Source organism: Gracilinanus agilis, chromosome 5, assembly GCF_016433145.1.
Source record: "Gracilinanus agilis isolate LMUSP501 chromosome 5, AgileGrace, whole genome shotgun sequence".
NCBI lineage: Eukaryota > Metazoa > Chordata > Mammalia > Didelphimorphia > Didelphidae > Gracilinanus > Gracilinanus agilis.
In genome coordinates, this window is record NC_058134.1 from 186,630,412 (window position 1) to 186,696,876 (window position 66,465).

General features: G+C 36.5%; 1 protein-coding gene across 1 annotated transcript; it reads right to left on the reverse strand.

Annotated features, from left to right (window-relative positions):
• Window positions 1-21,087: 21,087 nt before the first annotated feature.
• CMAS (cytidine monophosphate N-acetylneuraminic acid synthetase) lies at window positions 21,088-60,234 on the reverse strand. Its single transcript, XM_044678143.1, has 8 exons — window positions 59,916-60,234; window positions 41,977-42,119; window positions 35,564-35,719; window positions 32,679-32,812; window positions 28,478-28,572; window positions 27,705-27,876; window positions 26,808-26,961; window positions 21,088-21,694 (listed from the first exon to the last, which is right to left on the reverse strand). The coding sequence occupies exons 1-8, from the start codon at window positions 60,167-60,169 to the stop codon at window positions 21,507-21,509; spliced, it is 1,296 nt and encodes a 431-aa protein (XP_044534078.1). The 5' UTR covers window positions 60,170-60,234; the 3' UTR covers window positions 21,088-21,506.
• Between the last annotated feature and the right edge of the window lie 6,231 nt (window positions 60,235-66,465).

Genomic DNA, 66,465 nt, shown 5'->3' on the forward strand with positions numbered 1-66,465 from the left:
TGATGACAAAAAAGTCTAGGTACTATTTTTCATGAAATCATAAAAAGAAACTGCCTGTATATGTTATAAACTAAAAGCAAAGTAAAAATAAAAAGAATCAGCATCACTTCCTGAAAGAAAATTGAAAAAGAAAAGTCCCATGAATGTATTATCAAAAATCCCTAGAATTTACAGCAAAGAAAAGATAAAAAAACGCATCCAGAACAAAGGAATTCAAGTACCAAGGAACTATATCCAATCGTTTCTAAGACCTGATGACTTCTACTATAAATGAGAAGAAATTTTGAAACATAATATTCTAAAAGGTAAAAAAATATATGGGAAAACAATAAAAATAACAACTTGCAAAGCTGAGTATACAGGGAAAACACAGATTTTCAAGAGAATAGAAAATTTTAATACTTTCTGATGAAAGGGCCAGAGGTAAGTAGTAACTTTGGAATATAAACAGAAGACATGAAAAATTTAGAAAAGTACTTACTAAAGTGACTTTAAAGGGCTTCATGATGATGTGCTAACATTATGATTAGGAGATCGGAAATGTATTCTTTCAGAATCTTGGTATCTTAAAAAGATAATGAAGCACTTAATTTTTTAAAAAGCCAAAGAATGCATCAGTGTAAAGAAAAAGAAAGAGATAGATGGTTATTTTTCATAATTGTGGTGAGAATATACAAATATGGAGGAAGGAGTAAGAAGAGTGGGCATGAGATGAAGTTTACTCTCATTTGCCATGGCCAAAGAATGGTTAAACACAATGTGGTGCAATAATACATCAAATTTAATTGGGAAACAAATAGGACAGGAGAGTGCTCTAAAGGGGAAGATAATACTTAGGTGTGTGTGAAGGAATGAAGAATCATAAAGAAAACTGACTTCTTGATCCTGAAAGGGAAATTAAATGGAAGAAGAAAAAGAAAAGCATAACACTATAATCTAGAGGAAGTACTCAGCAATTTAGGAATATCTAAACAAACTGTAGCACATGGATATAATGGAACATTTCTTGTGCTCTGACAAATGATGAAAGAGGTGCTTTCAGAGAGTCCTGGATAGTACAAACTGATACATAGTGAAAATGAGAAGAGAATAAGAAGGACAAGTAATAATAGTGATGCCAAAAAAGAGGAACATTGAAGAAAAATTTGAAAAATGCACATAAAAGGAGGGGAAGGGGAAAGGTAACAACTATTCATCAAGTACCTACTCTTTGCCAAGCACTTTACAAATATTATCTCATTCAGTCATCACAACAGAAAGAATTCAGAAGTAAGCATTGCTAAGTCATTTTTGAAATAAATGTTCAATTTGTTCTGTTTCTTTCTAAGTAAGCAGTATGAAATGGACACACAATTTCACATACAATCTTCTTTTCTATTCTATTGCATATTTGGAAACACTTATTTTTTTAGTATTCAAGTTGAGAATAAAAAAGATTTTTTTAAAAAGAGAGAATTGCTTGGGACATTATATGGTTCAGTTACTAGTACATATTTATAGGATACAGATCAGAGTCAGGATTTCAACTCACTGTCACCTACACCAAAAAGGAAGTAGTCAAACAGCAAAACCTAAAAACTTCTATCACATTACAGGCAGAGATTTCATAATCGGCCATTTATCATTAAACCTTAGATGATGATATAATTTATCGTCTTTACATCAGGTTTTGGATCGGTTATGATTTTAAATGACTGCAACAAATTACAAAGTATGTAACAAGGTTTCTCATTTCACTCATTCATCTTTCCATAGCCCTCATTTATGAGCCCTTTATTATCACTAAGAGGGTAATTGGGTTTAAGGACTGCCCAGAAGAGTACAGGCACTAAAAAAAGAATATTGGCTCTTTTTATTTGGTCAGAGATGTCAACCCATAACTAGTCAACTTTCTGCATGAATTTAAGATTGTTATTGTCTCTGTTATATTTTCTAAAATCTTCAGCATCGGTGGCCAGATTGGGGCTCGGGTCTTCCCACCTCCAGGTTTACATGCATGAATACACACAGATGACATACATACACCAAATAAAAGTCTTTTAGAATCAAGTGCACAGGACCAGGAATCAGAGGAACTTGGCCCAGGATTCAGCTCTTTGTAGTTGTTGTATAATATGAAAAAAAATCACTTATCAGAGCTTTGGTCTTCTCCTCTGGAAAAAAAATGAGACTCTATTATTTATAATTAAGGAACAAACGAGATAATGTATACAAAACGCCTCGTAAACTTACAAATTAATTCATTCTGGTGATGATGCCATGTTTCTTCTCTGAATCTTTGTGTAAGAACCTGGTTTTGAGCACATAAATAGAAGACAACGTACGCTTATTGGATGATATAGAAATGAAATTTTGCGGGCTATTGATGTAACTTTAAAAGATTTTAAACTTGAAAAAAGCTGTTTCAAACTTCACAAGCACATATATCTGCATTAGTGCATTAGTGGGACAGAGTACCAGTGTGAGTGAATCATACAAAACTAAGGCTATTCCAGGACTCACAGTATTTAGGTAGTACAAATGATGAGGGCAGCTCCACTTTGGAAATGGCCATACCGCACCCCAGATAGTTAAAATTTGATTTTAATGGGAATTGAAATGCTTTAGATGGGTTCCGTGCATTTATCCATGTATATGTAAAATGAAGGGATTGATCCAAAAAAGGTCCCTTCTAGTGTTAAGTCCTTGATCTTTTTCCATAAGTGTACTCATTCAGGAAACATTTTTAAACAGCTTGCTGCCTGTGCGACCTTTCCCAGGTTACTTTCTCTCCAGACTCAGTTTCCTTTTCTGTGAAATGAAGGAGTTGAAATAGATCGTCTCTGAGGTAACTTCTAACCTTGAACAGAAGCCCTGACAAAGTTAAAACCCTGGAAAGGGAAGGGAAGGGAGAAAAATCCCATTTACTACGTGCCAGGCACTGTCTTAGGACTTTATAAATTGTATCTCATTGGATTCTCACAACAAACCTGTGAGTTAGCTGTTCTTCTTTCCCCCATTTTATTGTTGTGGAACCTGAGGCAGTCAGAAGTGAGACACATGCCCAGATTTACCTAGCTGTCAGTGGAGACTGGATTTGAACTCAGATCTCTCTGACTCTAGGCTTGAGGTACCTGCTGCCTAGAAAACTATAATATTTCTGAGTGTCCTTCCAGCCTCTCTTCCCACCAGCCTCTCCAAGTCCACAGCAGGAGCACAAGCAAACTTACATTCTTGGGTCCACAGCCTGTCTTGGGATTCCTCATGGAATCAGTGATTCCCAAAGTGGGCACCACCACCCCCTGGTGGGTGTTGCAGCGATCCAGGGAGCTGTGATGGCCACAGGTGCATTTATCTTTCCTATTCATTGCTATTAAAATTTAAAAAAAAATTGATTTCCAAGGGGCTAAGTAATATTTTTTCTGGAAAGGGGGCGGTAGGCCAAAAAAGTTTGGGGACCCTTGTTCATGATTATTGTGATTCTGCAGGAATGCTCCTGCTGCTCCCCCATGCCTGGTCTCATCAGAAGCAGCAGATACTGCTTTGCTCAGCCCCCAAGATGGAAGGAGAATGGCTACCATCAAGGCAATGGGGATAGATAGAAGGACACAGTAATAGAGTATAAAGAAAATGAAGGAAAGATAGCATTAGCAGCTGAGGAGATCGGGCTAGGCTTTACAGAGGAGGCTCCTAAGATTAGAAGACTGAGGCAGGAATTCCAAAAGACGAGGGAAGGAAGAGGTACATTCTAAGCAGGGGAATTCAGGGTATGCCTCAGACACCATCCAATCCAATCCCCACACCCTCATTTTACAGAGAAGAAAACTGAAGCTTAGCAAAGTAAAGTGATTTGCCTAAAGTCAAACAGGGAGTATCTATCAGAGGCGGAATTCAAACCCAGAACCTCTTACTATCCCATCGTTCTAGAAGCTAGAGTTGATGAAGGGGTCTAGAAGAAACCTGGAATTGTATTGAGGTGGGAGCCAGACTCTTAAGGGTCTTAAATGCCCAACCCCAGGGGTTTATGTTTTATCCAGAAGGAAGAGGGGAGTCTGGGAAGGTTTTTGAGCAGAGGGAGGACATCTGAGTCATGTGAATTAGGGAGATTGTTTTGCTTGTTTTGTGGAGGAAGCACTGGAGAGGGGAGAGACAGCAGCTTGTTGAACATCATTTAGGAAAAGAGTGACTAATGAGCTTTAAAATTAGTCTGTGTAACTCACACAGATCGCTAGCGTTTCACCAGCATGAAATACTTGATAAAGCCATGCTGGCTCTTTGTGATCACAGCTTCCTTTAATTTGCTGCCCCCACCAGCCTAAGCACAAACTGCCAGGAAATCATCTCCAAAACAAATCCATTTATAACCCTTCCCTGAAAAAAAAAAAAAGCCAGTTTACATCTCAAATTTAATCTTATCCTTCAAGGATCTGTGACTTCCCCAGTTAGAGTGAAAGCTCTTTTCACCAGAGCAGATAGAGATGGTTTTCAGGTTTCACCGTTGCTGTGGCTAGAAAAAGAAATCAATTGGTGAATAATTTACTTGTAATGAGTCTCTCTGAACATATCTAAGAGTAACTCAGGCTGAGTCACTGACACTTTGCCCGGTCCTCGAAAGTCTAGAAGCTCCAAACCACACTGGCCCGGGGTGGACTTCGGAATCAATTCATCTGGCTTCCATGAGGAAGCTGAAGCAACCTCACTAGAGGGTTAAATTTCCTCCCCATTTAGCAGTGTAGAGACCTCCCAACCTTCCGTTCCTCCTTAAGCCTCCCTATACTCTGACAACTCTTTCTGTCTGTCTCTTCCTTTTTCTCCTCTCCTCCCTCTTTTCTCCCTCCCCATACACACATACAAATTCTTCCTTCCTTTCTCATTTTCTCTCTACTCTTCCCCTCTCATTTTCTCTTTATGTCTGTCTCTCATCTCTCTTTCTCTTTCTCTGTCTTTGTCTCTCTCTGTTTCTGTCTCTCACATTCTTTCTCTCACTCAGTCAGTAAACATTTATTAAGCACCTACTGTGTTCCAGACTTTATTCTGGGTTCTAGAGCTACAAAGAAAACAAAAGACAGTCAGTCCCTGCCCTCAAGGAGCTCACAATCTCAGAGGATATGAGTGAAGACAATACAAAAAGGAAAGCTGAGGTGGGAAAGGTATTCGGTTAGAGGCATGAATCATGTTCTATCCTGGGTTAGAAACATTTATTGTTATGAGGATAAAAGCCAGATGGGGAACAAAGAGATGGCTCTGCTGGGCACCCTTTTTAAATGAAGGAGACTATGGGAAGAACTCTCCACTCACCATGGTCCACCTTCTCTTATTCCCCAAACAACCATTCCATTGCCAGAGTGGTAGATATTCCTGGCGTCCTTTCAATGTGGTAGGAAATACCAAAAATTTTGTTCCATAATAAGATTCAGCACAAGTATGGGAATTCATGCTTCAGGAAAACTATCTTATACTTCATTAGTATATGGCTAAAGAAGAAAGAAGATAAACACAGAAATAGAATATATCCCTTCAAGCCATGATGCTCTGAGAAAGAATCACCTTTGGTACAGCTTACTCTTCTCCATCCAAATTATTGATATACAAATAGAAGGTGCTCTTACCATATGAAACGTTTAAGTAAACAAATTAAAGATATGGGTTACCCATTCTGTACATGATGGTAGAGTGTTTGTCCTTTAATAATTGAATGACAGTCAAACTAATGTTCTTTCGATGCTCTCTATTATGATTCTCCCTGTAATATGCATTTCCTTTTTTAATTAAATTTCAGCTAGTTCATGCTGGAAGATTAGATGAACATTAAAAAAAATTGCCTCAAAACAAAGGAAAACTAGAGGAACACATCTCACTGGGATAAGAGGAAAAATCAGCAAAGTATGCTCAGCATCTATGAGAACTGGCCTATCTTGGAGCAGCCCATGACTCTGCCAGTAGCAATGAAGCTGGAGAAGGGGAATAAACCCATAAAGAGCAACTCCACACAGATAGAGAAGACAGGAAACCTACACTCTAACATGGCATTATAGACCTGGGGTTTACAAGAGAGCAGAGAGGAGGAACTGGAACCACAGTGACAAATCCACTCTCCCTTGGCAGCAGAGCCCTGGGCTACAGGGGAGCAGAGAAGGGAAACTTGGAACTACAGTGAAGCAACCTACTCATACCCCCATGGTGGTGGAGTGTCTCGGGCAGCTGAGCTCCAGGCAGGGACCTTGTCCAGCCCAGGCCACTTTGCAGGGGCAAGGAAACAGCATGGTGGGATGGGGTAGACCAGCACACAAAATAATGAAGGAACTGGTAACATAGGGTGCTGGATATAGCTGGATGAAACAACTGCAAAACTCCCCTAAGCCAGCAAGGCCACCTCCTTGACAGACACACCATGAGGAATAAGGGCAGTCAGTCCTCCCCCAAATGTCAGAGAAGAATATTTTCTAAGCTTGAAGCAATGGTTCCTTTACCACAGCAACAGAGAAGAGCCTCAACAGACAGATAAATGTAATAAAGTGCGGGCGGGAGTGGGGGGAGAGAATAACTAGAAAGAATAAGCAAAAGACAAAAAAAAAACCCCAACCTTGACCACATGAAGTTACTTTATTGAAATGGAAGATTAAAATATGAACTCAGAAGAGGACAACAGTATCAAAAATGAAACATGTAAAGCCTCAAAAAAAAAAAAGTGTGAAAAGATGTCAGGCTTCAAAAGAATCCCTGGAAGAACTCAAAAATAAGTAAAAAAATAAATAAAAATATAAAGAGAATTGAGAGAAAAGCTCAACAGCTAAGAAAAAAATTCACTGAAGAATACAGCTCCCTAAGCAATAGAATTAAGCAAATTGAAATGGAGGCAAAAAAAAAAACAACTGAAAAAAATTTTGTTAAGAGTAGGATTAGCCAAATAGTAATAGAAACACAAAAACTCAAGGAAGAAAATAAGTACCTAAAATTTCCAACGGGAAAACAATAGTAGGATGGTAGGGAGATTAAGGGAGAGGAGAAAGACAAAAAGGAGGGTGAATTGAGGGAGGTGGTCATCAAAAACAAAGCCATCTATTAACATGGAAATGTTAAAAGGAGAGAAGGAAAAGAATAAATGGGGTGGGGGATAAGATAGAGAGAAACACATAATTAGTGATCATAACTACGAAAATGAATGGGATGAACTCACCCATAAAATGGAAAAGGATATAGCAGAGTGGATTAAAAACCAGAATCCCACAACCTGCAGTCTACAAGAAAGACATTTAAAACAGGGACACACACACACACACACACACACACACACACACACATACACAGAGTAAATGTAAGAAGCTAAAGCAGAATTTACTATGCCTCAACTAAAGTAAAAAAAAAAGTAGATGTAGCAATCATGTTTCCAGACAAAACAAAAGTAAAAATTGATGTAATCAAAAGAAATAGGAAGTGGAAAGGGGGAAACTCACCCTTCTCACTCCTTATCCCAAACAGTCCTAACCTCAGGAATTCTGGAGAACTAGAGTGTGGGCTGTGATCTCCAGACCTGGAGATATAGAAAAGCAAACCTCTGGGCTCATGGCAGGTCCTGAACGCTGGGATGTGGAGAGCAGAGCCCACAGGGATGCTCAGCTTTGTCTCTCTCTGCACCTCGATGGTTTTGGAGCTGTTTGAGCCTGCCATGAGTCTTCAGATGGTTGAGACCAAGATACACCCATCATTGTAAGGGAGATGCTTAGCATCCCGAAGACTATCATACACCGACCACTGTAGGAGGGCTACAGGGGACCTTAGAAACCACCTTAGCATTGCTACCATTTTCAGGAGGGGAAATGGAGTCCTAGAGAAAGGAAGGGACTTACCCAAGATCACAGGGGTGGTAGGAATAGATTGGGATTCAAAAGCAAATACTCTGCCTTTCAGATCCCCCAACCCAGGGTACTGGTCCCCCAGAGAGTCTGGATATTAGGAACCTGGATTTCAAGGTCTTAGAGTGTAACCTTTTACATTTTCCATTAATCCTCCAGCCTACAAAGGGCTCACACATCCCTATGAGTATGCCCTCACCCACCACTGCCAATTTTGTCCATGACCTCAGAGCGATGGTCATCAGAGCTCACAGAGACTCAAAGACTTTGTGGCTAGGGTTTGAGTAGAAACTAGTTCATTATCTCCCACATCTGTCCTGGCCTGAGGAAAAACAAAGAAGTTGAAGCAAGGACCACTGCTCCCATGGCTTGCCCAAGACTGCTGGGAATTTCTGATGGATCTGAAGGGAATGTAAGGAGGACAAGCCACATAGCTCCCCACCCACCCCCACCAGAAGGCTCTTTGCCAGCTAGTATAGAAAGAGAACAGCACCTTCAGCGACTTTGAGACCAGGCCACCATGCGCATTTGTTCTTTGCAGAAATCATTGTCCTTCCTGAACTGCCTTTTCTCCTTTTGTACAGAAGTTTTGAATGTAAAATAAAAATAAAATTTGGTACACACCCTGAAAAAAAATCAGCTTTCCCCCTCAGAAGTAGATAAGTCCAAGCAAAAATAAGAGAAAAGTTAAGTGGATAAATAGAATTTTAGGAAAGCTGAATATGATAGACTTCTAGAGAAAACTGAATGGGAATAGAAAGGAATATACCTTTTCCTCAATAGTTCATGGCACTTTTACAAAAATTGACCACATAATTAGAGAAAAAAAACCCCATATCCACATATAGAAAAGCAGACATATCAAATGCATGCTTTCCAAAACATAATGAAATAAAAATTACACTCAACAAAGGGCAACAGAAAGACTAAAAATTAGTTGGAGATTAAACTATCTTATCCTAAAGAACAAATGTGTTAAAGAATGAATCATAGAAGCAATCTACAATTTCAATAAAAAAACCAACAGAAATCACATGATTATTTCAATAGGTGCAGAAAGAGCATTTGACAACACAAAACACCCATTCCTTATGCAAGGATGGGTCATATTGGCAATGGTTGGTAATGTAGTCAGAGCAAAAGATGAAGCTGGCTATACTAGCAGGGGGGAGGGGTGTGAGTGAATAGAATTCTTTCTCCTCCCCCTCTTGAGGCAGTTACAGCCTTGGATAACCGTTGTAACAGAAACCTCTCTTAGATCAAGAAATGGAGGCTGTTTTGACTTGGCTATCCGAGAGCTAAATTGGTAGACAGATAAGAAATAATTCCACTGAGATTAGCAACTTCCACTTTTAGAAGATTATTCCCCCAAACCTAAGGTAGATAAAGGTTCAGGTTGTCTACAATATAGCAATCTTGCCCTCTGGATAACAGTTTTGTTCAGTGCTTGCCTGGATTAAGATTTTGCCTAGGTAATGTATGAAATTGGTTGGTAAAGCCTAAATATAACTTCACACAGGCTCTCAAACTTAACAAGGGAAGGGATTTATTAATTTCAGAAAAACAGGAAAGGAGGATAAAATTTAGGATTGAGGGTAAGGAAAAGTACCTAATATCTTCAGGAAACTTGTTAGATATAGCATGCCCCAAAGGGGCAAACTGACTTTCACTTAATCTAATGTTATCAAGTTTAATATGGTGAAGGTAATGTTGATTGTAGATCTATTTTGATTAGAGATTAGCTGAGATACTGCATATGAGGTATTTTCCCAGTGCACACAGGCTGGATTAGTCAGTATGGAGTAAACAGCAAAGTAACACCCTGCTCCCTGAGGTCAGAGATGAGCTAGGCCCTTTTCAACATCATTCCCCAAAGTGTCCCTGAAAGTGATCTTGCTAAGCTGGGTGTCCTGCTTTTTATACCCACATTCTTAACTGTCCCAACTGCCCCCTCACCTGGAGTTCTGGGGGGTACTGTGGAATTCTGTGAGGCAGTTTCACCCCACTTAAGATTAAGCATGTTACACCTTATTTAAAAAAATTAGAAAACATTGGGAAAAAGGGAATTTTCCTTAAAGTGATAAATGGCATCTATCTAAAACCATCGGCAAGTATTATCTGTAATGAGTACAAACCAAGACCCTTTCTAATAAGATCAGGGGCAAAACATTATCACCAATATTAATTAATATTATACTAGAAATGTTCACTATATCAATAAGAGCAGAAAAAGAAATTGAAAGAATTAAAATAGGCAATGAAGAAACAAAGTTATCTCCCTTTATAGACAATATGATGGTATACCTAGAGAATCCTACAGAATCAACCAAAAAATTAATAGAAATAATAACTTCAGCAAAATCACAGGATTCAAAAGAAACCTACATAAATCAATAGCACTTCTATTTACCACCAACAAAATCCAACAAGAGATAGAAATGCAAATTCCATTCAAAGTAACTCTAGAGAATATAAAATACCTGCAGTTATACCTAAAAAAGCAAACTCAGCAACTGTATGAACACAATTATAGAACATTCTTCACACAAATAAAGTCAGACCTAAACAACTGGAAAAACATCAATTTGCTCACAGGTAGACTGTGCCAAAATAGTGAAAAGGGCAATCCTATCTAAATTAATTTACCTATTCTGTATTATACCAATCAAACTACCCAAAAAATATTTCAAAGAACTAGAAAAAATAACAACACAATTCATCTGGAAGAACAAAAGGCCAAGAATATCAAGGGAATTAATGAAAAAAAAAACAAAAGAAAACATGAAGGTATCTTGGCTGTACCAGATTTTAAACTATCCTATAAAGCAGTAATCATCAAAACAATCTGAGGGAGCAGCTGGGTGGCTCAGTGGATTGAGAACCAGGCCTAGAGATGGGAGGTCCTAGGTTCAAATCTGGCCTCAGACACTTCCTCACTGTGTGACCCTGGGCAAGCCATTTAACCCCCATTGCCTAGCCTTTACTGCTCTTTTGTGGGTTTAAAAGAAAACAAAAAACAGTCTGATACTGGCTAAGAAACAGAGTGGTGGGTCAGTGAAATAGATTAGGTAACCAACATATGGCAGTTAATGCCCATAGCAACTTAGTGTTTGATAAACCCCAAAGATCCAAGCTTTGGGGGAAAGAACTCATAATTTGACAAAAACTATTAGAGAAACTAGAAAGCAGTATGGCAGAGATTAGACATAGACCAACATCTCACATCATATACCAGGATAAAGTCAAAATGGATACTTGATCTAGAAATAAAGGGTGACACCATAAACAAATTAGAGGAAAATGGAAATTTTACCTCTCAGACTAATGGATAAGGGAAGAATTTATGACCAAACATGATACAGAGAACATTATGAAAAATGAAATAGATAATTTTGATTAAATAAAATTAAAAAGGTTTTGAACAGATTAAACCAATGTGACCAAGATTAGAAGGGAACCAACAAATTTGGGGAAATTTTTATATCAAGTAAATGACAAAAGCCTTATTTCTCAAAAAAATAGAGAACTGAGTCAAATATATAGAAATAGAAAACATTACCCAACTGAGAAATGGTCAAACATTTGATATAAACTGGCAGTTCTCAGAGGAAGAAATTAAAACTATCCATGAAAAAATGCTCCAAGTCACTATTTATTAGAGAAATGCAAATTAAAAGAACTCTGAGATAGCACTTCCTACCTACCAGATTGACTAACATGGCCAAAAAGTAGAATGATAAATATTGGATGGAATATAGGAAAATTGGGACTCTAATACAGTGTTGATGGAACTGCAAACTGATATAACCATGCTGGGGAGCAATATGGAACCATCCTCACAGGGTCACAAAACTCTGCATACCCTTTGACCCAACAATACCACTAGTGGGTCTATATCTCAAAGAGACTGGAGATAAGGGGAAAGGATTAATCTGTACCAAAATATTTTTAGCAAGTCTTTTTTGTTTGTGGCAAAGAATTAGAACCTGAGGAGTTATCCATCATTTGGGAATTGCACGAACAAGTTGTTGTATATGATTTTAATGGAATATTATTGTGTCACAATGAATGTTGAATAGGATGAGTTCAGAAAAACCAAATGGACAATGTATACAGTAAAAGAAATATTATACCATGATCAACAGTGAAGGATTGAACCATTATCAGCAAATAAGTCTTCAAGATAATTACAAGGGACTCATGAAGAAAATGTTATCCACAGCCAAAGAAGGAATTATTAGGATCTGGGTGCAGAACAAAACATGCCATCTTCTACCACATATCATTCATGAGATTTCTATTGTATGTGTGAGAAGTGCTTTTTATCATGACATTAACCACATGGAAAAATGTATTACATGAAAATACGAGTATAACCCATATCAGACTATTCACCTTCTGGCAGGGGTTGGGAGGGAGAAAATCCCAGTTTGAAAATTTCAAAAACAACTGTTAAAAATTGTTTCTAAATGTAATTTAAAAAATAAAAATATTTTTTAAAATAAATAAATATTTCAACTGGTTCCAATTGTTGGAAATGGATTGTCAATGTGTTTAAATAAATTACATTTAGCAAATACTTATATGCTTAGGAGACACGTTTAAAACTTATTGTATTCCTTCATTCAATAAGCAAATATACTACATCTACTGGAAGTCAGCTTGAAGTTATGAAAACAATGACTAAATATCCTTTTCCCTCTAGGAGCTTAGCTTCTATTTTGTTGCTCTTGAGTCATTTCAACTGTGTCTGACTCTTTGAGGTTGGGGTTTTCTTGGCAAAGATACTGAAATGGGGTGTCATTTCCTTCTCCAGATCATTTTACAGATGAGGAACTGAGACAAACAAAGGTTAAGTGACTTGCCCAGGATCACACAGATAGTAAGTGTCTGAGGCCAGATTTGAACTCATGAAGATGTCTTCCTGATTCCAAATCCAGTGCTTTTTCCACTTCACCACCTACATTTTATTACAAATGAATAATTAGACAATATACACAAAGTGAACAGAGAGTCATGGAGAAGGTGGGGCAATAACAAATGGAACTGTTGAGAAAGAATTTATGAGGAAGGTCACACTGAAACTAAACTTAGAAGAAAGCTCGGGATTCTCCAAGTCCAAGGAGAGGAAAAAGTGCATTCCAGGAATGGGAATGGAGTTGGGTGTAGCTTGTATAAAAGCACAGAGATGGAAGATCATATGTTTAATAGGATAGTTTTGCTCCGTATAGGGAATAAGAAATATGCTGGTTTGGTGGAAACATAGAATGCATAAAGGGGAGTGATGGATAGACTATGAAGGTTTTCAATGCCAGTTTTTAATATAGGCTAGAAATAATAGGAAGCTGTTGGAACTTCCTTCCTTTATTTATTTATATATTTGTTTGTTTGTTTGTTTGTTTGTTTATTTATTTATTTATTTAATTTAGAACATTTTCCCATGGTTACAAGATTCATGTTCTTTCCCTCCCTCCTGTCCCCTTCCCATAGCCAACATGCAATTCCACTGGGTTTTACATGTGTCATTGATTAAGACCTATTTCCATATTATTGATATTTGCATTAGGGTGATTGTTTAAAGTCTACATCCCCAATAATATCCCCATTGACCCATGGGATCAAGCAGTTGCTTTTCTTTTGAGTTTCTACTCCCACAGTTCTTCCTCTGGATGTGGATAGTTTTCTTTCTCATAAGTCCCTCAGAATTATCCTGGGATATTGCATTGCTGGCAGTACAGAAGTCCATTACATTGAATTGTGCCACAGTGTATCAGCCTCTGTGTACAGTGTTCTCCTGGTTCTGCTCATTTCACTCTGCATCAGTTCCTGGAGGTCTTTCCAATTCACATGGAATTCCTCCAGTTCATTATTCCTTTCAGCACAATAATGTTCCATCACCAGCATATACCACAATTTGTTCAGTCATTCCCCAATTGAAGGGCATACCCTCATTTTCCAGTTTTTTTCCACCACAAAAAGTACGGCTATAAATATTTTTGTACAAATCTTTTCCCCTGTGATCTCTTTGGGGTTCAAATCCAGCAATGGTATGGCTGGATCAAAGGTCAAAGCAGTCTTTTAGAGCTCTTTGGGCATAGTTCCAAATTGCCATCCAGAATAATTGGATCAGTTCACAACTCTACCAGCAGTGCATTAATGTCCCAATTTTACCACATCTCCTCCAACATTCACCACTTTCCTTTACTGTCATGTTAGCCAATCTGCTAGGTTTGAGGTGATACCTCAGATTTGTTTTGATTTGCATTTCTTGAATCATGAGAGATTTAGAGCACTTTTTTCATACGCTTATTGATTGTTTTGACTTCTTTATCTGAAAATTGCCTATTCATGTCCCTTGCCCATTTATCAATTGGGGAATGGCTTGATTTTTTTTTTGTATAATTGATTTAGCTTCTTATATATTTGAGTAATTAGACCTTTGTCAAATTTTTTTGTTATAAAGATTTTTTCCCCAATTTGTTGATTCCCTTCTAATTTTGGTTGCATTGGTTTTGTTTGTACAAACTCTTTTTAATTTAATATAATCAAAATTATTTATTGTACATTTTGTAATTTTTTCTAACTCTTGTTTGGTTTTAAAAACTTTCCTTTCCCAGAGATTGACAAGTATATTATTCTGTGTTCACCTAATTTACTTACAGTTTCCTTCTTTATATTCAAGTCATTCACCCATTCTGAACTTATCTTGGTGTAGAGTGTGAGATGTTGATCTAAACCCAATCTCTCCCATATTGTTTTCCAATTTCCCAGCAGATTTTGTCAAATAGTGGATTTTTGTCCCAATAGCTGGGCTCTTTGGGTTAATCATACACTGTCTTGCTGAGGTAATTTACCTCGTCTATTCCACTGATCCTCCTTTCTGTCTCTTAGCCAGTACCATATTGTTCCAATGACCAGTGTTTTATAGTACAGTTTAAGATCTGGTACTATTAGGCCATCTTCCTTCATGTTTTTTTTCCATTATTTCCTTTGATATTCTTGATCTTTTGTTCTTCCAAATGAATTTTGTTATAGTTTTTTTCTAATTCAGTAAAAAAGTTTCTTGGAAATTTGATAGGTATGGCACTAAATAAGCAAATTAGTTTATGTAGAATGGTCATTTTTATTATGTTAGCTTGTCCTACCCATGAGCAATCAATGTTTTTCCAATTGTTTAGATCTAGTTTTAATTGTTTGGAAAGTGTTTTGTAGTTGTGTTCCTATAATTCCTGTGTTTGTTTTGGTAGATAGATTCTTAAGTATTTTATATTGTCTAGGATGATTTTAAATGGAATTTCTCTTTCTAACTCTTGCTGATGAGATGTGTTGGAAATATATAGATTTGCTAATGATTTATTTGCATTTATTTTGTATCCTGCAACTTTGCTAAAGCTTTTTGATTATTTCTATTAGCTTTTTAGTTGATTCTCTAGGATTTTTAAGTAGACCATCATATTATCTGCAAAGAGTGATAGCTTAGTCTCCTCATTGCCTATTTTAATACCTTCAGTTTCTTTTTCTTCTATAATTATTACTGCTAGCATTTCTAGAACAATGTTAAATAATAGAGGTGATAATGGGCATCCTTATTTTATTCCTGATCTTATTGGGAAGGCTTCTAATTTGTTCCCATTTCAGATAATGCTTATTGATGGTTTAAGATATATACTGTTTATTATTTTTTAGGAAAGACCCTTCTATTCCTATACTTTCTAGTGTTTTCAATAGGAATGGGTGTTGTGTTTTTGTCAAAGGCTTTTTCAGCATCTATTGTGATAATCACGTGATTTTTGTTTGTTAGCTTGTTGATATGGTCAATTATGTGGATGGCTTTCATAATATTGAACTATCCTTGCATTCCTGGTATAAATCTCACCTGATCATGATGGATAACCCTCTTGATCACTTGCTGGAGCCTTTTTGATAGTATTCTATTTAAGATTTTTGTATCTATGTTCATTAAGGAAATTGATCTGTAGTTTTCTTTCTCTGTTTTTGGTCCACCTGGCTTTGGGATCAGTACCATATTTGTGTCATAAAAGTAACTTGGTAGATCTCCTTCTTTGCTTATTATGTCAAATAATTTTTATAGTATTGGGATTAGTTGTTCTTTGAATGTTTGATAGAATACACTTGTGAATCCATTTGGTCCTGGGGATTTTTTTTTAGAGAGTTCTTTGATGGTTTGTTCCATTTCTTTTTCTGACATGGGATTATTTAAGTATTCTGTTTCTTCTGCTATTTATTTAATTTTTAAATTCAAAAAAATTTTAAAACATTTTTTAAAATTTAGGTTAAAAAATTATAATTAAAAGTTTACTTCAAAAAAGAAATATACTCCCTCCAGAAAGCAATAATAGTAGGAAGAAAGACAGATTGTTATGATTATCTCAGCTCTATAGATTGTAAAATATTGAAGAATTTTTCAAGAAATATATAGGATGATGAAATACTGTGAAAGTAATTGGGGAATGAAGAAATGCAGGTGGCATTTTAATCATTACTTCAGATGAAAGCAAAAAACTTCAGGAGAAATAGTTGGAATTTGAGGAATGAACCAGTGGTTAAGAATATATCTTTCTGAGAAATGTGAATTTAGATTCTAGATCATGTTATAGAGTATAGAAATGATGGACCAAAATGTAGGGTCAAAGAGCACATGCAAAATAAAATGTTAAAACATGTATTTACCTGGAGGTGGTTTAAAATGAAAAGGAAGGAAGAGGGAAAAACTTCCTAGGTATATTTACCTAATTTCCATATAGGTTAATCACAGTGTAAGGAGATTAGAAACAGAAATATCTAGAAATTCAAAAGACATAAATCTAAGAGCTGTCAGTAAAACTGATAGCGTCAAATATCTATAAGACACAGACACAAAATATGAGGAACAAGCAAAATTTCCTAGAATGCCACATATAAAGAGGCAAACATGATCTCATAGGTATTACTGAGACTTGATGGAATGGAATCTATGATTGGAGCATAGTCTGAAAAGTTATAATTAATTCCAAAGGAACCAGGTAAATCAAAGGAACAAGTTCTTGTGTCCCAAGGCAAGGAATGTGCTGGAAGTAGAGTAGCATTTTATAACTTGAACACAAATTCAATTCAAGAAACATAATAACCATAGAGTAAAGTCATGGTAGACAGCATTGAAGTAAAGATGAATAGAAGCAGAAACAAAACCAATATCCTTATGGAAAAATTCTATAAGACCACTAAGACTCAAAGGGGAATAGAGGAAGAGTTTGGGAAACCTGTGAAGAGATATGTTATATTAGTGATGGTAGATGTCAATTATTTGAACATCTGCTGGAGCACTCTTTATAAGGCAAAAGAGTTAACAATTTCTTGACTTTTCTTTATGTTAATTTAATTCTTCAAAAGGGGAGCTGATATTTTGGATCAGATCTTCACTAAAAAAGAGGGAAATCTGTTGCTAGAACTAGAAATGAAGGGAAACTTGAGGGAAGGAACTAATCCAACTTTGAAAAGTGAGAATAGCCTGAAATGATGTTGGGAAACATATTTCAAAGCATTCAGAGGAAGGATGGGTAAGATCTCATGAACTAAAATTCTACAGGAGAAGTTAAGTGAGGAAGGGTGACTAGGAAGCTATTAATAATAAAATCTAGAGATGTAGCATGGAACAATTCTGATTTTTAAATAGACTAAAGAGATCACTATGTACAAAAAGGGAAATTTAAAAATTTTTAAAGATACATATAGAAGACAAAGTCAAAACTAGGTCATGGAAAATGAATATATGAAGAATGGTAGTGTGGATAAATCCTGAAAAATGAATCAAATTAATACTAAAACAAAGAAAGAGCTGAGCATGGTAAGGAAAGAAAAGACCCTCAAAAGGGTAAGGTTTTTAAAAAGATACTGAAAAAAAGAGGAAGATTAAATATGGACATTATCACTGTTTAGAATGGATGAGACAATGATAATGAACAATAGAGAGGAAGCAGATCAACTCAATTCTGTTTTGCATTTGCTTTATCAAAAAGAAAAGATCTTTTGGGCAGAATGAAAAAAAAAGCTCCTCTTTTCATTTAAGGAGGGCATCCAGGCCAGTCATTTCATTTCTCATCTAGCTGTAACTCATTTGGGATTATCCATCATATCACTCCATCCCTGGCAGAATACCTTTTCAAATTCTACTCCTTTCAGCTTCCTTTTATGTGTTGTCTTACTCTTATAAGAGTGTAGGGCAAGGACTATATATATAAATATATATATTTTTAAATATTTGCATCCTCAGTGCTTAGCACAGTGTCTGGCACTTAGTAAGTGCTTAATAAATGCTGATTAATTACCATTGATTTGAATTTTTTGTGTCCAAAGCAAGAGGTAGAGGGGAAGAAAGGGCAGGTTATAGGCAGATGGCAAGATAATTTGGAGGATGGATGACTACACAGAATATCATCTGTGATTAAAGAGCAGTTAGTAGATAGACTTAAACAGACTAGTCTACATTTACAAAGAAGACCAGAGCCAAAAGTAGGAGCTCCAAAGAAGAATGGATTTGTTTCCCCAGGGACTGAGGATTAGGGGTCATGGATTCTAGTGAACCAGGGTCCAGGGGTCCAGAATCAATGCAGAAAGAGCTGATCCAGGTGAAGTACAGCGAAGCCCAGAGGGGCGGCCAGTGGGCAATACAGTCTTGAAGGGATGTAGATAAAAAGCATAGTCTGGGAGTGACTACACTGATCTGTCAGCGGATTTCTATAAGCGAGGTTACCAAGATTTAGCAAAATGTTTGAGAATTTGTTAAAATCACATAAGATTGGGGGCAGCTGGGTAGCTCAGTGGAGTGAGAGTCAGGCCAATTCCAGCTGTGTGACCCTGGGCAGGTCACTTGACCCCCATTGCCCACCCTTACCACTCTTCCACCTATGAGAAAATACACCGAAGTACAAGGGTTTTAAAAAAAAAAATCACATAAGATTCCTTTAAAAGATGCAACCAGAGATACCTCTGACAACCTCTAAACCAGTGGTTCCCAAACTTTCTTGGCCTACTGCCTCCTTTCCAGAAAAAATATTACTTAGCCCCTTGGAAATTAAATTTTTAAAAAATTTTAATAGCAATTAATATGAAAGAGAAATGCACCTGTGGCCATCACCACCTCCTTGGATCACTGCAGCACCCACCAGGGGGCGGTGGCACCCACTTTGGGAATCACTGCAAATGATACGCACTAGGGAAGGGATAGCGTAGAGAATGTCAGCCCATCCAATCATGGAGAAGGCTAGACAGATAATTCAAGTGGAAGAGGGACTCCCTCTCCCTGGAGATCTCTAGAAAGAGGTTCTATCGCAAGAGATAAAGTCGATGGCTTCAAATCCTGAAGGTACAAAGACTTCAGAATGAGAACCTTCATTACATGAAAAATTCTGTCTTATCTACACAGGCAAAAGTGCTTCTATGCAAGTGAATGAACAAGTTTAACAGTTCGTGTTTCTTGGATACAAAGCCATCTCCAGCACAGGACCTCTGGGGCTTTGTCCTAGGCTGCCATAATTCAAGCAGAAGGGGTGCTTCCTTAGGACAATAGTCAAGCTCTGTGGCTCAGGCTTAGAGAACCGGGAGATGTGAGGCGTTAGTACTCTTAAATGAGAGAGGGTGCCATCCCCACTTTCCTCTCTCTGTGGACCCCATAGCTATTAGAGGTCCACCTTCCCCTAGCACTGCAGTTACAGAACTGCCTCCTAATGGGGTAGATGGCCCTTTTGCTACCTGGGCTGGCATTCTAGGATCAGTGGTGATAGTGGCAAATACTGGCCTTGGCATCTTTTGGGGTCTGTGTTTTCAGTGCCTCCCTCTTTGACTCAAATTTGCCCACATGATAGAATTCCTCATACAGTTATGCTTGGATGGACAAAGAACTAGGATCTGTAGAAAGTTAGTAGGCTGAATTGTTTTTTTAATTTTTTATATTTTAATTTTTTAAATATTTTTTAGTTTTTACAATCCCAAGTTTTTCCCCAAAATAAAGGACCATTTTTGTAACACCAACATTCTCCTAGGGATGCTCTTTTGCTACAAAGCTATAATAGCAGTGTCTGAATGACTATTAGTCAACAAATAAAGTCAGTTTGGAATGAAAGTAAGTCTCTAAATAGGACTATTTCACCTTGGGTACAAAACATTTCTATTGTATGATAAAAATCATAGCAAAGTTAAGATGAGATTTTGCGGATTAAAACAAAACCCCAAACAAGAACAATTGACAGTAAAAATAATGTCTTATTTTAGCTATTTATGAGGATTTTTAAATTATAAAAAGTTACTCTTTATAACAGAAGCATAGAACATATAAGTAGACAAAAAGAAAATGTTTCTTGCTTCTCTTATGTGATCTAAATGTTCTAATCTGAGATGCTCACCTAGATACCTCCATCTCAAAAGAAGTTTCTGTTAGAGGTATCTTTAAGTATATAGGTGCTACTCTGGCAAAATACAGTACATAAAATCAGTATTAAAACAATCTTAGATATAAGTACAAGCAACTCACCAGTCCATCATCTTCTACTACCCCCATACATTGCCTTCTCTATGTAAACTTAAATCAATGTAAGCTTTTACACTAAACAATAAGGTCTTAGAGGTTAGAGATGTTTTATCTATATCCTTTTGTTCACAATGAAATAGACATAAGAAGCATTTTATAAAATATTTGTCGAATGAGTAAGTTGATAAATAAAACCAACACTTCGTTATGATTTTAATAGGATCACTGGTTCAAAAAATTAGAATTGGAAGGCACCTTAATGGCCACCTAGCCATTAGTCACCCTTCTTCCCATCATTTTGCAGGTGAGGAAACTGAGGCACAGAGATTAAATGAAGTGTCTGTGGTGGAACTTGAAGGCAAATATTCCTGACATCATATTTAGTGCCCTAACCACTACACTAGTAGTGTTAAGCTGAAATAGAAATATATCCCTGCAATTTACATTACACATTGCCTTAGAAAACTACAAATTCACATTATCTATGTTTCTTTGTATTTTTGTTTATTTTTTAAAAATATGTTCCAAGTACATTATAATCTAGTTTGGGCTGGGGTTGCTTTCATCCAGCTGGCCATCTGTCTGACATCTCTGTTCTCCATTATGCTGCCTTCCTAATCTATAACAATAATCTATAACCTGATTCTGCCAAATGGCCATCCAAAACACATTTCAGGAGTAAGATGATGCTTCTGTTAATTTTTTTCTCCTAAAAATGAGAGACTTCTAGTACAGTTTGTGCAATATAATTTTATTAATTGATAGTGCAAATCTTACCAGACACACAGTTCCATAATAAATAAAACTCAAAGATCACTTGACACACACAAGCATGCAATCTTTTTTGGTACAATGCAAAACTTTAACCTTCAGACAATATTGCTAATTGTTTTTAAGAAAAATCTGGGAAAGACTGGAAGCAACCCTAAGTGATTAACTCAAAAGGTGATACAGACCATTCCATTTCCACAACAGATTTTAGGTTAATGATTTCAGGAGAGCTTTTATTTTTGAAGATATTTAACTATATCACAGAGAAAATTATATTTCTGAAAACATTACAACACGGAAGTAAAACCAACAAAATAAAAGCAAAATGATTGAAGAGGACTATATAGTTTCCTCTTCCCTTTTAACATCATTACATTGTTTTATTTTTGGCATGAATTCACTTTTTCCATCAGTAGAAAGATGTGTTCTGCAAATTCTCGGATGGCCCCTCGGCCTCCACTGGATTTGCAGACATACCCAGCAGCCTTCTGGGCAATAGAGCAAGCATCAGCAGGAACCCCACTCATGCCAGCTTTCTTCAAGCATTCTTCATCAGAAACTTCATTTCCTAATGGTAAAAAGACAATCATTAAATCAAACACTACTAAAACACAAAACGGCATTCTTTTTGGAGATGGCAAACTATTGAAATTCTGACTGTGGTTCAACATAATCAATATAACATATCTTGTAACAGCTCTGAGGTAGTGGCTATGACTACCCTTGTGAGAAGAATAAAGACGGATGCTTTGAGAGCTGAAATCCCTCTGCCCTGGGCCACACGGCTATGAAGTGTTTCAAGAGGGTTTAGACAAAGGTCTTTTGGACTCCAGGTCTACTGGCCTGTCCACTGTGCCACACCACATGAAGAGATTCACAGAATCTTGAGTGTTTAGAGATGGCTGGGCATTCAGAATAGTACAGAGTAGGGAAAAGAGTGTTGAATTTGGAGTAGGGCATCTGAGTTCAAGTCCTGCCTTGGTCCATGACTCTGTGGTAGGGAGTAAATCATTTCCCGTGTCTGGGCCATTTGCTTTGGGCGCGCCTCTACTCAGATTTAAGACTGGGAAGATGCAGAGATGATTAGCGCAGTCCTTATGCAAGATGGACACACAGAACCACGGAGTGTCCAGACACTTGCTTTTGTGAGGAATCGATGAACCCCTGGGTCAGTCTAGGATCCTGTTTTCCATAGCACACTAGACGTCTTCCCTGGTGCAGAGACATTTGCCATAATGAGTGAGGCCAGCTGGGTGGTAGGGAGGGCTGTTCTGACACCTGGGAGCTACTGAATTTAAACTTTTATTTTTCAATGGGTCATGCATCCTGTAGTGAGAGGACGCAGAAGATAGCTCAACGGTAATTTTGAAAACTTAAGATATAGTGAAACTTTAACAATGGATGGAAATACACAAATATTTGAAGGGACAGGCACATATTATCTTGGATATACACATAATAAACATGCACATGAATGGCCTGGGTCAGAAACTCTTAATCTTTCTTTATTAAACATTCCTGGTAAAACCTGTGAAATTCTTAGAATGATGTTTTTAATACATACAATTAAAAATGTATGATTATAAAGGAAGTCAATTATTTGGAAATACAATGCTCAAAATATCAAAATGAAAAAGTTCATGGATCCCATGGTAAGAACTAATAGAAAGGAAACAAATTGAATTCTAAATTTTCCCCACCACCATTCAAATTGGCTTACAGGAAACTTTTATCAAGTAAGATTGCAGAGTTCTAGTTTTCGAATGCCACAATGACCATAAATCTTATATGCGGACCAATGTTCAAAAAATTAGAATAAAATGCAGTATGCACATTATTACTCAAAGCAAGCTTTTAATAACTTAGTTTAGCAACCTTTTTCTTCACTGCTTGTTAGAGGTCACTTGAGAACCTTACTGTGTGTGCCGGCCTCCCAGCTAACTGTTATTGCCGGGTAGACCCTAAAGCGCTGATGATCAAGTTCTACTTATTAAAGATTTGGATCAGAGAGTTTGCTCTAATTTGTTTTCGTTTCAGCCACTCTGAGAATTCTCCACATTTCCAAGGACTCATGAAACGTAAGAGCCGAAGAACACCAGAAGACAGCTGCTTTCACCTCCTCACTCAGCTTTCTTTAAAGGATTATAAGAGTTCCCTGACTGGTCTCCCTGCTTCTAGTCTCTCCTGTTTCCAGTCCAGCCTCCATGCAGCCACCAAATGAACACTCCCTAGACATACAGCACTGTTCTTCTAAAAGATCTAAAGTGATTCCCTACAGACCCTCGGTCAAAATGCAAACTTCTCAGCTTGTCATTTAATGCCTGCCTCCATCTGGATCCCACCTGGCTAGAGGAAAAAAGGAAGAAGAAGAAGGAGGAGCGTCCTTTTTTTGTCCTCTTCATACCATTCCTCAGTCTCTCTTCTTTCTAAAGTCATAGTCAACCTTCCTTTCTCCACTTTCTCCACTGATGGTATGTATATTTGTGAAAGCATATGCTCTAGGGATACCTTCTATTACAACTTTCTTATGACTTATTAAATGCTCTGCTTTGAATTTGTTGCATCCTCTTTCTTAGCTAAACATCAAAAAAAAAAAAGCTACCTATGTTCTCTGCCTCCACTTTCTTGTGCCTCACTCACTTTTCAACTCTCAGAAATCTGGCATCAGACTTTGCCACACAACTTATATTATTCACTGCAAAGTTAACAGTGACTTTTTAGTTGTCAAATATAATGGCAGTTTTTTAATCCTTGTTCTTCTTGACTTCTCTGAAGCATCTAACACTATTCTCCACTCTTTCTCCTTAGCCAGAAAATCTGGCAACAAGCATTTATCAGTGATTATTATGTGTCAGGAACTGTGTAAATTGTTTAGGATACAAAGAATGCCAAAAAATGGTCCTTACCCTCAAGGAGTTCATAATTAAATAAGGAAGTAATATGTGTATATCTAGGTATGTATGAAATATATACAATGTACATGGAAAATAATCTTAGATAGAAGATGTGATGATTTAAAAGTTCTAAAAGGGGACAGCTAGGTGATTCAGTGTCTAGAGTGTCAGGTCAGGAAATGGGAAGTTCTGGATTCAAATCTGACCTCAGACACTTCCTAGATGTGTGACCCTGGGCAAGTCACTTCCACTGCCTAGCCTTTACCACTCTTCTGCCTTGGAACCAATACTTAGTATTGATTCTTTTTTTTTTAACCCTTAACTTCTGTGTATTGGCTCCTAGGCAGAAGAGTGGTAAGGGTAGGCAATGGGGGTCAAGTGACTTGCCCAGGGTCACACATCTGGGAAGTGTCTGAGGTCAGATTTGAACCTAGGACCTCCCATCTCTAGGCCTGACTTTCAATCCACTGAGCTACCCAGCTGCCCCCCATTAGTATTGATTCTAAGATGGAAGGTAAGGGTTTTAAAAAAGTTTAAGAGACTGACTTCCAAGTAAGAAAATCTATTTATTGATTAGGTTAGCAATAACCAATAAATCAAACAATGACCTCTCCCTTGGTGATCAAAGACAAGGAAGTTCTGCCAATTGAATCCATAAATATATTTTGGAAGCCCATTATCCAGCCCTCCCCTGGGCATCTCAAAACATCTCTGGTGAATAGCGAATGATATTCCACCATACTCTCAACCCCTCTTTATCTCATTTTTTCTATCAGAGGATAATGGAGGAAATTCATTGGGTGGGGCATTCCTTAAAGTTCCTAGGAACAAAGGAATGGCTAAGAAGGTGCAAGGGGCAGATCTGAACCTCAATTCAAAACCCAGAAATAGAAACAATTCAATTTATTAGAAATACATTCTCTCAAAGGCACAAGCAGCAAGATGGTGCAGTGAATTGAATGTTGGACCTAGAATCAGGAAGATCTGAGTTCAAATCTAGTCTCAGACACTTACTAGCAAGTCACTTAACCTTGTTTGCATCAGTTTGCTCATTGTAAAATGTGCTGGAGAAAGACATGGCAAACTACTCTAATATTTTTCCCGAAAAGGGTCATGAATAGTTGGACACAATTGAAAAACAACTGAATAACGGGATGAGAACCAGCAGAGAGCAGTGTCATGAAAATGAGAAGAGTGTCAAAGAGGGGATGATTAATAGTGTCAAAGGTTTCAGAAAGACTTCTTGAGAAAGATAAGGAATAAGAAAAAGTCATTAGATCTTTAGATAAATTTAGATAGAGAAATTTCAGTTGAATAATGAGTTCAAAAACCAAATAAAGGAAAATTTATAATTAAGTGAGAGGAGATGAAGTGAAACTTCTAGTATAGATGGCTTTTCTCAAAGAGTATAGCCAAGAAGGAGAGAAGAGATATTGGATAATAGCTAGAGGGAATGGTCATATTTGGTGAATATTATTTAAGAAAGGGTGAAATGGGTAGGAGAGTAGGACTTGGAGGGATTAAAAATTTGGGAGAGTGGGGATGAGAGTGTGGGCAAGCTGATGAAGAAGATGGGATCAAGGGTGTAGGTGGAGGGTTTGCCTTGGTCAAGAGAAAGACAATTTCTTTAAGAGTTAGTGGGTGAAGTTGTGGAGTCAGGGGAGGGAACTTTTGAAGAACGGTCTCAATTATTTTTGGAGAAGTATGAGGCAAGGTTCTTAGCTGAGAGAATGAGGTATAGTAGAAATCTTGTAGGTTAAAAGATATTAGAAGAGGGATGAAAAAAGTCTAGAATAACCATTGTGGTAAGTGGGATAGTGAATTGATTAGGAATGTATGAAAGGATTGCTTTACTTAATTGAAGGTCTAATTGATCATGTAACATAAATTTGTAGTGGGCCAACCGAAGCTTATTTTATGATTTCCTCCAGTTCTGTTCAGCAGCATATGAATAGTATTGAAGGAAGTGGACAATGTCAATAATCCAAGGATAGGGTTTGGAAGGTGTGACTGGTAATAGGAGAAGAGAGTAAGGGATTCATGAAGAAAAGTAGAATTAAACCAATTTACAAAGGATTCAATATATAGAAGAGAAGAAGTATATCCAGTGTAGGGGTGATTGAATGGGAAGAAACTGAAGGGTAGAATGATTGGTGATGACAGTTAGGATAAACAGTACAAAAGGCATAAGTTATGGGGGAATAGAGAATAATAAATGATTATGATCAAATAAATTTCAGAGTTCATGAACATTGAAGTAGAATACTTGTGCTTAGCAAGGTAAAAAGATGTCTATCTCTTAAGTATAGCTGAATTGGAATAGAAGAACAAGTCATTAAAACTGAATTACTGAGGAACAGGGTAGTTCTGATAGTTGAGGAAGCATCAATATGTAAGTTTAAGTCTTCTAATGTGGATTAGGGCAGGAGCTGGAGTAGAGGAAAAGATCATGAACCAGTCCAGGCCTTGAACTCACTGAGAAAGGAAGAATATACTAAATGTCAATAAAAAACGATGACAATGATCTATATTAGGTGATAAATTTGTATATTATAAACCTCAAAGGAGGAGAGGATACTGAGTGATGGTGGTAGAAAAAGAGTCTAAAGTGGCTCTATGAAGCAAGGAATATTCTGACTTCCTTGCCATGACCAGTCAAACAGTATGAGTAATGCTTTCTTTTCTCCATTTCTTTATCTATAAAATGGACAAAATACCCATAGATTCGCATATGAAAGATAAAAATCTTAATTCTATTTTATTATGATTGAATAACAAGGTACCCACCGAGATATGCCACTTCTTTCCAACATAAACCCATTTCTTTTCTCCATTCATCTACAACTGCTAGCTTATTGGAAATGCCAATTTCCATTCTCAAATCCAGTTTTAAAGAGGAGAGTGTTTGTTTTGAACAGGACCTTTCAGAAATTAACCTCACCTATGAAAAAATAAGGTAAAAATATTAAAGCAACACAAATTTAAAAAACAAAATTCTCTAATAATAATAGTTCTAGACCATAAAACAAGTCACTAAACGAACAGTTATTTGATATCCTGAGACATTATTTTACTTCGAAATAAATCTTATATTTAAAATGTGACGTGGACTCTAAGATTGAAAGGTAATGGTTTCACAGGGCAAAGGTCTCTAGAGCAAAAATGACATATAAATTATCCCATATTGACATATAAGCCAGTCCCAGTATCCAGAACGTGTGAAGAAATAGGCTTATTGAGCTTTGTCTTGATGAGACCATATCTAGAATACTTTGTTGAATTGGGGCCTTGAAACAATGGAATGAAAATGAAAGGAACTGTGAAAGCTATCCCAGAAAAGAGTTAAGGGAGCATGGTAACTATCTTTCTGTGTATAAAAAATTGGCACATGTAAGACCTAAAGGATAGATGAGTAGAAGTTGCAAAAAAGCAGATGTTGAATCAATATAAGGAAAATTCCCTTATCATTGGGGCTACTAAAAAAGGAATGGGCTGTCTTTGAAAGACAACTAGTGGGGAATTTTATGGAGAATATTTCTTTATAGGCAAGGACTGGACAAGATGGCTTCTTCCACATTTTAGATTTTACCAACATTTTTAAATTTCAGGATTCTCTCCCCAAGTTTTCTTGAGACTAAATAAAAATATATATAATAAATATAGTATAATTCAGTGGGTAAATACCTCAATATCACTTTTCTTTAATAAATTTATCCCAATTGAATCTCTAACATCATAAGATATTATTTCTTCTTGGTTTCCTGATACATAAATGTGACCATTGGTGAGACATCCATCAATATTGCAAACTAGGAGCTTTATTTCCTTAAGCTTCTCTTTGCCAAAATAGCCATATCTGAAAGAAACCAAATCCAAATTTGACAAGGTCTTTTCGAATCCAAATATAGTAGTCTTTGGTTTAAAAGCATTTTACATAATCATCTCACTTGAGCCTCACAATAACAACCCTGAGGTAGCTATTATCACTATTATCTCCAATTTACAGATGAAAAAATGAGTTTCAGAGTAGTGATATGTCATTCGGATGGCCAAGCAACTAGTGCTGAGGAAGGATTCCAATATAGAAAATGACGATATTCTTCTTGACTCCAAGTCTAGCACTCTATCTAACTCATAAAGAGCCCCATCCTAATTAGCTGCAATTTAATAATCATGTTATCTTCTTAATCTTTCAAGTCATTGACATAAATATTAAAGGAAGATCTGCTTTTGCACAATTACATCTATGCCCATATAAAAAAGTATAAATTCTAATACTTTACTGTAGAACAAAATTAAGGTAATTTAAGATGGTGTGGTTTTATAGAACCAGATAAACTATATTGAGTACCATTATAACAACATACAAGTTAATTATAAATGACCATTTGGATACTTGGTTGTAATGTAATTAGAATTTAGACTATTTGTTAAATATAAATATACTTGGCTCTTACCTCAATACTCTTTGTTCTGCAATAGGCCAATCAATATCAACATCAATATCTACACTGTGTTCAGCTCGCATTTCATAGTAGGCCATCTTCCCACCCTATTAAAAAAATTAATGTCAAAAGTATTCCTTCTTAGTATCAAATACAGCTATTACTGTTCCATCAAAAAGTTTTTTTAAATTAATCAATTATTTATTATTTGTCCTTTCCAATGTCACACCTTGAAAAAAGAAACAATAAAAAAAATCTTTTGTAATAATATGCACAATACAATGAAATAAATTCTCACATTGACCATGTCCAAAGATTTATATCTCATTTTACATTCCAAGTTTATCACCTTCCTGACAGGTTTCATCTTCACTTAGTCAATAAATATTTATTAGGTACTTACCATGTGACAGATAGACAAGAGATAGTTGTGGCTCAGTGATTAAGAGAACTCAAGGCTTAGAGTCAGGAAGACCTGAGTTCAAATCCAGTTTCAGACACTTATCCTAGTTGTGTGTCCCTGGGAAAGTCATTTAATCTCTGACTGCCGGATAAAAGAATCCACTGGAGAAGGAAATGGCAAACCATTCCAATATCCTTGCCAATAAAACTCCATGGATAGCTATAGCATGACTGAACAACAACAAGGTGCCAGGCACTGTCCTACACACTGGGAATAGAAAGACAAAAAACAGTTCCTGCTCTTAAGGAGCTCAGAGTCTAATGGGGAAGCTATTTAGAAGACAACTTGGAGATAATTAACAGAAGAAAAGAACTAGAATTAAGGGGAACTGGGAAAGAATTCTCCAAAATCCAATAGGATTTTATCTGGGTCTTGAAGTGAGTCAGGGAAGCCAAGAGGCAGAGATGAGAAGGAAGAGCACTCCAGGCAGTGGGGGTAGTTATGGAGTCTGGAGATGGAATGTCTGATTTAAGAAGGAGTAAGGAAGCAAATATGGCTACAGTCCATGTGGCTAGAAGCAGAGGCTTAAGAAGACTGGAAAGACAGGGCAGATGATATAAAGTTTGGGATGCCAAATGAAGGTTTTTATATTTGATACTAAAGCTGATAGGAGGCCCCTGGAATTTATTGAGTAGAGAATGGTTAAAGGATCACAACTTTGAAAAATATAGAGATATGAAGGGCACCAGGGATGTTACAATATAATCTAAATGGTTGTGGGTACACACACTGGGTTGTAGGAGAGACTGGACCAGGTTAGGGAGACCAGAGGTCACAGCTAAGCTGCTTCTAACTGATAAAAATGGCTGTTGGCCAACGGTCACTACTGGGCCAGAGTCTTTGAAACCAACAGGCAAGGTAAAAGGTTTTAACAGGTTTAATTATGTTTAACTAAAATAAAGGTTGGATAGGGATTCTACTCTAAAACTTAAACGGCAAAACCACAGGGGCAAGGGGAGGACTTGTCTACTCTAATCCTAATTGACCTAGGCCAGGCTGGGCATAAAGGAGCTGTTCTGGAGTCTGGGGAGCTGCTTCAAACCTGGTTCCAGCCAGGTTTGACCAGCACAGCTAAAGGGCCTGTGGGGTGGCTTTGAGGGTTTCTCATGGTAATCCACAGATGATCTCAGGATGCCAAAAGCCAAGGTGGTCCAAGGTATCCAAGTACAGCAAGTGTGCTTGAGATGCTGTCCACCAGATCCCAAACTCCTCTTCCACCTGGTGCTGCTCTGTAGGTCTTGTCCCCTTGCTAGATGCCACCACCACACAGGATCCCAGGGAATCAGGATGCAGGTCTGAGATCTCCCAGGGCTAACAACAGTTTGTGCCCCCCACTAATGGAGTCTCTCTCAGGGCACAAGCACCTACTTCCTGCTCCTTCATTCCATCTTGGAATGCTCCTTCCTGCTAAGTCCATCCTTAATACTTAATTAATTGCTAACTAATCTTCCTCACAACACAACTGAGCTTTAGGAAGATCACTTGACAGCTGAATGAAGCATGGATACTAATGAGGAGAGATTTATGCCAGAGTCCAGATGTGGGATGATGAGAGTCTGTACTGGGGCGGTGGCAGTGTCAGAGGAGAGGAGGGGGCATACTTGAGAAATATTACAAAGATAAAGTTGACAGGCCTTGGCAACAGATTGGATATGGAGAACAAAAGAGAATGAGGAGACAAGGATAACACCTAGATTGTAAGCCTGCATGATTGAGAGAATGGTGTTATCCTTAACAGTAATAGAGAAGTTAGGATTAGGGAGCATTGGAGGGAAAAGATATCAGTACATTGATCAGAGTTCTAAAGTTTTTCAAAGTTATTTTCCACTATATTATTGCTGTCATTGTTTTCCTGATTCTGATCATTTCACTCTACACTGATTCATAAAGATGTCCAGGTTTCCTTTGAAGGTGTCCATTTTTTTAATGGTACAGTAATATCCCATTACTTGCGTATATCATAATATGTTAAGTCATTCCCAAAATATATTTGGGTCAAAAGGTATGTACAATTTAGTAACTTTCTAGAAAAAAATTTATTGTAATACATATAACTCCTTTACATGTTGCTCTTAAAAGAATTTCTGGAGAATGAAAAATGAAAAAGACATTACTAACATAAACCAATACATTTTTGAACCAAATAATTTGGAGAGTATTTTTTTTCTCCTTATATCAAAACAAACCTACCAAGAAACTTAGATTACTTTTAAATATTGCTGATGGCAAAATTCCTACTTTTTCCCTTTAAATGGAAATTCTGCTTTAAATTATAAAGAATTGTTCCCCTCTCCAATTCTTCTAATAATATGGTCCAAAGAACTGGATGACTTCTATCAGGAAGAAATCTCTAAGGCAGCCCAAGGAGAGAAAATAGAGATAAAAAGTCCTGTATTATAATAACATATATGAACAGATCCTTTTTCTTTCTACTTCTCTCCAACTCAGAGACTGTATAAGGGTCCCCGCAATTTCTCTTCCAATTTATAACACAAGAAAAAATAGAGGACAGGAAAATTTGCCGTACCATTGAACCTTATTCACTTGTGGAAATTAATAATGAACTAATGGAATAAATAATATTTAGCCCTAATTTAAAAGTTCTAGTTAGGGGACCCGGGTTCGTAATCATTAAAATCTGTTAATGTCAGTTGGAAGGGAATATGATTTCCTGCCTTAGTGGATGAGAGATAATTTTTATAAAAATGGACTTTTTATAATTAATAGTCAGTCCGTCAATAAGTCCTTGTGTCTCATTTCTAACGGATAGAGAAATATTGGTTTTCTGGACCATGTTTCTCAGAGAGGAAGAATCTGTACTTGATCAGTATGATTTTTCCTGAACATTTGATCTTTTGTATAAAGTTTGTAAACTGGTAAGAAGGTGAAAAACTTTTTTTCCCCTCAAACACAGTGTTTTAGATAAACTAATGATGACATGATAGAACTCTGTAGAATTTTCTTTTCAGGGAAACTTTCATAATGAAGAGGCAATTATTAAATAGAAATGCTATAAGTGAAGAGTACCTTAAATATGGATTTAAAACAGATTAGTGTTTTCAATAGAATAATATGAATTTTGCAATAATCCTTTCATATTTGAAGATATATCAGTCTTCATAGACAGAATATCTTTATGTATAGTATTGTTACAAATAATATTGATATAGATGGATATATTAAAAATATTAATGGTTTATTGTAATTCATATTGGTAATTCAGAAAGCCACGTGCCTGCTAAGATCTAATTTGTGCCATTACCTCTGCCCACCTGGCTGTTTCATCGCAAAGAGAGCGTCTCTATCAAGTCCTGAGACTTTATACCATCTACGTAATCAGACTTCCTGCCTACTTGTATTATGTAAGAGGAATCATGGGAAATGTCGTTTTCAAGTCCCCTAAATGTCCACAGGAAGTTTATATCATAGACCTCAATATTAAAACTCAATGAATCCCAAACTTCCAATATCACATTATACTATGTATATACTAAAGTACAGTATGCAAAGATATGTGTAAATTGAAGTTTAACTTAATAGTATTCTAGTGATAACATCAGAGGATGAACATGAATGGCAATGCCTCATCCAAAACAGTTTTTTCCAGTAATAGTCAGGCCCCTTTAATGCTGACATTCAATTCCACTTTGTAACTCTACTTCTCTTGTCATTTTTCAGGACTTAAGATACAAACATAACTAAGACAGGGTAAAACTCTTTAGAGGGTTTTTGCAAAATGAATATACAGACCTGTAGGTAGCCCATTTCTATCAAATGCCTTTTGGCAAAATAAAAGGAGCCATTTTCATATAATTCTCCATCCCAGTCTTGCCGACGAGGACGCTTGGCTGGATTCAAATTCAGAGGCTCTGTCACTTCACTTACTAGAAGTAAAAGACTATAGTCAATTCATAATGTTGCATATCTACTAATGGCACATCCCAATATTCTTATTTTTGCTAGCAAAAATGATTCCATTGGAATAATTCAGGACAAGAACTTTTTGTAAAAACATGAGCAATCATATACAATGTAATAATAATAAAGTCTCAATGAATTAAATTGATTAAGAGAATGGATGATATGGCTAAATGATTTTTTTCATTGTTGTTAAATGGGAATTGACCAAAAAATCTTGAAAATTTTTCTAAGACATATTAGTGCATGGTTGAAAGGTATTTTCTAGTTCCTAGTAATTGCCTGATGATATATCTCACAATGTAAGAAATCCCTTAGAAGTCTAAATTCATGGAAAAGTCTAAAGTAGCAGTGTGAAACTCAAATTTGAGTTTTTTATTTGAGTTTAGTTTTTAATCAGATGATGATGTTATGGGATAGTTTTTGTAAAGTGTCCTGCAGACCTTAAAAGTGCAATGTAAATAGTGGCTTTGTTATTATACAGAAATTTTTAGAAAAACACTTATGCAGCTATCCGATTCAACTCTACAAAATTACTAAACTCAAATAGAAACAGGGACCACTAATCTGTACATAAGGACCCCTGTGGGTCATATGTTAACATGTTGTTTTTTTTTAAAATAACCCTTACCTTCTGTCTTAGAATCAATATTGTGTATTGATTCATAGGCAGAAGAGTGGTAAGGGTAGGCAATGGGGGTCAAGTGACTTGCCCGGGATCACACAGTTATGAAGTGTCTGTGGCCATATTTGAACCCAAGACCTCTCATCTCTGGGCCTGGTTCTCAATCTACTGAGCCACCCAGCTGGCCCCTGTTAACATGGTTTTAAAATGTGTTATCTATATTTTACTGTGTTTTTTTATTAATTTTGTCAAATATATCAATTACATTTTAGTGTTGTTTGGAGTCTTGCAGGCTGCTAGATGCATATTTTACACCTCTGGTGTATAGGTCCCCTGGGTTATGACCTCACATGTACCAAAGACAATTTGTTCCAGCTATGAGATGTCCTTCCTGCTCAGTTTTCCTTAGTATACCAGAATAATTTAATATGTTTAAAGTAAATGATATGTCATTTATTTATATATCATTTGATACTTATATATACACCACAGTATCACAAGTTTTACTTGGATGGAGATATTTTAATAAAGTATTATGAATAACAAAGCAATATGTAAGCAAACAAAATTGAATTAAGCTGACTAGTGATGTTATATATTTGTAAAGTATTCTCCAGATCTTAAAAATGCTATATGAATAGTAGCTATTATTCAGCAATTGTTGGAAAAATACTTCTGAAGCTATCTTATTGACATCTACAGTGATTACTAAAGAAAAAATGTCAATTAAAAAATCTATCCCATTCTCAAAAATGTTTACTCCCTCTTAAATTGTAAGTATTCAATTACTTGACCTTCCTACCACCTGGTAATCAGCCAGTCAATGTTTTACATTTATGTTCACAATTTACAAGACATTTACAATATTTTACAATAGTTTTTAAAGTATGAGGATACTATCATATTTTGCATACTTTTAATCTAATGATTAGTTCCCTTTTTATAAGTTAGGATCCTTCTAATAAATACTCAGTTTTAAGTAGAAGTATGCCTATCATCATTGCTTCTTTGCAGAGGTTGGGGTCAGTGGGTGTGTAAAATTGATATAGTCTGATTAGCTTTGCTGAACTTTTTCCCTTTTGTTTTAACTTTTTATACTAAGGGAATATTCTTTCAATGGAGATGGAGAGAAGAATAAATTTGGAAATGTGATATAAACACAGAAACATCAATAAAATAAAATTTTCAACAGTGAGTCCAATCTAGAAAAATCCTCTTAAGGAGAAATAATTGTATAGATAATTTTGCCATTTATTATTTAAAATGGGCTTTCTGTGCTTAATAATAATCTCACCAGCAGAAAGGAACTTATAAATTTAGCAATTCATATACCAAAATAACTGTAGTAAATTGACCTAGTCAAGATGGAAGAAAAAGCACAAGAGAATTAAAAAATACCATAGTAGCTAAGACTCCTGGAACCTCCAGCCACCTTCATCCCAGCTTTCATCCCTTATCCTTTGCCCTCAAATTCCTACTTTTCCTTAAAATATCAGTTTGGATTTGTCAGTTATGAAAATATTTGTCTTTAATCTATTTATGTTTTAGCTCTTCTTTGGGCAAAACCTAACACTTTAATATGTTATGACTTACTTCCTAAAACTCTTCTTTCAAGTTTTAAGGGGTGGATAATTTTAGGCTTTGATATGTAACCACATATCATGTCCTTCATTACTTTATTAGCTTTTATTTTACTGACAATTGTTCTGTCTTCTAAAATGAAGGTTTCTAATATTTGACTTCTTATTCTATAAACCATCACATCAATACTACCTTGTTATTGTTACCATAAATCACACTACTGGGGGGCCTAGAGATGGGAGGTCCTAGGTTCAAATCTGGCCTCAGACACTTCCCAGCTGTGTGACCCTGGGCAAGTCACTTAATCCCCATTGCCTAGCCCTTACCACTCTTTTGCCTTGGAACCAATACACAGTATTAATTCTAAGATGGAAGGTAATAGTTTAAAAAAATAATAAATCACACTACTATTATGCATTTACATTCACTTCTCATGACATATCTAGGAAGAAAAAAAATTGAGCCTTGTTTTAATCAGTTGAGCCTAGAAAAAATTAAAATGTCAAGTTACCTCCTTTCTGAATTTCACTCCATCGAAATTGATGACGCCTCACAACAGAGAAAACAGAATCATATCCATCTTCTCGGATCATTTCTGCCACTTTCTGAAGGTCAACGGGATGTAAACATGGAGAAGTAGCTTGGATATTTCCTATGATATCAACCTCTTAAGAAGACAAAAGATGAAAAAAATGTGTCATAATTATTTCAACAAAATAAAAATTTGTGCCTGTAAAGAGATGTTTCTAACTTTTGTATTCAATTCATCATAAAGTAAATCAGGTTGCAAAAGAGTGGAGAAAAGCCAGGGGCTTGCCTGAAGTCTCCCAAATTCTTCTCCAAATAACTTTAAAAGAACAGTTCAAAATGAATTTTGGTGTAGCAGGTCCCACAAAATGATGGAGTTAAACATTTTTTCCAAGTCAAGACAACCTAGAAGATTGGCAAGAAAGATCTGTTGTGCTAAAGTAAGAGTGGCATATAGTCCAGCAATGTCAAGGTCCAAGCTGTGATCAGAGGTCTCACTCTCCTGTAGCCACAGACTCTGGTGGGCTATTACTCCCTGCCTGACCCTGGCACTATGATTATATCACCTCAGAAGAATTGAAAACTGACAGACTCTCAGAATTAGCTCAGAAAACAGCTGAACCTTGGGATAATGCTCCCATCAATCTGAGAGCAAAACCCAAATTTAATATAAAATTAAAAGTAAAAAAATAGCCTGGAAAAATGAGCAAACAGCAACAAAAAAATCTGACCATAGAAATTACTATAGTGACAGAGATCAAAACAAACACTTAGAAGACAAAATTAAAACTGCTATATCCAAGTCCTCAAAGAAAAATATGAATTGGCCTCAGCAACCTCCCTCCCCAAAAATTTCTAGAAGAGCAGAAAAAGTATTTTAAAAATCAAATATGAAAAGAAAAGAAAAAATTGGGGGGAAATGAGAGTAACGCAAGAAATTTCCAAAAAAAGAATCAACAGCTTAGTAAAGGAGATACAAAAAAATTGAAGAAAATAGTATCTTAAAATCATACTAGAACAAATGGTAAAGAAGGTACAAAAATCCACTGAAGAGAACTCATTAAAAAGTATAATTGGCCACATGGAAAAGTATAAAAGCTCATCAATGAAAATAATTCTTTAAAAATTAGAATTGGGCAAATGGGAATCAATGATGCCATGGGATATCAAGAAATAACAAAACAAGGGCAGTTAAGTGGCTCAGTAGATAGAGAGCCAGATCTGGAGACAGGAGGTCCTGGGGTCAGATTTGACCCCAGAAACTTCTTAGCTGTGTGACTCTGGGCAAGTCACTTAACCCCAATTGACTACCACTCACTACTCTTCTGCTTTGGAACCAGTGCTTAGTATTTATTCTAAGATAGAAGGAAAGGATTTTTTTAAATGAAGCAATAAAACAAAATAAAAAGAATTAAAAAATGAAGAAAATGTGAACTATCTCACTGGAACAACAACTGATCCAGAAAATAGATCAAGGACATATAATTTAAAAATTACCGGACTAACATAAAGTTATGGTCAAAAAAAGGCCCTAGACATTATCTTTCAATTAATTATCAAGGAAAATTATCCTTTATTCCTGAACCATGGACTAAAATAGAAATCGAAAGAATCAACTGATCACCTCCTAAAAGACATTCCAAAATAAAAATTCCTAGAAATATTACCGTCAAACTTCAGAATTTCCAGGTCAAGGAGAGGAAAGAAATAATTTGAATATCATGTCAGAATAAGAGTCAGGATAACATAAGATTTAGTCACTTCTATATCAAAGTAATAGGGAGATAAGAATATGACATTCCAGAGGATAAACAAGCTAGGATTATAACCAGGAATATTACTTACCAAGAAAAATGAATATAATCTTTCAGGGGAAAAATAAATAAAATAGAAGGTTCTTCAGGATTCCTGATAAAAAGACCAGGTTGAAATTTAAAAAAAAATTGATTTCAAATACAAGACTCAAGAGAAGCATTAAAAAGTAAACAGGAAAGAAAAATCTGAAAGGATTCAAGGTTAAACTGATGATAATTGTAACTTCTAAGAACTTGATCATAATTAGGGTGCATAGATTGAATATACTTAAAGGGCATAGGTATACTTTGAATGTGATGGATATCTAAAAAAAGAATATTAAGAGGGGAGAAAGAGGAATGCATTGGGAGAAGGGGAAAGGGAGAAGTTGAAAGGGGTAAATTATTTCACATAAAAGAGGCAGAAAAAGATCTTTTACAGTGGAGGGGAAGATGGAAAAGGTAGGAAGAGACTTGAATCTTACTCAACAGAATTGGCTTAGAGAGGGATGGGTACTGAGATGGGTATAGATATCTACCTCACCCTATAGGAAAATAGGAGAGGAAGGGGATAAGAGAAGGGAGGGATACTGATAAAAAGAAGGATTTTAAGATAGTAGTCATGTGCAAAACACTTTTGAGAATGAATGAGGTGAAAGGAGAGAGAATAAGAATAAATGGTGGGGGGAAATAGAATGGAAGGAAATACACAATAATCAAAAACATTAAAAAAGATATGGCAAATTTCTTTGATAAAGGTCTTATTTCTCAACTATGTAGAGAAATGAATCAAGTTTATAAGAATACAAGTCATTCTCCATTTGGTAAATGGATCAAAGGATATGAATAGGCAGTTTTCAGACAAAGTAATCAAAGCTATCTATAATCATGAGAAAAAAATGCTATAAACCCCTATTGATAAGAGAAATGCAAATTAAAATAACTCTAAGATACCACCTCATAACCAGTCAGATAGGCTAATATTACAGAAAAGGAAAGTGACAAATGCTGGAAGGGATATGGGAAAATTGAGACAATAATACATGTCCATTCTGGAAAGCAATTTTTTTCTTCCTCTTTTTTAAGTTAATTAATTTAGAATATTTTTCCATGGTTACATGATTCATGATTTTTCCCTCTCCTCTTCCCTCCCCCCTCCTGGAGCTGGCAAGCAATTTCATTGGGTTACACATGTATCATTGTTCAAAACCTATTTTCATGTTATTCATATTTGCAGTAGAGCAATCCTTTAATGTCAAAACCACAATCATATCCCCAGTAAACCACATGATGGATCATATGTTTTTCTTCTGCATTTCTACTCCCACAGTTCTTTCTCTGGAAGTGGATATTATACTTTCTCATAAATTCTTCTGGGTTGTCCTGGATCATTGCATTGCTTCTAGTAGAAAAGTCTATTAAATTCAATTGTGCCACAATGTATGAGTCTCTATGTACAATGTTCTTCTGGCTCTGCTCCTTTCTCTCTGCATCAATTCCTGGAGTTCATTCCAGTTCACATGGAATTCCTCCAGTTTATTATTCCTTTGAGCACAATAGTATTCCATCACCAGCAGCTACCACAATTTGTTAAGCCATTCCCCAATCAATGAACACCTTCTCATTTTCCAATTTTCGCCACCACAGAGAGTGGCTATAAATATTTTTTGTACAAGTCTTTTTCCCTATTATCTCATAGTAGTATGGCTGGGTCAAAGGGCAGGCATTCTTTTTTTTATTTTTATTTTTTTTTAACCCTCACCTTCCATTTTAGAATCAATACTATGTAAAGGGTTAGGCAATGGGGGTTAAGTGACTTGCCCAGGGTCACACAGCTGGGAAGTGTCTGAGGACAGATTTGAACCTAGGACCTTCTGTCTCTAGGTCTGCCTCTCTCCACCGAGCTATCCAGCTGCCCCCCCAGGCATTCTTTTAAAGCTCTTTGCACATAATTCCAAATTGCCTTCCAGAATGGTTGGACCAATTCACAGCTCCACCAGCAATGCATTAGTCTCCCGATTTTGCCACATCCCCTCCAACATTTATCACTTTTCTTTGCTGCCATATTGGCCAGTCTGCTAGGGGTGAGGTGGTACCTGAGTGTTGTTTTAATTTGCATTTCTCTTATCCATAGGGTTGTAACAGTGTAGTCTGATTTTTGCAAAGGAGAGCAGGCAATTGGAGTTGAAGCTGGCCTTAGGAGGTTTCTTTTGGGAGGGGCCAGTGAAGGAGGGAGTTTGGTGAAAATTCTGAAGATTCTAAACTGTCAATGGCCAACTGCCAAAGACTCCTGAGAGGACATTCAAGTCTCGGGTGGGCTTGGGGTGGATGGTTGTGGGTGGCTGGGAGGTTCTGGACAGGAATTTAGCTCTTCTGAACCCAAAATTCAGGGGCAACCTGGAGATTTCAACAGCAAAACCTTTCTACTGACTTCATTGCCAACGAAGAAGAAACCTAAAGAGTTGTGCTCCATAACTGAAGTTAGTGCCTGGACTCCAGAGGGAGCAGGCACGACCCTTCCTTGATCCCTCTTATACTCCTTCCTGGCAGTTATTCCCCTGTTTGTCAGATAGTGTTAATGATAGGATATTGGTGAGGGGAGGGAGAGTGAGCTTCTGAGTCAAAGCTACAGAAGAAACCAGAATTGCTCTCTTGTTGTGAGGTTCATGGTTGATAAAGAAGTTATCCCTGTACCCTCCTTCCTCAAAAATCCTCAAACATCCCTCACCCTGTTATTCCTGAATTCCCTCATACTTATAATAAATCTTTATTAGTTCATTAGTGGTAGCTTGGCGCTGGTACTTTGAGGGGAGAAAGACAAATACCAAACACCATCTTGAAGGGCAAAGTGACTAGAACTTAGGAGTGGGGAGGCTTGTCTCCTTAGTGCTGGCTTTGAGGGTGGGATCTAACCCATTAGGGTCACAACTGATCCCAACACCTTCCTTCAACATCCCCACATATAGCTTTGCCATTTGGGAACCTTTTTGAGTTTATTCCCTTATAGGTCTTCCCTAGGGTGTAGGTGAGTGAATAGCGGATCTGGCCCATTGAAAGCTAGCTACATACTCACCCCATTTACCACTGATACTCAAACACATACAGGATTTATAGCATTTCTCTAATCAGGATGGATTTAGAATACTTTTTCATAGGATCATTGGTAGTTTTGATTTCCTCATCTGAGAACTGCCTATTTATATCCCTTGACCATTTGTCGACTGGGGAATGGGAGAGCAAATTTTTTTTTTTATGTACTTAGTCACCACCACCACCAAAAAAACTTTTAAATAAATACAAAAAAATGTGAAAACCATAAACTCTACATTATTTACAATTTATTTAAAATATGTAAATTACATATGTGTAGTAATATAAATATCCTCTTCTAGTGAGTTCCTTTTGGATTTGTTTTACTTTGATACTTTTTCCTCCTTATTTTGTGGCTGTTTTTTTAAAAATGCAATCATAATATGTATTATCCTTATTCTCTTTTCATGTCTTTATAAATTTCTCTTATTTTCATTAGATTTCCCATATCTGTCAATTCTGATAACATAATAAAATCCATTACATCTGAAATATCACAATCTATTCAGCCATTTCCTGGAGAGCAATTTACATTTATGCCCAAAGGACTATAAACAATGCATATTCTTTGACTCAGAATTATCATTACTAAAAATGAAAAGGACCTATTTGTAAAAAAATACTGAGGGGGCAGCTGGGTAGCTCAGTGGATTGAGAGCCAGGCCTAGAGACGGGAGGTCCTAGGTTCAAATCCGGCCTCAGACACTTCCCAGCTGTGTGGCCCTGGGCAAGTCACTTGACCCCCATTGCCCACCCTTACCACTCTTCCACCTAGGAGCCAATACACAGAAGTTAAGGGTTTAAAATTAAAAAAAAAATACTGATAGTAGCTTTTTTTGTGGTGGCAAAATATTGCAAATGTAGGGAGTGGCTATCAATTAGGGAATGGCTGAAAAAGTTGTAATCTATGGTTATTATGGAATATGATTATGTTATAAGAAATGACATACTCTCCAAATATTCTGTGAAGACTTACATGAACTGATGCAAAGTGAAATGATAACTAGAACACTAGACATAGTAACAGCAATACTGTATGATCAATGATTAATGACTTTGCTACTATCAAAAACGTGATTCCAGATAATTTTGAAGAACTTATGATGAAAAATGCTATCCATCTACAGAGAAAGAACTGATGTAGTCTACATGCAGATTGAAGCAAACATTTTTTTTTACTTTTTTTTGGGGGGTTGTTGTTTTTAATTTTTTGGTGTTTTTTTTCAGAACATGACTAATATGGAAATAGTTTTACATGCCTGCACATGCATAATCTTTATCATATTGCTTGGCTTTTCAGGCAGTTGGGAAGGGAGGGAAAGAAGGAGAAAATCTGAAACTGAAAATATATTTTAAAAATTTTAACCTTGTTTTTATATATAATTGGGAAAAATAAAATATTTTTAAAAAGTAAATCAGGTTATCATATACTTAAATATAGCCAAATCCCATCTGAGCAAAAACAAAACATGCACTTACTTTTAAAAAAATAAACTAGTAATAAAATACATACCATTATGATAGCTTAGAAACTCTGTTATTGCATCTAAAGAAGTTGAACTGTCTTTTGAAACTTCTGAACTTCTTCGGTGAACTTGTGCTCCACACTGCTTGGCAACTTTTTCAATTTCATCATGATCAGTAGAAACCCATATGCTATACATGGATAAAAAAAAACAAACAAAAACAGTCCCCCAAATCACTAAAGAGCTTTGAAGTAAAGGTGAATAGCCTCAGTTTGTAAAGTTCCTGTAAGACTTCAAAATTGACGAAAGGCAAAAATAAATACAATTTGGAATTTTAGTTTTATAATATTAATAACAGAAATTCAACAAAGAATGTTTGCATTTTGGAACAATGAATATAATATTGCACAACAATAAATTTAATGAAGTCTGGATATAGAAGGGGGAAACCTAATCATGTCACCACCCTGCTCAAGGATTCCAATGTCTTTCAATTAGTTTCAGGACCAAATATGCAACCTTCTTTTGGGTATTTAAAGCTTCTTAAAATCTTTCTCCTTTCTACCTTTCCATCCTTTTTACACTTTAGTCACCTTAACACATTCTGCAGTGCGGCCTAACCTACTTCCTCAAACAAAACACTCTATCTCCTTTCTTTTTGCCTTTTGTGGAATAATATTCTGTCCCATAACCTCCACCTTTTTAGTTTTCCTGGTTTCCTTCAAAATTCAACTCTAATTACACTTTTTTGTAAGAGGCCTTTTCCTGGTCCCCTCCAGCTGCTAATGCTCTTCTCTTTCAGATATTCTTAGGCATTTATATGGTGTCTTCTTCATTAGAGTACATTCTGCTTGAGAGCAGAAGCTATGGGGTTTTTACCTTTCTTTGTACTTCAAGGGTTTAGCTCAAGGGTTGGCACAGAGCCATCTGTTTAATCAATGCTTGGTGAATGACTGGTGAGGATTTTGTTTATAAAAATCCATGTATATATTTTCTATTTTTCATGTTCACTGCATTTCTTTCAATTTTATTCTTAAATGTTCTTTGTTTAAATGAGTCCCTTGTCAATCTTTCTTTGAACTTTTTTTCCTTCTGAAGCTTCTTGCAGTTTTATGAAGTGATACTGATGATAAAGTTTCCACCACGTTCTCTGCAAGATTTTACAAATATCATATTCTACACTGGTGTTTGTGTTTGTTTCCATCATGATCTCTGCAAGATTTTACAAAAATATGATCATATTCTACACTGGTATTTGTGATCGTTGCCATCAAGCATTTGCTGAATAAGACTTTTTTGGTTTTCTCTTGGGGCAATTGGTTTTCATCAGTTAAATCTCTGAAGGAAATTTATAATTTGTTCATAGTATATTCCTCTATTTCCCATTTTTCAGTATTGATAAATTAGCTTAAAATAGGTCAGGCTAGAATTGTTTTAAGTTCGTGTCATATCTTCTGCTTTATTTTTAATTTGAGGTTCATATGAATATTGATCTTTGTCCTAACAAGTCTTTGATCAATCAATCAATCAATCAACACTTGTTAAATACAGTTGTCCCTTGCTATATTGCAGTTTACTTATTGTGGTTTCACTGTATCATGGGTTTAAATATATATAATACAGAATAAAATATATACACATATATATAGATACAGAATTATATATATACATATATAATTCTGTATCCTGGAGTCTTCCCTATATCACAGGATTTTTGGATGAATACCATGCCACTACTGCTTGCACAAGTTTGCCTAGATTGTACATGGCACACTATTGGCTGATGGAATGAAAGGTGACCAACCACAGCGTTATGTTCTGTATCCTGGGTGCTGATTGACTCAGTGTTTATAAGAATGTGGAAAAGGTTTATAGGAGAGTGGAAGGAATTTATAAAGTCTTAAAAAAAATATATATGTGTATACACACACACACACACACACACACACACACACACATACACACACACATATATATATATACATATAAATGCTGCTACTTTGCAGATTTTCACCTATTAAGGGGGTCTCTGGAACACAATTCCCATGATAGGTGAGAGATTACCTACTATGTACCTACTATGTGCATAAGCATTGGGGAAAAAAGGCAAAAGACAGTTTCTGCCCTTAAGGGGCCTATAATCCAATAGAGGAGACAACATGCAAACAAAACAAGCAATATAAAGGATAACTATGAAATGGTTAAGAGAGCAAAAGCACTGGAATTAAGAGGGGTAAGTGAGGTTTTGTAGAAGGCAGGATTTGGGTTGGGACTAAAAAAGAAACAAGGAAGGTCATTAGTCTGGAAGAGGGAGAGTGTTTTCAGGCAGATAAAATGCCCTGAACCAAGAAATGGAATATCTTATATATGTAACAGTAAAGTCAGTGTAACTGGATCACATAGTATGTGGTAGAGAGTGAGATAAACTTGTAAGGTAGGAAGGGACTAGGATATGAAGGGTTTAAATACCAAACAGAGCATTTTGTATTTGTTCCTGGAGGCAATAGGGAGTTACTGGAGTTTACTGAGTAAGGGGCTGACATTGCTTTGTTTTCATAAAATCATTTTAGTGGCTTTGTAGACAAACAGCTGATTTAGGAATGATTCTCACATAATTACTAGCTGTTTTCCATCAATGGAACAATATTAAAAGTAAAACTGAAAATTTACCGCTAATTGCTTTAACAACGATTATTGAATTTAGCAGTAGCTTCACTGACTTAAACCTTCATTTTCTATACTACTGAAAGCTAAAGTTCTGTAACCAAGACAAAGAGACAAAGGGAAATTAAAAGACCTGAGTTGCTCCTAGGCTATGTCACTCATTTTCTGTTAGTGTAAGACAAATTATATACCTCTCAGGAACTTAATTTCCTCATTTGTAAAACAAAGCTGTTTATAGAATGTTAGACTTAAAGTTGGAATTAACCTTATAAATCATCCTAGCCCAAATTCCTCATTTTATAAATGAGGAATTTAGGAAACAAAGAAGTTAATGACTTGCCCAAGGCAGGAAATGTTGTTTTTAAGGTCTCTTCCAGGTCAAATATTCTATAATTCTAAGGTACCCAACAAAAGTTCTATCTCTTTTGTAAATTTATTCAGTTCCTTACTGGTAATGTAGGTGTCACAGCAAAAAATTGGTCTTTATTTTACCAAAAGGCTTTTTAAAATATGACTTTCTGATTGAATTTTCCAAAACTCCAAGAAAGGGTTGGTGCAAGGTTCTATATTATACCTTATGGAGTAAGAAAAGTAAAATCTCTTTATTATATAATATTGCCTTAAGGCATATTCCAATTTTATTAAACCAGTAAACACTTATTGAGTATTTGACTGGGTGTAAGCACTATTTAAGACAAAAAGTAATAGTTTCTAGCATGAAGGAACACCTAGTTGTAGGCAATGAGATGAAAATGACTGGCACGGAAGATCTTAATGAATTTTGTAAACTGTTCATGTTTTTAAATGCATTTTAGCATAGTTTTATAGATTAATACAGGGGAAGAGAAAAATAGTCTGCTTTATTGCCTATCATTTAAATGTGTGTGTGTATATATATATATAAAATATATCCATTAAAACTTTAAAGGCCACTTTTGCTTTCTCAGAAAATGTGTTTAAAGACTTTGATCCCATCCTAGGCCATAAAAGTTGTATTTTATTGAATTCTGATTCATAAGATCATAGATTTAAAATGGTAAATATCTTTATAGTGAGGATATGGTCCAATTCCTTGATTTTTATAGGTAAAAAATTAAGACCCAAAGAAGTAAAATAACTTATCTAAAAACAGGTAAGTGCTATAGATTCAGACTTAAAATTGAATCCCTCTTGTTCTAAATCCAGTTTTCTTCCCAGTGCTATCTCCACAATGCCAGAGTAGAATAGCCTTTTTATTGATAAGTAATGATGAACTTTGTTTTTTTAAACATATTTGAAAGAGACTTATTTAGTCTAATATCTGCTTTAAGAATTAGATATTTTTGAGACTTTAAGAATTTGAAATATTTTAGAAATAGTCAAACAGTAACTATCACTAGATAAATAAGGAATCATCTTAAGCTAACAAAAAGGCATATTAAGCCTGAGATAGTAAAGTGAAGAATAAGAAGCATGAACTTCTTAATGTTCTGGGTAATTCTTCAAGGTTATACAAGGCAACCGAGTTGCTCAGTGAATTGAGAGCCAGACCTAGAGATGGGAGTTCCAAGGGGGTAGAGAAAGAATATGAATCATGTAACCATGGAAAAATATTCTAAAAAAAAAAATAAAAAACACTTTAAATTGCAAATATCAATTAGTATTAGTTGGAGTTTCTAAATAGGAGTTCTCTCTACCAGTGAAGTCATAGAGTCTCCACAAGGAACACATATCATAAAAATGTAAAATTTAAAATAATAGGAAGACTAAATAGATGATTTTTATAATTCTTTCTAATTTTAAAATTATGAGTCTATATACAGTAGAAATGTGACATCTAAGAGCACCTGAATGTTCTATAACTGACATTTGGCCAAATCACAGAGTCACAAAATATCCAAGTAAAGAAGGGACATCAAAGGCTATCTAGTCCTTCTGTATCTCGAAAAAAGAATCCTCTCTGCACTTCAGTTAACAAAGTCCTCATCTAGATTTTGCCTGAAGACCTATAGGGAAAACATCTTCTGAGTGCATTCTACATACAGATCATTCTGATTGTTAAGAAGGTTGTTTTGATGAGCTTAAATGTGTCCCTGGTGCAATTTTTATTCTTGCTGGTCTTAGTTCATGTTTGGGGGCCCAAAATATTAAGTCTAACCGCTGTCTCATGTGAAAGCTCTTCATATACTTGAAGACAACTATCCTATCTCCTTCCCATATCTATTTTCTCTTCTATTGGCAACACATCTCCATTTCTTTCACCTGATCCTTCTATGGCCTTTATTCTCCTCCATGTATTTATGATTCAGTGACATTGGCCTTTTCACTGTTCCTTGAACACAATGTACTGTCTCCAGACTAGGATTTGTACTAGCTGATCCAAATGCCTGAAACACTTTCCTTCCCCCCTCCAAGTTCACCCCACTCCTTTTTCTCCTTCCTACACCTCCTTCAAGATTTCTGCTTAGACTGCACCTTCTATTAAAAATCTTTCCCAGTCTCTCCCTCTACCCTTGACCCACCCAACTGCTAGTGTCTTCGCTCTAAAAGTACTTGATTTTTTTCCTTTCTTCTTAGCCCCAGTGCACAGTAAGAGTTTTAATAAATGCTTATGGACTGATTTCACCAGATTGGTTGCCTTCATTAGCTTATCAATCTCTTCCTAAAATGAGGTATGCAGAACTGAAGGTAGTCATTGAACTGAGTCACATAGGCAGATAGGATGTGACCAAAACAGAGCACAGCAGGAATATTATTTCTCTAAAATAATGGAAATCTAAAAATCATACTACTTTTTTTTGGCTGTCATATCTAGGTTTACTTATGATTGTAGATAATTTCTTGAAAATGATCAAACTTTATTACATTATTTATTGAAAATTAAAAGTTAACAGAAGGGTGACTTGGCTTCATTGTTCAAGATCAGTGCCAATAGCATAGGGCATGACTATTTAAACATTTATCTTTCTAATTAGGTTTCCTGCTGTCACTGATGACTTTGAAAGAATAAATTTGTCCTAATTTATCACGACTGGGTTAAAAGATCAAGGAAACCTCTAATTCAATTATCACCTCCCTGGAGTTATTTATAAGAAGCCCCCTGGCCCCATCTCCAGCTCCAGTTGGTATCTCTACTTCTGATCTCTTTCCTCTTTAAATGATTTCCTAAATCAGAAATCTTACCATGCTACTCCTTTGGCTCAAGAATCTTGTTGCCTTTCCATTGCCTCTAGGACAGTGGTTCCCAAACTTTTTTGGCCTACCGCCCCCTTTCCAGAAAAATATTACTTAGCACCCCTGGAAATTAAATTTTTAAAAATTTTAATAGCAATTAATAGGAAAGATAAATGCACCTGTAGGCATCACTGCCCCCCTGGATCACTGCAGCACCCACCAGGAGGTGGTGGTGCCCACTTTGGGAATCACTGCTCTCGGATAAACCCCTCACCAGGCATAAAAAGCCCCTCACATCTGGCTCCACTCTATATTCCTATATTTTATTTTATATTACTGCCCCTTACACATTCTATAGTTTAGCCAAATTGTTTACTTATTGTGGCTCATGTATGACAGATGATCTCCCATCTGTGTACATTTATGTAAGCTGTCTCCCAGGTCTGGAATGCTCTTTGATCTCATTTCTTATCTCCTAAAACTCTTAGCTCAAATGCCATCTTCTACAAGAGGACTTCCATGATTCCTCCAATTATCAATGCTTTCCTTTCTCTCCTAAAATGTCTTTAAATTCCTCTTTGCTTCTGTTTCTTAGCTCCTCAGCTTCTTTCAGGACCAAGAGAGGTGTTACATCCATGGAAGGCCTCTTCAGATTCTCTTAATTGTTAAAGTTTTTTTCCCCCTGCCTCAAATGATCAAAGCACTGACTTTTTTCCATACATGTTATATTCTTCCAGTAGAGGATTAGTCCCTTCATGAAAGAGATCAACTTTTGTTTTGTCTTAGTATATATATGTAGAGGCTAGCAAAGTGCCTTGCATGAAGGAGTAATTTAATTAAGCAGGTGTTGATTTGAATTTTACAATATTCCATAGACATTTGTCTGGTTGTAATTAAATAAAATATAAGTCAAAATGAAATATAACAATTATAAAATGGAAAAATCATGCAGAACACAAATTCATCTATATAGCTTTAACTATGAACACAAATTGTAAAAGCAACTTGACTTGAAAGGCTTTGTGTAAGTTTAGCATTTAACTATATGTGTCACCTAAAGATTGACCCAGCTAAAGTGAGAAAGGATCATCACTATGTTGGTCCCTTGCTGATTAATTTTTCAGCCATAGTAACTCTTAAGACAATCAAGATGCTATAATATGTTGGTGGGAGGAGTACACAAAGCCTTGCATACATTTTAAGGCTTAAGATTTATATAACACTAATGTTAGGAATGCCAATTAGCAGATTAATTTAAAAAAACAACAACTTTTTTTACCCAGACCTGCAATTTTATTAGTATTAGAAATGTTGCTTCCTTATTCCCCACCAAAACCCCATCTATAATTGCACATCTGTAACAGAAAGATACCTAGGGCACTTACAAATGACTTGCCTTTCATCTCATACTCTGAGGTTCTCCCACAATGTATTACCTTCTCTCTAGTGAATTAGTATTTTATTTTTCTTCATTTATCAGCTCCAATAATTTATTTCTTAGACATTAATTCTTCTGCTTTCTCCATAGTCATTAGTGTTGATTGGCAAATAACAATGTGCTTGAATTTCTCCAGCTATTTTAGGCTCATTTAAATAATCTAAAAAAAGAGCCAGGCTATGACAATATTTTCATGGGTTGCTGCCTATAAATAAGGCATGAGGCAACAAATTGTTACCAAATACAAACAAAAACCAGGCTCTTAATATTACTGTTCTGGGAAGAATTTGGCTGTATGATTGATGCTCTTTTCCTAGCCACTAAATCTTGAAAACTTTAGTCAGTGTACAATAGGACAAAAGGTTGACCAAACTCCACTGATGAAACAGAGATCATTTCAATCAAGAGAGAAAAAGAAATATTTAACAAGAACTGGCCACAATAGGGACTTTCTGGGTAATATCTAGCTTAATAAAAACATGCAAATCCTTCAAAAATAACTTCAATAAATTAAGGTAGAAGTCTTTTTTTTTAAACCCCTACCTTCTGTCTTAGAATCAATACCGTGTATTGATTCCAAGGCATAAGAGTGCAAGGGCTAGGCAGTAAGGGTTAATTGACTTGCTCAGGGTCATACAGCTATGAAGTATGTGAGGCCAGATTTGAATCTAGGACCTCCCACCTCTAGGCCTGGCCCTCAATCCACTAAGACACCTAGCTGCCCCGATAGAATTCTTAATAGTAACCAAATAATTAACAGTAAGGGACTTTAAATGAAAACAACTCCAGGATTTTACTTTACATCATAAAATTTGGCAATGATGACTAAAAAGGAAGAGTAGCCTATGTTAAAGGGTTTGTGGGCATCCTAATGGGGTAACTGTGAAGTGAAACACTATTCTGTGTTTCAGTTAGAAATCATGTAAGAAAAGTGGGGCAATCACACCAGAAAACACCAGAAAATCAACCTTTCCCCTAAAAAAGTCAAATATACCAACTCTATGATAGCAAAATATTGGAAACAAAACAATTATCCATAAACTAGGAAGTAGATAGAAAAACTATCATAATGAAATATAATTATTAAGTGTGAAATGATAAATGTGAAGAATTCAAGAAAACATGGGAGGATTTACACAAACTGATACAAAAGAAAACAAATGAATCAAAAGAACAATATTCAATGATTTCAATGATGTAAATAAAAAAATCACTAAAACTAAGAACTCTGAATTATGGAAAATGAACGACAGTCACTGAATTAATGAAATATGCTTCTTTCTTCATGACAGAGAGGTATATTGTGAATACTAGGCAAAATAAGATAAGCAATGTCACTACAGAGGTCTCTATATCGACTGTTTTTGCTTAACTTTTTTTTTTTTGCAACAAGAATCAATCTTGTGAGGCTGAATGGATTTATGACTGCGACATAAAGATAAAAGGGATCAATAAAGTAATTAAAAGAAAAGAAACCCTAAAGTTCCAGAGAGCCTCATGGTGTCCTTCATAGAAGTCTATTACTTTATATTCTGCAATAGATGTTGGTACTGAAGTTACAATTATTTTTATTGAGATTGTTTTACAAAAAAACTTATCACAAACATGAAATGAAGAAATATCCCTTGTGATTTTGTTTCTTGATGTCTTGGGTATAGATAAAACTTAATCTACTAATACCTTATTATCTCTCTTATGAGAAATCTTTAAATTTATTGGCCTTTTATCTCTTCTGATTTGCTCGTAGCAAGAACTTTGAGATAAATCTAAGTCAGTTCCTTAGTCAGTATATCTACTCATTATTCATTTAAAAAAGATCTTATATTCAGAGTATCAATTAATGCAAACTTTACAGAAGATCTAAAAAAACCCTATGTGACAGGGCATCCTTTGCCCCATTTTCTTCCATTGCCACCATCACTGCAGAAACAAAGGATTGTAAAAGGCTGAAGTCCATTTTGCATTTTGTTTTGTTTCATGAGCTGCCATGGCCAAAGCATTACTAAATGACCAGTCTACTGGTGATAAACCTCTCCAGACTTAGCTTAAAAACAGATTGTCTATTGCTGGAATCCCAGTCAAAGTCTTTTTGGCTTAGTAGAACCTGCCACTTTTGTCATAGCCTTTGAGAACAAAGGCTCACCTCCACTGTATCTATATAACAACAGTGGAGCCTACTTTGTTATAAGGTCACATTGGCATTGTGATAATTAGATTAAGTCTACACTGCCCATCTTTAGATTTAATCACCAAAGGTGAGAACACCTCTAATTCTGGGAGGTCCTAACCCATGTGTGCTAGATTGAGTAACGAATCAGAACTCTACACTTTCTATGAGAAAACGTCTATTATGATTGGACATGCAGGCTAGGGGAAGGCACTGGAAGTGACACATACATGACCCCTTTAAAGAGGGAGTTTAGTGAGTGAAGGGCTTCTGGTTTGGTGAAGGGGACCTGAGGGAGCTTTGCTGGTTCGTGACTGAGACTGTTCCACATGGTGAGTTTAAAGATTGAATCTTCCTGAACTTCTATTAAGAAACTTCCTTTTATAGACTCTGAATGAAGTTTGCCCCATTCACCTCTGGGCCTCAGGCCCTTTAACCCTCTGCTGAGAGTTAAGATCTACCTGGATTAATTAGTGAGATAGATTCTTATTTTCTTCCTCTCTCTCTTCTCTCATGTAAGTAAACTTCCATAAAAGTCAATTTTGATTTGAGACTATTCTTAATTGAGGATTGATAATAGTTCAATCCTCTGGCGACCATCTTTAATATATTGAACCCATAAAACCCCTTTTTCACCCTTACAGCATCTAGCTATAAACTAAGGAAAGGGAGAGAGAAAATATATATAAAGACCAAAAAGAAAAGTAAGCAGAAAGTACTGCCTTCTGCTCTTCTGCCCAGGAGATGAAAGGATAAAGATGAAATATCTTAATATGCTTTCCATTCCAATCTGGTCAGGTCACCTTTCTTTTTGCTAGAATTGAAAAAACCTGCTCCTTAATGCCCTCTTAAGTTTGGAGGCAAAACATGACTTCTACATTCCAAGTTTTGTGGCAGCCCTGAGGGTTCTTTGGAAAGTGTCATCCTTCACTTTTCCTAATTTCCCTACAACACAAAGGAGAAATTTATTTAGAATCAATGAAGGTTCAATTCTGAAAGCCTCCTTTCAAGTCCATTCACATGTCTTATGGCTGCCCCCTTTTCTAAGAACTACAACTAAATAGTGGAGGAGTGAATATTAATGTCTTCTTCCAACCCACCCTGGCATTTAGAAAATAATGCAACAACAATTGGCTATAATTATCAATTGATAATTATAATTATAAATACATGTAGCATTGCCAAGGATAGTTAAGGAGGAAAGTTTCTAATAACTAAGGGGTGACACTGAGATTGGTTTTTCTCTTTTTTTTCTTTCTTAACTTAAAAAAAAAGCAAAAAAAACTTTTTTTTTTTCTGTCTTAGTAGCAACCAAAGGCAAATAGTGTTAAGTGATTTTAGGCTTGGTGTTTTTTCCCACTAAGCCACTTAGCAGCCTCTGAGATTGATTTTTCAAAGAAACCTACCAGAAATTACAGATCTATAACTTTAGTAGAGTAGGTAACTCCAAATATGAAAGCTTGAAGATTATCATGGGCAACTTGTCTGTAACTTATGAGTTTTAGAGTTGCCAATCTGAACTGGAAGGTTAGATGACTTGCTTGGGATTGCGTCAAGTTAAGTTGTGTCAGAGGTAGAGTTTAAGTCAAGGTTAAGAAACTATTAATATTTAGTACATTATTTTGTCAGAGATGTACACATAGTATTTTAGAAAAATTTATATTAGAAATAGTAAAAAAATTTCATGACTTAAAGGAATACATTTCAATAATATGAAAAATTCACTATTGTGAAAAAAATATCCATACCATTAAAATACAGGACAAATTATGCATTATCAGATTTATATTCTTCCAGTGTGTCATTGTTAATTCTATTACATAACTGGATCTTTGATCTTGGACAAAATCATCTGCTTGGAATTCAATTTCCTTATTTGCAAAATGAAACAGTAAAACTAAATAGTCTTTCAGATTTTTCCTAGCTCTGATGTTCATCTGGATGGTGAAGACCCTTGCAATCACCATATAAAGATAAAATGAAGGAACTGGGATAATTAGCCTGCAAAAGATACCGAGGAGTAAAGGTGGCCTAATAGCTATCTTCAAGTATTTGCAAGCTATCATTTGGAAAAGAGATTAGATATAATCTTGCCCTCAAAAGAGCCAGATATGGCTTGAGAGCCATACGTTGCTGACCCCTGCTTTAGGGAGTAGTGGTTTGCCTTTCACTAGAAGTTTTTAAACAAAGGACTTTTTATTTATCCGTTAATTATCAGGTAGATTATAGAGATTCCTTTTCAGAAATGTAGGTGAAAGACAGGATCTGAAACCCCTTCCTAACTTTGATTTTCTGTAATATTTCATTTACCCTATAAGTAGCTGTAAAGGAGAAGCCATAGTCAATCCCTTATCTCTCCAGTTCATACTTCAACCACCTTCATATCTTCTTGTGTCAGCACCACCAAGAACTTCCTTTAGAGAACTGCTGTTGTTTTAGGAGGTCCAAACAACTCAAAACATGGGCAAAGGAAAAAAACACAACAAACACACTTTTCTTAAGCTTCCTTTCAAATATGGAACTTCTAGTGCTTAATTTGTTGAATAAATGTTGCCAGGTTATTTCTACTATAAGGTTAGGCAGCTGTCAATGTTTTGTAAAAGGCTATAGCAATAACAACTCATTATGGTTCATTCATTCAACAATTATTTATTAAGTCTTTACTGTGTGTAGAGCACTATGCTAGGCATAGGAGGACATAAAGTTTAGCTATGATAGGTGCCTATCATCATTGAGCTTACAATATAATAAGGAAATGGCATAAAGGTAAATATAATTGATGATGAAGTGTTAAAATTTGAAAGCTTATTAACAACCATGGAGGACCTGAAGCCTTTATTGAAGAGGAACCATTTAAGCTGAATTTTAAGGGGCAGGAATTCGACAGGGAAGATATTCTACACTTAGGAGACAGTGTGAAGAAGAAGAGGGAAGAGATCACAGGGTGTATTTAGAAAGCAGAAAGTAGTCAAACTAGGTTGGTATACAGAATTGATTAAAAGAAGTAATATGAAATAAGCCTGAGAAGTTAGGGTGGGTCAGACTATGGTAGATATTGAATGCCAAGCAAAGTAATCCAAGCTTTATTTTGGCTGACAATTAGCCACTAAAAATTACTGAGTAGAAGGGCAACATGATATATATGCATAAGAAAAGTTATTTTGGCTTTAATATGAAGTATGGATTTTGGAGAAGAGAGAAGATCTGTTAGCAATGCATTATTAGAGTTGAGAAGAGTAATAATAAGGGTCAGAAATATGATGGTAGCAGTGGGAAGCAAAGGATGGATTAACATCAAAGGTATTGCAGAGATTGAATCAATAGGTAACTGAATGACATTAAGAGGTTTTGGAGGGGAAAGCGTCAATTAGTAGACCAAGGTTTTATAAATGGGAGGTTGAACAAATGTTAACACCACAGAGAAACAGTTAAATGAGAAAAAATACTTAAAGCTCATTTTTAGGCATATAGAGTCTAAAGTGGGATATATAGGTAGAAGAGTTCTATATGTCATTAGGTTTTATAAGTCTGAAGTTCACAAAAAGAAGTCAGGGTTGGAGTTACCAATTTGGGAGACATCTGCTTTGAGGTGGTACTTGAAGCTATAGGAAAAACTGAAGGAAAAGAAGGCAGAAAGGTGGAGAAAGCCTTGTACCTTGTACTTAGGAAGCACCTACCCTTGCAACATTGTTTCCTCACAAAATTACTGGTAGTGGAGAAAATATTGCTTGTTGTAGTTGTTCAGTTGTGACCCGCTCCATGGACTATACTGTCCTTGGAGTTTACTTGACAAAGATACTAGAGTAACTTGCTATTCCCTTCTCCAGCTGATTAAGGCAGAAATGAACTGACCTTCCAGGGTCACACAGCTAGTTAAGTGTCTGAGACCACATTTGAACTCAGGTCTTCTTCACTCTAAGCCCACTGCTTTATATCCAGTGAGCCATCTAACTGCCCCTAAGCAAATATTACTTCCCACCATTTTCTGGATGAAAAAATGGAGACTTTCTTAGGTGTGAGTTCTGATTCAGATTCAAGTCTCCTATCTCTAAATTCAAATTTCAAGTCACTCTTCTCAAAGATAAAGGCAAAACTGGATGTTTGCGGCTAAGAGGTAGATTTAGAGAAATAGGAAAACCAAGTAGGACTGGTTTCTCTGAAGCTGAAAAAGACAAAAGTATCCAGTACAAGGGAGAGCACAACAGCATCAAAAACAGGAGAGAAGTCTAAGATAATGACTGAAAAAGAGCCACTGGATTTGGTTTTTAGAAGATTTTAAGTGGCCTTTGATGAAACAATTTTTAAAATAAATTTTTATTGATACCTTTTAGGTTTAGAATACCTATATTTTCCTATGTATTCCTTTATTTCACTTTCCCCAGGCACACACAAAGAATAAGAGGAGGGGGGAACAGTTTGGCAAAACAATCCAGTATATCAGTCTGACATTCTATATGATATGTGAATGTCACATTCATAGTTGACCACCTTTACAAAAGAGGGGAGAAAGGAGCCTTGAGTGGGGGGAGTGGAGGAAATATCATATTGCAAAGGGTTGAGGAGAGAATGGGTATTGAGGAATGATAGGAATTGGATACAGAAAACTTTTTCAAGACATGTATCAATGTAGTGAGAGACAGATGAGACAGTAACCAGATGGAATATAGGCCAAGGAAATTTTTTTTTCTTAGTGGAGGATTGGGAAGACAAGAATATTTGTAGTTATAATAGATAAAAATACAGATTTAAACTGAAAGGGATATTTAGTCCAACTCCCTCATTTTAAGATGAGGGAACTGAGGTTCATATGGGGCTAAATGACTTTAAAGGGTGGGGGGATACAGCCAAAATTGAAGTCAGGACCTTTAACTTTGAATTGAATACTTTCCTCCACTTTACCAAGTTGCTTTCCTTGAAAGATGGGGGAGTGCTAGAGCAAGGTCCTAGAGAAGATGGACACAAATGGGATAAAGGTACAAGAAGAGGAAGAATGCCTCTTGTTCTGTGACCAATAGGCAAACAAAGAAAACAGGTCCTGATGCCGAGAAGTTTTCTAACTAATGGAAGAAGGGGGCTAAGGAAACTCATGTAGATTGCTTCAATTATAGGGATGTTGAAGGTGAGATGAGAAGTGTGGAAGAATGAATGGAGTGTGGAATGTGGAATCTTATAAATAGATTCAAATTCCTCCTACCTCTGACAGTTGCTAACAATCTGAACATAGGTCTTTTAACCTTGTGAGACCATTTTCTCATCTATAAAATGGTATAATATTTGTAATATTTATCTTAAATGTTGCTTTAAAACTCAAATGAGATAATACTTACAAAGAACAAAATACCACCAGTCATTATTTTTATATGCTGAACACAGCAAGTTTTTGTTGGGATCAAGAATAGAGAAGAAAAGATTTCTAAGAGTTGCTCCAAGAAGCAGCTAGGTGGCTCTGGATAGAAAGTCAAACCTGGAGTCCTCAGTCTCAGATACTTTCTAGCTTGGTGACACAGGGCAAACCACTTAGCTCCAAATACCTTGCCCTTACCATTTTTATGCCTTGGAATGGATATTTAGTATCTATTCTAAGACAAAAAGTTAGGGATTTTATTTAAAAAAACAAACATGAGTTGCACTGTAATGAGATATGGTGCCAAATAGGGTAGATAGGACTGCTGAACAGTAAAAATCAACATGTACCAACAGCTTCAGCTGCTATGGTCTCGGCTCTGCTACTAACTAGTATGTCCTCAGATAAATCATTTCATCCGTTGGAACCTCAGCTTCCTCATCTGCAGAATGAGGTCTGGACTACATGCTATCTAAGTCTCCTTCCAGTTCTAAAATTCCTTGATTTACAGAGGTCACCTAGTCTAATCCATATACAACCCCAAATCCCATATACCTGACCCATGATCATCCAATCTTTTCTTGAAAAACAAAAGGTTAACTACTATCTCCTAAGGTATCTTGTTTCACTTTTGGATAGTTCTAATTTGAGGGAAGTTTTACTTGTTACCCATACTTGATGCAGTTGTATAAAAACATTTTTTTTAGTGATAGCGTTTTCCCCCTTAATTTTTTTCTTGGATGTTTTTTTCTCTGTGAATTTATGAGCATTCCTTTCTTTCTATATATATTAATTGTCTCTATTAGGGAAAGAAATGAGGACAGTGTTTCATTAGTATAGAGAATTCCTAGGTGAAGAACTTATTTTTCAAGAACCAACTCAAAATGCCAAGAATAGGGCTAGGTGTGAAATATAAACATAATACTAAAAAGATGGGAAAGGGATACGTCTTAATCCTATAACTTTCTGGGTAATATGGATCTCCTGATGAACTTTCTCTACCAGTGCTGGTTGGCAGCTTCTCTGCCATTTGTAATTTTAGGAAGTTGCCTAGAGCACAGAAAAATTAGGAGGCTTACTTACTCAAGGTCACATTGTTAGTGTGGGTTAGAAGTTGTGAGGACAGGCCTTTTAGGCTCTGGAGCCAGGACTCTATCCCAGGCCTTTTTCTCTTCTCCCTCTATACTACTTCATTAGGTGATCTTACCAGCTTCCATGGATTTAATTATCTTCTCTAAGCCTTTGATTCTCAAACCTACCTTTCCTGCCCTAAAGTCTCCACTGACTTCCAGTCTCAAATCTCCAACTGCCTTTCAGACCTCTCAAAATGAATATCCAGTAGACATCTTAAACTTATCATATCCAAAACAGAACTACTGAGGGCACCACTATCTTCACAGTCACTCAGGCTCACAACCTAGGTGTTATCCTTGATTCCTCATTCTCTCTTTCCCCTCCATAACCTGTTGCTAAGGCCTGTTGATTTCTTTGTAACATTTCTCAAATATACTCCCTTCTTTTCTCTGATACTACCACCACTTTGGTGCAGATCCTCATCACCTCCCACTTGAATTACTGCAATAGCTTTCTGGTTGGTTTTCTAGCTTCAAGTCTCTCCCCATTTCAATCCATCCTCCACTCAATCACCAGTGATCATCGCAAAGAGCAAATCTGATTATGTCATCTCCTCTTACTCCACCTCAAGTAAGTGGCTCTCTATCACTTCCACAATTAAATATAAAGTCCTCTGTTTGGCTTTCATAACCTAGCCCTCAGTTGTCTGGAAAGGTATTACCTTACAGCCTTCCACATACTTTACAATCCAGTGTATTTCTTGTTCCAAAAAGCAAGACACTTTTATCAGTCCCTTTTGGGTCTTTTCTTTACCTGTGCCCCATGCCTGGAATGTTTTCCTTCTTATCTTTTTTCCTCCTGGTTTCCCTGGTTTCCTCCAAGCCTAGGTTCAAACAAGTCCCACACTTCTCAAGAAGTCTTTTCCAGTCCTCCTTAATTTTAGTGCCTTCTCTCTGGGATTATCTCCATTTTATTCTGCATGTATCTTGTTTGAACATAATTGTATTCATGTTTTCTCCTCCTTTAAACTGTGAGCTCCTTGAGAGCAGGGAGAATTTGTTGTCTTTCTTTGTTAGCCTGGCCTTAGCACAGTGTCTGACAAATGGAAGACATTTAATAATAAATGCTTATTGACTGGCTGACAGCTTGGCTCTCAATCCACTGGACACCTCTTCACTAAAATGCTGAAATACTGCAATTCCCACAGTAATCCTTTTATATGCAATTTAGCCAGTCTCTGAGGCTATAGCAATTCAATTCATAATTACTAAGAAATATTTCCTCCTTTCCCATTAGTCATCTAATTGAGTTTATCCCCTGGAAGAGCTGGCAGGAACATCATCAGGTGATTTACAAAAGGTAATTTACAATTAGAACTTACAGATCAAAGTTGCCCGCAAGGGACAAGCATTGGCAGTTATTTGAACAATGCAATGTTCACATTTAAATTTTGAAATAATTTACAAGAATATTATAATAAAACCATCAAGATTCGGTACTATAATTGTTCCCTATCTTTCACCTATGAATAAATACTGGATGCATTTTAGATTGTGCTGACTCACAGGAAAAAGACTAGGAAGGCTTCTTGGAATTGGGAATTAAATGAAACCTGGATGATCTCATATTTCACCCATTCCTGAACCCCTTTCTTCATCCTTATCAGTTAGCAACAAGACATTGTCAAGGGGAATTAATTGACACTTGTCTGTCAATTTTAAAGAAGTAGTTCGCCTATTGCCTCACACAGTATTTGGCATAGATTAAGCCTTAAATGCCATTCGTTCGTTCATCCATTCATTCATCCATCCATCCATCCATCCATCCATCCATCCATCCATCCATCCATCCATCCATCCATCCATCCATTCATCCATTCCAGACCCCTGCATTGTTGTGAATAAGGGGAGGAAAGGGGAAGCAGGCAACCAGTTTCCGAAGTGGGACAATAGAGGTCTGTGAACTGCCCCCCCCCACGTCATCCAAAGGGGCTAAAACCCTCTAGTCCACATCGCTCAGCACCCTGAATTCCTGACCCTTTCCACACCCACTCCTGAGGGCACAGTCAGCTGGAGGAAGTTGACTCCCGCGCCCCCCCCTCCAGCCCCTTCCCCCATCAGCCTGGGCCCCCTCTGCGCATGCACACCTCTGAAAGACCCCGGCGTCCTGGGCTGCGCGCAGCACCCAGCCGATAAGCGGGACCCCCGCCAGGTGCTTGATGTTCTTCAGGGGGATGCCCTTGCTGCCTCCTCTCGCGAGAATCAAGGCTGCCATGTGCGGGGTCTTCTCCGCACCTTTGCCCACGCCATTGCGGGCGTTGCGCTGCAGCTTCGGGGGTCGACCCCGAGGTGGCCGACCCCGCGGGGAGGAGGTGGCAGGCGTCTTCTCAGAGGAGTCCATCTTCAACCCTCCCCTCCTCCTTCTCCTCCTTCTTCTCCGCTGCTGCGGCTCCGCCACATCCGGGATCTCTTCCTCTGCCACCTCAGCACAGGTCCGGCCCTGACTCCCTCCCTAGCCCAGCCCGGAGGAGGTCGCGCAGGGGCCTCTGGGAGTTGTAGTTCTTACTGCGATTCTGTCTGCGCTCCAGGGAGAGCGAGGCTCTTGGGCTTCTTGCAGTCGCTGGAGTACTGTGGGCTGGGCGGGGTCGAGAGTGGTTGGAACGTGGTGTTTTTTTTTTTTTTTGTTGTTGTTGTTGTTGTTGTTGTTGTAGGTTTTTTGGTGTGTGGTTTTTTTTTTAAAGTATGGAAATAGAAACAGAAAGGTGATGCCCCAAAAGAGTCAAGATACTGACATTTAGTAAAAGAACCTGACTCGAAATAAAGGCTCGGTTCTCTTCCTGGGGCAAGTCATTTACTGGAACCTCCAGGTTTTCCTGAAATACCTCGAGGTATTTTGATTCATTTATCAATCGACAATCAATAATCATTTAGTAAAGGCCTATTATGGGCTGGCACTGCCGTCATACAAATAACAAAATGGAAGCTGATGTCAGAGTCTGTTGATCTGGAATTTAGTGAAAGAACCTGGCTTGAAATACAGGCTGTTACTTCCTTGTGACCTGGGCAAGTCGCCCCAGGATTTTCTCATCTGTGAAATGAAGGTGAATGAATTCATCAGTCAACAATCAACAATCATTTATTATTGATCTATTCTGCGGTAGATGCTGTCAAGATACAAAGACAAATGTATGATTTACAATTTAGCCTAGAAGGAGTAGTAGGTAGGACCTGAACCTGAGGTCTGGCAAAGCGAATCCTGTCTCATACATACTTTAGACATGCCACCTAACTTCTGCCTGCTTCGGTTTTCCCATTTGTAAAATGGGGATAACAGCACCTTCTTCCCAGGATTATGGTCAAGATAAATGAGATGATGTTTGTAAAGTGCTTTGCAAACTTTAAAGAACTACATAAGTGCTATTTTCATTATGAATAAGGCTATACATATAAAAATGATATAAAACAGGCAAAAGAGAAGAGAAAAGAAAGGCATTAGCAGCTATGGGGATACAGAAATTTTTTATAGGAAAGGAAGCTTGAGCTAAGCCTTGACGGAAACTAGGAATTCTTAGAAACAGAGTTGAGGAAGGAATGATTTTCAAGTTTGGAACAAGCACAAAGACAGGAAATGCAGTACCATAGAAATGTAACTGTAAGAAGGCAAATTTGGCTAGACCATGGCTGGTGTGCAGGAAAAGGAATACCTAGGAGCAGGGCACACATGCATTTTCTCATTCTTTGGAGAGAGTGGGCTCAAACTTAGTCAATAAGCATTTTTTAAGGGCTTTATATGTTTCAGTCACTGTGCTAAGAGTAGGATTCAAACAAAAGCAAAGATGATACCTGTTCTTAAGGATTTCACACTATACTGGTTGAGAATAGGTCAGAAAGGGCTTTAAATGTAAAGCAGTGTATATTTGATCTTAGATTAGATTAGGGAATGACCAGGCTGTGCCTAAACTTTAGGAAAACTATTTTGATAGAGGTGTGTGGGTAGACGAGATTACAATAAGCCTTGAGGCTAAGAGAACAGAAGACTATTAGAATATCAGGCCATCAGTGAGAGTGGATAGAAAGGAATAGAAAAGAAATGTTATAAAGGTAGATGGTTTTTAATAGCTCTTCTCACACTCTGATTCTCTAATTTTGTTTGTAGTTTTGTTATACACTTAGAGTATCTTATTTTAAATTATACTTGTTTTTGTACATGCCTTATCTCCCTTACTAATTGGCAAGCTGTTTTAAGGACAGGGATTATTCAATTCAATTCAGTTCAATTATTTATCTTTGTTTCTGCCACTGATGATATTGTCTTGAAAATTTATATGATTTTGGGATTTAAAATGTGGAGGGTATTTAGAACTCATTTAGTCTATTATCTTGATTCTGCAGAATAGCATACTGTAACTCAAAGAGATTAAATACTTAAAAGGTACTTGCTGAATGAATTTCATTAAAGAAAGGGAGGTTATATTAAGAGCATAAGGGAAATATGGCACACAATCATGGGATCAGAGAACTAAAAGGAAGCTTAGAGATTATATGGGCCTTTGCTGTTCTTTACAAAGAAAGTAATAAAACTTGTATTTCAAGACATTTTCTTTCTTTAAATCCAAATCTTTTGATTCTTTCCCACTTCACAATACTGCCTTTCCTGGGTCTATTTCCTGCCTTTAAAACAAAACAAAATAGTAATACTTTTTTAAAAAACAGATGAGGAAACTAGGACCTAGAGAAGTTAAGTGATTTCTTCTACCTAATACCTCTAGACAGAGACAGAACTAGAACTAGAACCAAGGTCACCTATTTCTGAAGCCAGGCCAGTATTCTTTACACAATTCCATTTATCATTGATGGTTTTAGAGGACTTCCAGGTTAAGATGGCTGCAGAGTAGAAGCAGGGTGGTTTACTCTCCTCACCAACCCATATAGCATACCTCCAAAGGACAAAAAAACCAAATCCAGATGAAAGAAGAGACCCCACAATTGGGTGCAGTATCGAAGGTATGTGGGATTTGGGCACTTCCATGCTATAAGGGGAGGAAATTGCTCCCATCAAAACACGAGCTGATGAACCCACCCTCACCCCACCCACAGTACCAGAAGGAGATGCTGAGCACCAGAGTTAGAGCGAATGGGGGCACAAAATCTAGCTCCTTGATAATATTTTATTAAATCTTTGATAAAAATTACAAATTTCTTCCTTTAAACAAAATCTTCCTTTCTTTACTTTTTTACCTTATGTCCTCCTTATCAGAAACATCTTGAAGAAATGGAAAATGTTCTATTTACATATTAATTGAGCTCCAGAAGATAGAGTTCTCTGCAATCATAGGAGCATTTTTATTGTCAGATATGTTACTATACTACTCTCTCCTAATGAGAAAACATAAATTTACTTCTAAGTAAATAAGGTCTTCTCTCTGCCAAATATAAAGGATTCTTAGGAGTGCCCAAACTGCCCAGCTATTACATTCTTCCGTCTCTTGGCTAGTATATGACAGAGAAGCTTAAACTCCTATGCTAACTTTAAACTTTTCTAGCAGTTAGGTTAAGAGAGTGCTTGGCCCAGAGAAAGGAACATCTGAGTTCAAATCCAGGTTCAGATACTTCATAGCTGTCTTTACCTCAATTTCCTCATCTGTAAAATAGGGATAATAAAAGCACCTGGGTAGTTAGGTAGCACAGTAGATAGAGGGATAGAGGGCAAGCCTGATTCAGGAAGACCTGGGTTCAAATCCAAGCTCAGACATTTACTAACAGTGTGACCCTGGATAGGTTACTTAACCATTTTACCTCAGTTCCCTCAACTGTAAAATGACCTGGAGAAGGAAATGGCAAACTACTCCAGTATCTTTGTTAAGAGAACCCCAAATAGGGTCAAGAAGAGTAAATACTGACAAACAACAATAGCACCAACTCATAGACTTGTTGTGAGGACCAAATGAGATAATAATTAAGTGCTTAATATAGTGCTTGGTACATAGTAATTACTATATAAATAATATTCCTTAAACTAAGACGGCTTTTGCCACTTGAAGAGGAGATTCATCTCAGTTTTGCTAGTGACCTTGTTAACTTTATTATTTCATAGTCATAATCCAGGTTGGGAGGATATTAAGAATTTTCCCTGTAATACCTGGCACTGTATATTGTGATGGGCCTACTTAGTCTGATATTATAGAAGCAGTTAAAGTGCAAACAACCTAATGGAATATTCTTTTTGTTTTTTGGATTTGAAAATAACTCTAATGCTATTTCCCCAATTTCTTGATTTTGTGTAAATGGGGATTTGTGGAAAACTAAGGACGTATGGGGGATGAAGTCCAAGGTTCAAAATCTCCATTTATACAATTCATGGTAACAACTGGGCAGTTTGGGCACTCCTAAGTATCAAACCATTGATATTACCAATTTTAGCAACTTTCTTGAGAATAGGCTATGTTCTAAAAGTGCGTTTTAAAGTTATTTGTCAAGAACTCAAAGCACTTTTTAAAAAAATAGTGGCTAGGTTTGTATGATAGTTTATAAAAGCTTCTGGGTGCCAATAGCCAAGATCAGTAGTCTATTCCCAGGGACATCATAGCGTATGGAAGTTTATTCATTCGCATGGAGGTTCATAAATTTAAAAAAAGTATTTTAAAACATTTAATTTTTTTTTAAAAGGCTTTCACATTATCTCATTCTAAAATTCTCCTAACCACCACAGAAAGTTCTCAGGTTTTTGACAGACAGGAACAGCACAATCGAATAGTTTACGTCCACATTACTAGTTTGCGCTATGACTAGTTTTGGACCGCAGCCATGTACTTCTTCTGCTGTATTACATATTACTAATATATATTAGTTTTAGATCAAAATGAATATGACTTCTACCTTTGTGATCTTATATGTTTTTATTCCATTAATCTAGTTGAGTTGCCATTATTTAGTCAATGATTTTAGAAGGGACTGGGGCCATCTTGTGGCCAACAGATATTTCAGCAATTATTGCCTCATGCAAAGACTATTGTGTTGTGCTGTTGTTGTTTTATTCAGTTTTGACAGACTCTTTGTGATCCCATTTGAAATTTTTCTTGGCAAAGAAACTGAAGTGGATTGTCATTTCCTTCTCCATTATTTAACAGATGAGGAATTGAGGCAAACAATTAATAGAGTTGCTCAGTGTCACACAGCTAGTATAGCGTCTGAGACCAAATTTGATCTTCTGACTTCAGGCCCAGAATTCTATCTGCTGCAACCACATAGCTGTCCTCTGTTGATGTTACTTTGTCCCTAAAAGAACTTACAGGACTTTTTTCTTACCTATTCTGATGTCCAGGATTAGGAGGGGCTTCCATCAACATCTTGGCAAAACTATAGTCTGTTTTTAAATAAACATGGTTAAAGTAATGTTTTAGGAACCTTACAGTAGGCAGACCTAGCACTTCACTGAAATAAATCTATGTTCTAGACTCTTCAGGGGGATTCCCTGTCTATAGAGAAAAACTGAAACTCGTCTTCACCAGAGTAGTAGTAGATTAAGTTTGGAAGCATATATGAGTCCTGAATTACTATCAGGTTAGGGTTGAGGTCAGGGCAGAGAGGAATAAAAATGCATTGTACTCTTTCAGAAATAAACCTACAGCTATTTTCATTGCTTTTGTGTGCATTAATTCTCTAGTGAAATGAATACCATTGCAAATTTTATTTCTAGTTTAAGATTTTAATTTAATTGTTTTCTTTTTCTGAATTTGAAAAACATTAACAAAAAGTCTTCCCTTGTGTAAGTGAACATGTTTGTAGAATTAATGTCTGAAAATGTAAAAGTGAGTGCAATTTTAATGCCATTTTTCTTTGCCTGATTCTCTTAGCATGATGAGCAAATAGAGATGTGTTAATTTCAGAGGTTTCCAATATTTTTACTCAGTGAATGTAGAATGTAAATTTTTGAGATAAGGTAGTGGTTTCCTCCTCACCCTGTGAGTTAAGCTATGTGCTAAGCACTGCAGATACAGAGAAAGGGAAAAATATGGACCCTGTTCTCAAGGAGCTCATATTCTAATGATGGAAACGATCTTCAAATAACTCTGTATATGTTACAAGGCTGTCTTCCCATATGAAACAATTCGTGTCTCAGAAAAATCAGAATAATTACATCTCTAGCGTTTCATTTTCCCACTCTTCCTGCCAGGAAAGGAAAACAGGGGGTTAGGACCAGAAGTCTGGCCACTCTATTCTCCTGAGAGTGAGAAGTTTCTCCACTGGAACTATCTGTTCCCTTAAATATTTAAATCTAGGGAATGTAGGTTTCAGGTTCAAGTTTAATTCTTGATCAGTATTCCTTGAAAGAGACAGCTAGAAGGCTCAGTGAATGGAACACTGGGCCTAGATTTAAGAAAACTTGAATTGAAATCCAGCATCAGACACTTATTAATTGAATGGCCCCTAAGCAAGTCACTTAACCTTTGTTTGCTTTAATCCACTAAAGAAGAAAATGGCAAAATACTCCAGCATCTTTGGATTCTTTCTTTCCTTTCCGTTCCTTTCCTTTCCTTGCCTTGCCTTGCCTTGCCTTGCCTTGCCTTGCCTTGCCTTGCCTTGCCTTGCCTTGCCTTGCCTTTTCTTTCTTTCTTTCTTTCTTTCTTTCTTTCTTTCTTTCTTTCTTTCTTTCTTTCTTTCTTTCTTTCTTTCTTTCTTTCTTTCTTTCTTTCTTTC

Excerpts from the sequence above, each read along its gene's own strand:
- CMAS (XM_044678143.1), bottom strand. The coding sequence starts at position 60,169 with ATGGACTCCTCTGAGAAGACGCCTGCCACCTCCTCCCCGCGGGGTCGG. Across the intron at positions 32,813-35,563 it reads GAGTGAAATTCAGAAAGGAG|TAAGTGAAGTGACAGAGCCT; the intron begins GTAACTTGACAT and ends TTTTACTTCTAG. Across the intron at positions 28,573-32,678 it reads TAGAAATGGGCTACCTACAG|GGTGGGAAGATGGCCTACTA; the intron begins GTCTGTATATTC and ends TTTTTTTAATAG.